Source organism: Melopsittacus undulatus, chromosome 2, assembly GCF_012275295.1.
Source record: "Melopsittacus undulatus isolate bMelUnd1 chromosome 2, bMelUnd1.mat.Z, whole genome shotgun sequence".
Lineage (NCBI taxonomy): Eukaryota > Metazoa > Chordata > Aves > Psittaciformes > Psittaculidae > Melopsittacus > Melopsittacus undulatus.
In genome coordinates this window covers 89,249,067-89,319,960 of record NC_047528.1, presented here as the reverse complement: position 1 = coordinate 89,319,960, position 70,894 = coordinate 89,249,067, and the positions used below count along the sequence as shown (strand labels likewise).

The 70,894-nt window shown below is 42.9% G+C and overlaps 3 protein-coding genes across 5 annotated transcripts; 1 reads left to right on the top strand and 2 right to left on the bottom strand.

Annotated features, from left to right (window-relative positions):
* Positions 1-10,003: 10,003 nt before the first annotated feature.
* LOC101870344 (trefoil factor 2) lies at positions 10,004-13,146 on the bottom strand. Its single transcript, XM_005151811.3, has 3 exons — positions 13,031-13,146; positions 11,744-11,890; positions 10,004-10,197 (listed from the first exon to the last, which is right to left on the bottom strand). Exons 1-3 carry the CDS (start codon positions 13,104-13,106, stop codon positions 10,004-10,006), a joined length of 417 nt encoding a protein of 138 aa, XP_005151868.1. The 5' UTR covers positions 13,107-13,146.
* A 19,849-nt stretch (positions 13,147-32,995) lies between these two features.
* TMPRSS3 (transmembrane serine protease 3) lies at positions 32,996-48,368 on the bottom strand. The gene is made up of 13 exons (XM_005151697.2): positions 48,351-48,368; positions 46,834-46,978; positions 44,754-44,864; positions 43,774-43,890; positions 42,590-42,713; positions 41,390-41,515; positions 40,632-40,675; positions 39,697-39,862; positions 38,676-38,845; positions 37,011-37,106; positions 35,775-35,917; positions 34,141-34,293; positions 32,996-33,016 (listed from the first exon to the last, which is right to left on the bottom strand). Exons 1-13 carry the CDS (start codon positions 48,366-48,368, stop codon positions 32,996-32,998), a joined length of 1,434 nt encoding a protein of 477 aa, XP_005151754.2.
* A 2,071-nt stretch (positions 48,369-50,439) lies between these two features.
* On the top strand, positions 50,440-68,508 carry UBASH3A (ubiquitin associated and SH3 domain containing A). Of its 3 annotated transcripts, none has more exons than XM_031051382.2 (14): positions 50,440-50,552; positions 52,698-52,751; positions 53,572-53,758; positions 55,440-55,638; positions 56,323-56,492; positions 57,368-57,576; positions 58,399-58,525; positions 60,466-60,565; positions 61,836-61,958; positions 62,496-62,588; positions 63,635-63,779; positions 66,383-66,495; positions 66,963-67,069; positions 68,371-68,508. In XM_031051382.2, exons 1-14 carry the CDS (start codon positions 50,440-50,442, stop codon positions 68,506-68,508), a joined length of 1,878 nt encoding a protein of 625 aa, XP_030907242.1. The 3 variants fall into 3 exon arrangements, with proteins under 3 accessions (XP_030907242.1, XP_030907241.1, XP_012985154.1); XM_031051381.2 differs by having other exon boundaries at positions 60,457-60,565; positions 66,383-66,489; XM_013129700.2 differs by lacking the exons at positions 66,383-66,495; positions 66,963-67,069 and having other exon boundaries at positions 68,371-68,407.
* Positions 68,509-70,894: the final 2,386 nt, after the last annotated feature.

Below are 70,894 nucleotides of genomic sequence, written 5' to 3'. Positions count from 1 at the left end.
GGCTGGAGGCCATCTTGGCCATAGTTATCACTAAATGATGGAGGTTTTGATTTTTAGAGAAGTAAGGAGGGAGTCAGCAGAAACTGCTACCTTGGATTTTGGAGGGTAGACTTTGGCCTGTTTAAGAGCCTGGTTGACAGAGTCTCTTGGGAAGCAGTCTTGAAGGACAAAGGAGACCAGGAAGGTTGGACATGCTTCAAGAAGGAAATCTTGAAGGTCATCCCCATTTGCTAAGAGACAAGCCAGTGGGGAAGAAGACCTGCCTGTCTGAACAGAGAGCTTTAGCTAGAACTCAGGACAAAAAATTGAGTTTATGACCTTTAGAAGATGGGGCAGCCAACTCAGGGGAACTACAAGGATGTCATGAGGAAAGGAAAACTTGTTAAATCTGGTCTTGCATTGTGGATATGAGAGCACACTTAACAAGTAGATGAGTGTTTTGAAGTTACCTTGTTTCTGTAGTCCTGTTGTAGGGTAGAAAAGGTGTGGACTTCACCCTGAATTCTCAAGTGTTAGGGTTGTTGTTTGCTTTAACATTCACACAGGGCAGCAAAGATCCCTGCTAAAAGCAGAAATATTAGAAAACATCTAGGATGGCTGTGGCAGTAGCTAGCCTTAGGCTCCGCTAGAGCAGGTTGACTGCGGTAGATAATTGGCCTGTATTTCTGCAGGGGGGATCCGAGCAGTAGCTGCAGAAACACGGTCCTACATAGTTTTTTTCTTTAATGATCTCATGCATGCCCATTTTCCTACCAGATCAGGCTGATAGGGTGCAATTACTCAGGATTTTTTTTTCCTTTCGTTCCCTGTGGAAAGCCATTTATGAAGTATGACAATTTGAAAAGCTGCTGGGAATGAGAAGTAGGCAGAAAATGACACCTTGTCATGTCCTCTTTAACAGTTTATAACAGGCTGAGCATTGCTGTGCCCATGATACTGCCACACAGCACTAATGAGTCATAAATTAAGTGCTGAGTGTCACTGAAGTTAATTATGAGCTCTGCTGTTTGTGGACAGGGGCAGCAGCATTTTCAGGGATCAACTGCTACTGTCCTGTTCTTAAATGCCTGTTTTCATAATACAGAAAGAGGTTGTTGTAATGAATCCCACTGAGTGGTTTTTATAACCCCAGGTATCATTCTGCATATTACATAGCCAAAACTTGCAGGTTGAGCCTGCAGGCATAACAAGTTTCCTTTTAATTTGGTGTGTTTGTTAGTGTATTTCTGTTTCTGTATGGAATTCATGTGGAGTTTGTGAAGGAGAAATGGTACTGCAGAGCATGGAATCTAGCGTCAGTGCTTTTATTGTTTTGGAATCTTATAATGAACCATAACTTCTTGCGGTTGTCAACTGTAGAACCTTCCTGTGAGAGATTTAGTTTTCTATGGAGACCTACTGCCAGCACAGTAAAACAGGGTGACCAGTCAAAATCTGTGTCCTCTGGCACAAGAAATCCCCATGGCTCAGCCTGCCAGCCTGCATTCTCAGCATTGTTCATGCCTTTGAGATACATCAAGATTTTGTCAACCCATTTTCTTTCTGGGTCCTCTATGCAGCTCAGGCCATGCTTACCACTTGCTTGTGTCCTTATTGCTAGATATTCATTGTTGCTGTACCAGTGGGGTGTCAAAATTAGCTGCTCGGGAACAGTGCAAGGTAGTTAGAGGTGGAGGGATAACTTCTAGACTTCTTTGAGGTACTGAATGCATCATGTGCTGGATCTATGGGTGTGCTTTACTCCTTGAGGAGGAAGAAAATCTAGAATGTCTTTTTAAGCAGATTGCAAGGCAACATGGAAGTCTTGGCTTTTAAGATTGATGGGGTTATTTTACTTCCATGGCATCTGTAATGGTTTGAGGGTTTTTTTTTTTACTCCATTGTAGCTTATTTTAGTCGCCCATTGAGGGTAATCATTACACAGACTCCTTTCTATTATTTCCAAGAACTAGCTTTCCTGTGATAATTGTACCAAACTTCACAAATGTGAGTCAGTTGTTAGCAATTAAAAAAACAAAAAAAGTTGAAAAAATGCTCTTCAATTATGGTAATAGTAAATTAAATTTAAGGAAAATATTACATTGATAAATCTAAAAAGAAGGCAAGTCCTGCAGTATAGCCAAGCCGTTACTTGTGTCAGTAAAGATCTGTGAAATACCTTATCTGAGTCATTTGACTTTATTGTGAGATACTGCCCTTGAATCTGTCATTGAATTATTTAACATCTGTTCTTCTGTTTTTAAAGCAAGAGTCAATGCAAGGTATCATTTTAAATCAGCGTGCTGAAGTGTGCATATTCTGTATACCTAATATGTCATTGTTGTCTTTTGTTTCTGTAATGCCTCTGCATTACTATGAATCAATTTTATTATGCTTCTTTAGAGACTATTGCTGCCTGCACGCTGTGATATATTTGCACTGTTGTAGATATATATATATACATATATATAATTGTATTATCTAAACCATGTCTTTTTCAGGTTGCTTGTTACCTTTGTAGTTTATGCTTACTGGTACAGTTGACCTGAGTAAAAATGTGGGATGTGGGGCATTCTGATGATATATTACAATAATAGAGAAATCTTTGTATATTTCTGTATACTTAATACCTGTAAGAAGAGATTTGTATGTGCATTATTTTCCAAACTAGGGCTTTGTTTTCTGAGACTAGAGAACATTTATGATAATGTAACAAAAGAAATAAAATCAAATAAAGTGTTATTATTTTCAGACAGATGCCTTTGACCCTGTTCTCTCTCAAGGGGAAGTGGCAGGTGAGTTGGTAGTGACATGTTTTCTCTGCCTGCTCCTAGGTTCTGGCAGCCAGCCAGCAAGGACATCGAATTGCCTGTTTCAGATGTACATTGTGGTGGTTTCAGGTATCTCCCAGTGCAGGCAGGTGACAGAATATGCAGCAAGAATTCTTAAACATGTTAAGTGCAGTCACATTGGCTTAGAGCAGAGGTCTGTGCTGCACAGCACTTGGATAACATCACTGTCCTTGTGCCACCCCTCCTGACCACCACAGTAACAACACTGTCTGGACTGGTCACCACAGTTCAAGGATAACAACCATAAGTTTTACAAGTTAGGTAAGTGTCCAGTCCTAAAGGATGAGAACAGTGATGCTTATGAGATAAATTATCCAATAGGCTTGCATTTTCTAAAGTGATGGCAAGACAATTTTCTAATTATAACAAAGATCATATTTTATGCTGTGTTTTTTCCTAGACTGAAGGAATTACAGTCCCAAGAATTAGATGCCTCCTCATGCCAATAGGAGAAAAAAAGGAACAGGAGTCCTCTATAGCCCAAGTGGCAGCATAGATTACTTTTAAGTGTTTTATATTACAGTCAATGCTGTTAAATAAGCCAACCATAAACTACTCATTAGCAATGCCACAAAAATTAATACACCTCACATGCCATTACCATCCACTGTGTACTCCAAATGGATTCATACATAAAGAGTGTTTGAAAATACAGTACAATTTATACTGCATTTTCTAATAGCTATCTATTTAAAACCTGCTTCATAAGGCAGGTTGAAAGCCACTGGTAACCAGAAAAGCTGCTATGGTGAGAATGATCACCTTTTTCAGCATGAGAAGATATAAGGACCTGTGCAGTGCCCCTGTGAGCAATGAGCAGCTGTCGTGCTGTCAGATGCTGGCACTGACATCTTGACTTAGGAGAGCCTTAATAAAGGGCTCGGCAGGGAAGTGTATGTTGCAGTCTCTATTTAGGGCAGAAAAGCTGTCAAGGGATGGATTAGTCAAATTGGCACTAATTGCGTCAATTTATTTATTTATTTTCAATTTTGTAGCCTTATTTGGTTTCTTTTATGTTTTTCAGTGCCTTGAAGATATTTTCAATATTGTGCATTTTTTGTGTAGTATTAACTGTGCAACAGCATTGCTGGATGCCTGATATTTTGGTTCTGTGTCTGCTCACACACACATAGGAAGGCTGAGAAGGAAGTCAGTACTTGATCTCCCCCACAGATGGGAAATGTTATCAAAATGTGAATCTGATCTATTATCAGCCTCTAGATGCAAAACCACTTCACTATTGCACTATTTGCCTCCACTGTTTTCTCGTTCATAGTCATTCTCTTTTCACACCACCAGTTCATCTCTGCTGGGCAGGTTCTTGCTCATCCCCACCAGCATCTATAGAGTCAAATATTAAGTAGATTTCATAGCTTTATCAAGAGTCTTTCAAGAGCACATGTCCTGGCCGGGTTTTACTTAACCAAACCTACCCTTCATGAAGCTTCCTGGAAACACCACAGACCACGATCATCCAACTGGCGATACCTGCTTTCAAACAACCGTCAGGCCACTCCTGTGTTTTGTCAGACCCATCTAACTTCCACAGGCTTTGAACCCTGGGGATTACCTAGAGTTTCTGCAACAAGTTCAGCAATGAACCTGTTTGGCTCAGCTGCAGTGAAGTACTTCAATTCAAGACTTCCGTAGTTTTATTTCAATTGTGGTATTTCAGTATTAAATCCCTCAAAGTTTCTGTTTTTCAAAACAAACCTGTTATGCTCAGAGATGAAAGTGTGTGTTGAAGGCAGCCTGGGAGACCTAATTCAGAGACAGATGTGAGCAAGACCCTACAAGTGCCTGTCATTGCCTAGTGCCACCTCTGAGGGGGATTTCCGAGTGCCACAAAGAGTATATACAAAGTGTGCTCACATAGCACTAGATATAGCTAGATTAAGAGATAGACGTGTCTCCAGCAGAAGACTACGTGTATTTTTTCCGATGGCTCACCTCTGATAGCACACATAAATTTTACTATTCACTAGCAAGGATTGTAGCACCAAATGACTGCAAACACTTGAACAAAACAGCATCCTCTTCTATAGCATCTGCAAGCACTACCCATTAGTTCTAGCACTTGAATGAATTATGCGTTGCAGCACACACATTTTAAGCAAGTCTTGTCTGTTTGGCCATTGTTTTCCTGTAATGAGATCACATCTGTAGTTTCGTCCTCCCACTGCGTACCTGGTGGGGTGTACCGGGACAGTGACCATGCATGCTGTCTTAGGTAGGCAGGCAGCTCCTTGTTTTATATACTGACACTGGCAGTTTTCAAATGCCTTAGAAGAAGGTTCAGAGGAGAGAAGTCTACAGAATAATAATGGGCTGATCTACCTAAAGATGACTTCTGTTTCCAGTAGAGAGCTGCTTGGGAAACTCTCACCTGAGAGCTTCTGAAACTCACCTGAGCTTTGCTCACAAGCAATGTTTTGCAACCCGCACCCCAGAGCAGTGCATTCCCCTTTGTTGGACTCAGCCAGGCAGCAAGGGCAACATCCCAGTAACTGAATCTGGGTCCTGAGTTCATCATTCTGCCTGGTTTTAACATGGGAAATCAGATTTGGTTCTTGTGTTTTACCTTCTGCTTTTCAAGCTGCTTGAGGGCATCATGGTCAAGTTTTCAAGCTTTAGTGAAGCAAGTAGCCCCTTAGAGACTTGTGGCAAAACCACACAATTTAGCTGCTCCCAACAGAGGAAGATGTCAGTTTCTGCATTCTTTTTCACTTTGGTTTAGCACTCTGTCTGAAACATTTCTTTTGAGCAGCTTTCCCAGAGGGGGTATGTGATACTTGCTGTAGCAGAAAGCATACCATTTCCAGAGACATCTGGGAATGGGCTCCTAAGTGAGTGGGCACATGAAAACACACCATTTTGGAGGTGTTTTCAGTTATATCATTTTTTCACATTGCTACAGGTTTGTTCTTTGTTCCTAGCACCCATCTGCTCTGTGCTCCTTGCTTGTCCTAGTTTTCTCTCGTTAATTCTCCATGTCAGCCCAACACAGCTTTCCTGCATTGCTTCAAAATTTATGATTTCCAAGACCCTTCCCTTGGCTACAATTGCTTGTAAAAAACAGTAGAATATCCTCACACACTGCAGAACCACAGAGGCAACCAATCTGCAATAGCAAATATCTTCTATTCAGCTTTTATTAGGAGTGAAGCATTGGTTGCAAGAGCTGTCATGATTACAGTCAGTTTAGGACTACCAGTCATTTGTGATTTTAAATATCATTCATTATGTGTGTAATAGCCTCCTCATCACAAATGCTTTGTGTCACAGAGATTGATTCCTATTCCAGTGGTACCTTTGTTGACAAAAAACATGAAGCAGGCCTACTCTTTATTCCTCCCGCAAGGAAAACATTCAGAACTTCATATGCTTATTCACTCACCTTACAGTGATGTGGCTTTTCAAGTAGAATTGCAGAGCTACAAAGGGTAAGTCTTCATTTGAGCTTCTCACCTTTGCTTGTTAAAACTGATTCACATTTGTGACAGTTCTGCATTTTGTTAGAAGAGAAGCCTTGTTATATGCGGATCCTTCACCTCTCCCTAGGCAACCTTTTTGGTCAATGATGGATGAAGGGCCAGATGAACATCTGAAATGACCCAGTGTGGGCAACCATCAGTCTCAAGGCATTGTGGGTACACTCAGATTTCTTTCCATTACACAGATTAACTAGGTAGAGTAGCCAGCCTGAAAACAGGCTGCCCAAGACACTAAAAACAGTTTTAAAGTTTCTGTTTTAATTTCTCTTCCCAGTGCCAGATAAAGCTAAGTACAAGCCAAAAGAATGGAAGAAGAAGATGGAGAAGGGACAGGAAAGGACAGACTTTGCACAATCCAACGAATTGGAGCTATCTCGATCATGCTAGATCATGAAGACTGTCAATCTATTAATGCAAAAAAAATGAATGAACTGCACATATCTACTTGTGTCTACTTGCTGGCAAGACTGTGAGCTCCAAAAGGCAGTCAGTTACCAGCAGCCAGGATGCCTCTGTTCCCATGCAGTGTTTTGCCTTTCTTGGGCATCTGTCATGAGGTTGGCTAGGAAAGCAAGAATCACATTCTGCACACTCATTTTTGGTGTGCATGCCTGTTTCAGGATCTCACTTTGCTCTACCTTGGCTCTACTTGCCATCTTCAAATCCTCAGCAGCTGTGTCTTCTAATCTGTTTTGTCAGCTTGTTTTCTCACCAAAAATGTTAATTTTAAGAATTCTAGGCAGTCTTTTCAAGTGCATTTGGGTGGGTGTGGATAAAAGAGATACCTCAGGCACTTACTTAACCTAACTTCCCAGAGTAGCCATCATCTCATAGCACTTACTGATGATGACAGATTCTTAGGTCATAATTTTTTGTGCTATAAACAATTAACTCTGTCTTTTAACCTCAAACGTCTGGAGCACCTGCATGACACAGTGCCCTGGCTTAGCATGCTGGTACTGATTTGATGCTCACCACACAGCAATTAACGGGACACCATACTCAGGGACAGCAAGTGAGCAAGTTCAGCCCCTCAAGCTTCATCCCTTTGGGGTTAGATTGCTATCAGCATGGCTTTCCTGAACAGTCACTGCTTGTTTTCTCCATGCCAACATGCAGACCATTTTAACAGAGGGGCTCAAGCAGTTTCCAGGATTTTCAGCTCCTGTGCCTTGCCAGGCTTAGTTTCCCCATCAGATCTTGGAGCAGAAGACACCACAGTGCCCACCACCCCCTTTACTAAGACATTTCTGTTCATAGTTTTTCTTGCAAAGCCAAATACAGCCCCAGAATGCTGTGAATCTCAGCAGGACCATTGACCTGCACCTGCTTCACTGCCACAGCCCCAGCAGAGATCTGTGAAGGTGAGACAAGAGTAGGGAGCAGTTACTCATCTGAGCCTCTCCCCCCGAAGTCCCTGCATGCCCCCTTACACTCTCTTCCACATAGTGTCAGTGCCTCTGTGGAAGGAAAAGACTTCTGGCGAGTACATGTGGCTTAGTGGGAGCTTTGCCCTAAAAAAGCACTAACTGGCAGCCTAAGTTCAGCCCCTGCAGATAGTTTCCAACAGCACCAGTTAAAGTTACCCTTTCGGTGTGGCTGTGTTTTCATTCTTTCTCCCAGTGAGATTCCTGTTAACCTGATAAATGCACCCAATTGTAGCCCCAGATTTTGCAGCACAGTATTACTGTGATCACACTGTGCATAGGCCTTCCAAATTCACCCAGGCTACAGCACCAAACCTTCCTCAGCAAAGACCTTCAAAGGCCTTCAGTGCACTTACCAGTTTATCACTTAAGTTATACCCAATATCCTATCATATTCATATCATATTATGGAAACTATTTTAAGAACGAGATAATGAAGTTTTATGAATGACTGATTTTTCCCGCTTGGATAAACTTATTTATCACAAAAGCGTACTTGGCAAACTCTCTAAGGAGGTACATGCCGCCATCCTTTTCTGCCTCCTTGCAGCACAACCCTGCACAACTGTTCTTTCCTGCTAAGCCCCGAGCATGGGTCGCTCCTGTGGCAGCCTCATGATACCCATTCTGTTCCCACTGGTGCTCTTAGAGGCTCTTCACTGTGCTCTCGCTCAGCTGAAGCAGGGAAGTATTCAAGCTGCTGTGCTGCCAAATAAGGACACCCAAGACAAAGCAGCCACACTGGCCTGGAGACCAGGAGTTCCTCCTGTATCTGGTGGGACACAGCAGGCTCTATTTCAGGTATAGGTCAGGGTCAGGGGGACCTGTGTCTTGATCTTAGTGTTGCAGAGACTTTCGCTGAGCATGACCTATGGGATCCACTTGTGGAGATACTGGTTAATAGTGAGAGTGCCCAGTGTTTCAGCTGCATGTTGCACCAGCAGACAGGGCCTATGTTGGGCTGGGTAGGGGACCTGGTGGGTACCTGCCTTTCTGAGCTATTCCATGTCCTGCTGGTAACAGCACCAAGGGCTTGACAGCACCAGAAACAGGGTAATGCAGAGGAGCAGGAGGCATACGAGTCAGACCAGATCAGTTGTCAGATAACAAAGGCATCCTTCCCTGTGTCTCTAGGGGAAAAAAAGTCCAAACCCACAGCTATAGCTGTATAAAGGGAACACTGAATGTTGTTGGTATTCAGAAGAGCAAGCGCCCATGTGAAGCCATGTATCAACTAACAAATTCAAGCAGTTGCTTGCGAGTGTGAAGTACAGCTAACACAGAAAGCTGAGTGCCGTGTTCCTTTTGGAAGTGTTAGTGACTACTCTGTCACTGGTGGGTTGCTAAGATGTCAAATTTCCTGGGAAACAGAGAAATACACTGCTTTAAAATAAAGACAGCAGAGAACTCAAAAATTACATCATAGTTCTTTTATTACAGTGAAAACCTGCACGGTACTAGCCTACTAAAAGAATAAAAGCTGCAAGTAACTTTTTGTCAGAAAGGAGTCAATCCAAGGTAAAAATTACGTAGAAAACATAACTGTTGCAAACTATGAAGTCTGAGTTGGGACCTCCAGCTGTCATTTCCCTTTAGAGAAGGTGCAGTGACCACAGGGTTCTTGATGAAAGTTTCTCTCTTAACAAGCTGGGGAGGTAAAGAGGAGAAGCAGGTTAAGGGACGTGTTTTCTCCACAAACTACACAAGGTGCTAGGAAGTGTTTTGCCTAGGTTCAGGACACCAAAATGTCGATTTTTTAGTGATGGCTTCCCCAGAATACACTTCCTCAAAATGCGCTGTGAGGTGGGTTGGAATTGGCTGAGGCTCTTGGTCATCTACATTATATATGATGAAAAGTTAATCCCAGTTAAAAAAACAGAAGTAAGGGATCAGAAGTTTCGTATGTTCCATTCCACATTTCTAAAGCAAAGCTTTTTATCTCTTATGATAAAGTAGGTGTGAGCTGGGGAGCTGCACCTTTACCATTGCTCTAGCTGAGGGCTTGAGCTCACATGTCAGCCCAGACTCCCTGTTCAGCCACATTGCCCACAGATCCCTGATTCACATGCACTGGCAACACCCACCCCTCTGTGCAAATCCAAGCTCTTTAGAGTTTAGCCACATCTTTCCCGCTCATGCTCTAGGTGAGGAAGCTCTTGCACCCACAGTGGGAAGAGTGGGACACCCCTTCTTGCTCCCTCCTGCCGCACCAGACTGGCACAGCACACCATGACTGGGTTCAGCATTGCCATCATGATCCAACAGGATGTGGGGACATCTCATGCAGGATGTTACCTTCCTCCACCATGCGGTGGTAGAAGCACCAGGGGACACCAGCAGGATGTGACCTGAAGCAGCACCCCTTCTTTTCACACTCCTTCGCCGTGATGCCAGGGAAGCCGCAGTTTATCCTGGCGCGAGAATCAGCAGGACATACTTTCCTAACTGCGTAAAGCCAATGCCAAGGAAGGAAGGAGGCAATGTTACTTTATGTTCTGTTTACCCGGTGGCATAATTCACAAAGGTGAGGCCAGTGAGCAAGCACGACAGTCGTGATGAACTTCTCCGTACCAACTTCAGCCAGCAGGTTCACCCAAATCCTTACCGTGCCTCTTAGCCAAAACTAAATACCGGGGGTGTGGATTTGCCTGTGTGGGCTAGAGGGGGCAAAATTTGCCCCAGAAGTATCTGGTAGGTAGGCAGTGACCCAACTTTACCTTTCCTAGATCCAGCAATGGGGTGAAAAGCCATGTGTCCTCCATAATGATACCACAGACACTGGCCTCAGACCAAGCTATATTCATGATCTGACCCAATGCTAACCCCAGAGCAGCCTGACTAGTATGGGGAGAGGAAAACCAGCCTCTTCAGCATATCAAGTTGAGGATGTGGGTCATTTAGGAGGAAATCACAGCTCATCCAGGCCATTCAAAGTAAAATCACAAGTAAAGAGGTTATACCATCTGGCCTGAATAGTTCAGTTTTCTTCTCCTGAAACAGTTCTGCTCAGGAATGCAAGTCTACAAAATGGCACTGTAAGGGCTGCCACTTGGTTTTCATTTCTTTCATTAAATGCCAACAGTGTTCAAAAGCACAATTCCTCTGACAATTCTGAGCCCTGTTGACCAATCTTGATTCATATCAAGTTCCTTCATTGGGTAACATTGCCTTTGCACCCTCACTTCCTTTCCTTTCACCTCTGCAGTTGCTGAGATTGCCCTGAAGTTCTCCTAAGAAAGAGTCACGCACTCAGCCCAGCAAATGTGGCTTCCATTCAGCATAATGTAAAATATACACCCATTCCTTGAAGGACTTGAGAGCAGCTCTTACCCTCTGAGAATACAAAGGCAAAAAAACAGAAGCAGGAATTCAGAAGCTTCAGAAGGAAAATCTAATGGAGAAAAAGATTTCCCAAGGGATATTTTTGAGAATTCATTGAATTAAAACTGGGAGCAAAAATGTGAGAGAAAAAAAAAGAACCACCAAGTTGACTTAGGCTGGGAAACAGGAAGAGAGGAAGAAGAAACAATTACCAAAACAGGTTGGAGAAAAGAGCAAAAAACCTGGAAGTTACAGGATGCCCGTGGTCTTTTGTACAGGTATCTAAAGACTACAGAGGGACTCATGTACTCAGGACTTTGACATGTAGTGTTAAACTCCTCCTCAGCTACATAGAAAACCCATTTAAATAAGTGCTGAGGATCCCCTGCTCTAACAATGAACAAGAACACAAATGGCAGTAAAAAGGTTTTGAATAATCAGCATGGGTTATTTGATAAGTAGAAGGAAGAGATAACATTTGGTAACTGAAGGAGAAGAAAATATGTTATGTGAAGTGGATGAGACAGAAGACTCATGTGTAAGCAAGGTTTGACTTTGCATTCTACTGCCAAGTGGCCTTCTAACAGAGATTTGTGGCCATTTAATTGGCCTGAAGAGAAAAGCAGAACTGCTCCATGGTTACACATTTTCACACAATCAGAGGCACTACCTTTCTTTGCTTTAGGAGAAAAGCACCAGGGAACGCCAGGGACTGAAGAGTCGAAGCAGCACCCAGCTTTTCTGCATTGCTCTGCTGTGATTCCTGGGTAGCCACAGTTGCTCCGCTCCTTGGGCTCCATTTTACACTGGCATCTTGCTGTTCAGGACAAAGTAGCAAGTTACTGGGTGTCAGTCTGCTCAACCATTAGCTGAAATGCATTTGTCAGATGTCCACTGAGAACAATGCTCTTTCCCTAGACTTTGCAAGTGTACCTTTTCTGTGCCTTGCCACGTCCAGAACCTGTGCAGTTTAAAAGCTGCTCTTAAATTCCCACTGATTTCAGTATGGGTTGTACTCTATCCTTTGAGAATCTGTGGTCCCACTTGCAGCCAAGCCAGCCCAGCACAGTGGGATCTGTAGACTTTAAATAGACCACTTTAAACAGTAAAGCTCCATAACCCAAAATGTAATGCTAGTAAATGTTTGTTGCTTTGCCCATCTTGTGACAAAAGAAAGAGTTAAAGATCCAGTAGACATTCATATGATCATAGAATCAAAGAATCACAGAACGGTTTGGGTTGGAAGGGACCTTAAAGGTCATCCAGTTCTAACCCTTCTACCATGGGCAGGGACACCTTCCACTAGACCAGGTCGCTCAAAGGCACATCCAACTTGGCCTTGAACACTGCCAGGGATGATTCATCCACATCTTCTCTTGAGCATAAAGACAGAAAATATCTGCATTCTCCTCAGGTGTCTATAAAAACATAGGTTTACATGCAAATAGTTGCACTATACTTTAAACATTTTAAGTCTGCTGCATAGTCATCCACAACCAAGAAATTCCTGCGATATCCTAGGTGTCTGTCATGGAGTTACTTGCTTTCTTAAGTTGCCTAAAGGACTTGTCTTTCACTAAGGAGGCTGATAGATTCTTTTGCAATTGCACTAATGTGACAAAGTAGCATAAAATAAATGTCAGTGGACTATGTAGACAAAACTAGATCCTGTTCCAGTCCTGGCGAGCTCCTGGGGATGTCTGTCTCTCTGCCTTTGAAGCAGATTCCTGGTTATTCCAGCAACACATCAGTTCGCCTGCAGTCTTTTTATTTTTGCCATAGATCTCTCTGAAAGATTATAAAGTAGACTCCAGCTTTGGTAAAGCTGGATGCTCACCAGAGAGAGACATTCGCTGTCTGATATGTAAACCTGAACCATGCTCTTGTCGCAGTTATAGTCAGTAGGACGAGGCCCGCATACATACCTGTGAAGGTGATAGCAGATGAATGTACTTACATGGTGCAGCACCTGCCAAGGTGCTGAGGGCTATGACGAGAACAACGGAGAGCACACAGGTCACTTTGAGATCCATTGCTCTTGGAAGGCGGGTGGAGGAGACGTGCTGCTTTCCCTGGGAACAGCCTATTTTATACAATCTTTGTGTTTACCCAGAGAGGTCTGATAACATTGTTCCATCCAATGCTTCACACAGAGGCTGGCTTTTCTTTTGCTTAATTAGGAAATGTTGCCATGCATATTTTGATATACCTGACATAATTTTCGGGGCTTTCATGAGCTATTGATTACATACCTATTACGTACCTACAGATACATATCTATTACATGGTGCTATAATCTATTAAATCGGTGCTTCTGGGTGCTTCTGGCAACCCCAGATGATTTCATTGCCATTAAAGTGTTTCAGACCTCTGGACAGTGTTAAATGGTTGCTACTACTGAAATATCCATACAGTTATTTACTACCCAAGTGTTATCTGTTCTGCTTCAGTTTTTTCCTGGCCTGGTTATGCTTAATGTGAGACAGGTAAGGCAGGAGAGCTGGAGGTGTGAAACTCCCAAACTCCAGGAGACCACAGGGCAAACCATGCACCTAAAGAAATACATAAACTCACAAAGTGGAAGGTGTGACTGTGGAGTACTGAGCCTGGCTGAAGCTGTTGTTTATTTCCACACAGGAGGCAATTTACACCAGTTTGGAATATGAAAACTTTTAACTACTTCTCAATGCTTGAACACAAGCAAAGCAGTTTCAGGGAAGGGGAGATAAGTAAAGGGGTGGTGAGAACATCTCCACACTCCACACAGAGGAGGTACCCTTTGAGCTGGTAGGGCCAGCTGCAGCCCCCATGGTGCTCTGCAGTCTCCCTTTTCCCATGTGAAAACCACCATGGAATTCTTCCTGTTTATCACCAAAACAGGGATTAAATACTTTTTTTTTAAATCTATGATAGTGTCTCTTCTTGCCTTTGATTTTTTAATACAAATTTGATTTGTGCTTTTTTCCTTAATAAAGTTCAAAGTGAAAACTTTTAAGTTTTGTGGCTGTATTTTTAAGGTAATTCATTTGTTGAAAAGTATTTTGAACCTTCTGGGAGGATTTAGGAATTTTGGTGTGAGGGGAAAATACAGAGCTCATTTTCCTGCTGTTTAACTTATTTAATACTTTATGGACTTCATTAATGTTCATCCCTATTCAATATATTGATGACGCTTGTCATGGAAAATTACAATTTGTAAACAAGACATTTTGTGTATCCTTCATTTCACACAATCCAAGCTGCAAGAGAAGAGGACTGTGTTCCAGCAGTTCATGTCATGGCTTTTACCTCCATCACTGGCAGAAAATGCCAAACTACACGCAACATTGACAGCTCTCCTAAAGGCCCACCATGATGTCTGATCCAGCCAAGTCATTACTAATTCTTCCATCAGCTTTCTTCTCATGGTGCAGGGGGTGAGATTCACTGAAATACTGCCTGTGCATGCTAGGAAAGAGTCAGCCGAAGGTGTCCTGGGGGTTGGAACTAGATGATCTTAAAGTATTTTCCAACCCAAACCATTCTATGATTCTATGATCCCAAGGAGGGGACCCACTGTTTTCAGACCTCCATGGAGTTCTCAATAGATTATTAGCCCTCCATATGAGTCAGGTGGAACTGCTGATAACATTCATCCCTCCTGCTTCTTACTGGACATTAATTAAGTCTTATCTGTCAGCTGTCACCTCTTGGGCTGGATCCCAACTGCATGCACAAAGGCAAATCCAGCACTGACTTTTTGCTGCGGAAAGAGCATTTGATCGTTATCTTAAGACAAATACATCGACAGAAATGAGCTTCTTGCTTTCTGCCAGAGTATTACTTTCAGATTTTTAATATGTTTATATAGCAAAGCCTTGAAAAGTATCTGGGGTTTCCCTGCAAATGTATTTCCTTCCCTGAGGCTGGCACCTACCTAGATCTTTTAGTAACTCAAGACAGAGGCCCACAGGGCAAGTGCCTATGGCCAGAGGGGGTTTGGAGGGCTCCTTCCTCATCTTCAGCTTCCATGTCCTCCTTCACCACCGTCCTCTGGTCCCACAGGGCTTTTAGCTGAATGGTGCTCTCATTTGTTTTCCAGCAAGGAAATGAAGAAATCACCATGGCTTCTATGGACCTTCTTGCTGTGGGCCAGTAACAGGCTACAACTTTTTATTCTGATAGTGCAGAACTTTTAAGGGATTTGGGTAACTTTTTTTCTTTTAACTTAAAAAAAAAGAACCAGCAACAAAGAGTACAACTTAGTTTTACATCCTAAAGGGTGTTCTTTGTCCTAAAGGGAATTTCTTTGTGTGGTAAGAATATAAGTGCTGACCTGAGAAGTCTGTCACTGGACCAACAACACTACATGTGAGCTCAAAAATTAAATCCCAAGTTTTGAGGGTTCCCTAAATTAAGTCATCATAAAAGAGAAAAAAAATTAGAGACAAAGGAGGGGAGAATCTTCAGCAATTTTCCTCCTTCCGTCTGTGTGAGAGGCACTCAGCAGGAGGAGAAACTCAGGAGCAGGGATAGTCTGACAACACTTCTCAGGTCAACCTCACTACATGCCGCTCATTCCCTGTAATGCTGGTTTTTATGGGTGTTTCCAGAAACCATAGCAATGAGTAGTACTCTCCTCCCTTATCATTCATTGTTCAGGCTTACTGTTTGCTTGCTTCACGACAGCCTCTGATGCCCTGCTACACCTCACTTCTTCCATCCCTTTCAGAGGTACATGGGGATTGATGTGGGGAACAGGCAGCACAGGTATGACCTGTTTCACCACAATGTTTAAAGGGTATATTTCTCAGGGTGTACTTCCCACAGGGCCTGTGGGGCCATGTTGTGGGTCTGCTCTACCAAGACAAGCTATATGGGTGGTACATGTATGGCACCAACACAAACCATCCATGTGTGTGTATACTCAGGGTACCCACAGGTAGATCAGGCAGATGCTGCAGGGTAGGGTCTGCACTCCTGACATAGGGACATTCATCTCAATGTACATCTCTGGACAAGATGCTGTGGCTGGAATTAGGGACATGGGTCTCTTCCACCTACTGTTCTGGGAATCCTTGTGTTTTCAATAGGCACATTCCCACATGCTGCTTGTCCTTTCCAAGGCATAGTACAGAGATGAGCTTCCTTTTAAAATCTAGAAAAAATGAAAAAAAGAAAAATAAAGTAAGGCAGGGAAAGATGCATTTTGTTTCTTTTCTATACCCCATCAGTTTTGCAGTGACCCAGAGAGAGGAAGAGACTTGAACTGCGTATGAGAAATGCAGATCTGGTTCAAGACATGGCCATTGAAAGGTCTCTTTATGACAGTGATTGTGATGCATTTCAGTTTACCATGCCCCAAGCAATAAGAGAGACCACATCCTGATCTATTACCTTCTAAAAAGGGAAACACAGAAACCAAAGAGACTTATTAAATGTAACTCAAAGGAAGAGTAAAATGGGTGAAATGTTCACAAACAGCAGGGTGCTATTTAAAGACACAGTGAGAATGATTCAGTGTAAATATTTATGATCAAATAAAGAATATGAAAATAATGTCCTCAGGCACACATACAGACCCAGAAAAATTAAATGGCAAAGGAAAGGAAGCTACAGAAGAAAGGGTTCTTTTTCCAAAGCCAAATAAACTAAACAGAAAAGAAAAATACCCTGTCTGAAGGAAAGTAATATCATAAAGAAATAAACAAATAATTTCTTTTAAGATAAGAGACAAAGGTTAGCAATCACAAGGGAGAGGAGAGAATTTCTGTTGTTCAGAAATGATCAGGAAAGCTTGGTGGAATAATGAAGTGATGAATATGCTGGTGATTCAGAATTATTTTTCATATTTTTCAAAAGTGCAGGTAACTGAACAGTTGGAGAAATATCTTTAAAGACTGACTGGGTGATAAATGACAAGTTAAAGGTAGAGTGGGTAAGTGCCAAGTGAAGGGCATGGAGGAAGAGTAACCTAATTATACAAACAAAAAGAGGGGCTGCAAACTAGCTATTGTCACTCACATAGCTTTGCATCACTGTGGATATGTCAACTGAATATTCAAAGTGTCAAAAAGGCAACTTGAGTTTTAGTAGCTGTTAGGAAAGGGACTCAGTACAAAGTGGCAAACACCATTTTGATACTGTGGCAATCCCTGCTACTCCCTTGCCTATATCACTCTGTGGTGTTCCAGTCACCCCAAATTAAAAAGGAGAAGGTGTAATTAGAAGAGATGCTGAGAAAAGCCCTCTGGCTCACAGGAGAAATGAGCTATGAAGAAAGATTCTGTAGAGTGTAAAGATCTTAGGGACTAAGTTGTCCCAGGACAGAGGAGGAAGTTTTCTCCTGGATAAATAAGGGGTAACAGGCAGAGTGTTATGCTGGGATGTTTGCAGCTTTACAAACTGATAAACCATCTGGAAGAGGAGGTGAGAGGGTATAACTTGTTAGCAACATAATATTTTTGTGGTAGTAAATTGCTCAGATGTGTTGTGCAAATCTGAATGGCTGCAGAATAAGAGACAGGCAATGCTTAATGTCCTTAAACATGAAGAGATGCATACCTGGGAAAGGAGCAATCCTACCTTTTCAAATAAAATTGTGGGCCCTGAGCTGAGTATGATCATTCAGGTACACGTGAGTGCAGTGTAATATGACAGGAGCATATGGTGGGTAACAGACAGCTTTATGAAAACACCGGCTCAGTACTTAGCAACCACGAGAAAAGCAAGTGACAGTTTAACAATTATTAGGCAAGGGACAGAGACTCACACAGATTCACACTGTTATACCAACTTATGAACTCACAGTACAGCCACTTTTTATTGCTGTGTTCTCAATCTCCAGCCTGTAAAAAGTCCCATCCATGATGGAGACGACGGTGTGGGACAGCATCCACACCAGGAATGATCACATACACTAGGTTTCTCCAGATCATGAGTTCCATACAAGCCACAAGAGGCAGAGGTCCTTGTCTCATCTAACATAAAGTCTGAGTGGCGGGTTAGAAACACACAAAGAAAGAGGGTACTTCTCTGAGCCTATGGGTACAATGCAGTTCCTCTGTGGAGCTCCCTTCTGCAGGACAGTGTGGATGCTAAGGCTTCACACAGGTCTGAAAAACAATTACATGAACCCATTGAAGAAAACTGTTTGGGGCTATTAAGCTCCCAAACTACACATCTATCTGAGGAAATGCCCAAGCTGCAAATCCCTGGAGATTGGAAGAATAACCTGTGCAAGTATCGCTGCCTGTGGCTCTCGGGACTTTAGCTATTACTCATAATTTCTCAGAATACAATGAATTCCATAAAATGATGAGGCAAGTGTTGTAAATTAGGAGAATATGGTGTATGATTGTATTCTCTCTGCTATTTCTTGAGGTTTTCTTGTAAGCACCTGTAAGTGGCTATGCATGACATGGGGAACTGGGGTAGAGATGGATTTAGCTTATTCTGGCCTGTCCTATGATTTTACCATTGCATCTTTTGATTTTTGTCATTTGTTTTAGAAGCATCTTTTCAAGCTCTCCTGAATTGGTAAGTTGAATCACCTGATGAAAGTTTCAAGCCTAAACCCAAGGTAATCTAGTTTGGTTTTAATACTGAATCTGGTAGAAATATCCCAGTTTGGAGAAATGGGAAGTCCTGGGATCAGTGGAGGTTCACAGATGCTTCTGAAAATGACCAAACCCCAAAGTAAACCCATCCCTGTGAGTTGGTTGCAATTACCAGCAGAAAGCCCCAAATCTAGCACTACTTGTGAAGTGGAGAGGGTCTCTGGGTTGGCTTCCTTCCGTGGTGACTGGTGGGAGGGAGGGATGCTCAGAGGTGCAGTGAAATTGCACCACCTGTGGTGCAGCAAGCAAAGGGGTATGAGCCGGCCAACATCTCTCACTTGCACAAGGTCTGGGGAGGCATCAAGGGAGCTCCAAACACTGATGTGCTGAGGGCAATGGCATAGAACAGCTGATAAATATTGTATCACTTTACCACACTTAATTCATTAATGTCAGAGCAAGTAGTAACATAAACAGGAGACCGCAGGAGTTAGCAGTGATTAATCCTGCAAAGCTAAAGGTAGGTGCTCCCCTCAAAGTTTTCTTGAGATTCTTAGAGCAGATTGTGAAGTTTGGTTTTCACTTTACATGTCAGGGACTGAATATCATTAAGGACATATGAGGAAGAAAAAGTAATCCATAGTTCTCATTTTCCCCCATGGAACAGTGAGTGATCAAAACTTTGAAAAGCAGGCAAAGGGCTGTTAGGTTATTTCTGACACAAATAGTTAAAGAGATAAATGCAAATGAGAAACTCCTGAAATAGGAGTAGCAGGAACCTTGGAAAATAATAAGCGAGGCTTAAGACACCATGTGGGAGGAAAGACTGGAGAAGGCTTAGAGGCAGGTACAGTGTGTCAGGGTCTGTGAGAAAATGAGAGGCCAGAAAGTGATGCAGTCTGGCTCAGCTGAGCCACTACGAAAAACTGCCTACAGTGGTGACAGAGAGGAGTCAAGGCAATTGCTGCTTTTAGCAAGTTTCAGTTGTTGCTTTTTCCATTAACGACAGTGAGTGGAGGTCAGGAATTGTTTCTCCTATACCAATTATATGCGGTTAAAACTGGAGGGAGAACTAGTAAGCTCTAATGCTAGAAAGTGTATATGAGGATTAACAGGAGTGCAACTTCAGAGGAAAAATGTCTATATACTTAAATTCTTCAAAGGAGTTAGCAAAATAATGAAATCTTAAAGTAGAAAGAAAAAGTGGAAATTTCAGAAGAAAAAAGAAAGAAAGCTAGTTATAAAATTCCTTCCAAACTTTCCTTTTAGGGATTGTAAAGAGAGTGAGTGAGTGAGCGAGCATATGAAGTAAAGTTTGGTCAAGAATCAGAAAAGGGGAAAAAAATGCTCCTCTTGAAACTGTAAAATCTTAATAAGAACATTTTTCTTTACTATGTTTTTTATCATTTGTTACTGCATGTGAGAGCATTGCAGAAGCCACAGATTTCTTCAGCTCAGGCCCAGGAAAGCATGTTGGTGGTCTCCAGCTGGGATGAAGGATGCCACAGTAGATGAAATGACACCTGAGGCTGCCCTTGCTGCCTCCTTCTTACCCGGTATAACCCAATAAAAGATGATGCAACACACTGGGCTATAGATGAGGTGCGAGAACTGGACCAAATGTACCCAGCAGGATCAAGACATGGCTTGTTAGGGTTGGCTGGGATTTTTTAAAACATAAAGTTTTGTCAGGATGAGTAGACTGAGATAAAACCTTGATGCCTTCAAGGGTTTCATTGGCAAAATAATGCCATGACAGTTCTTCACACTCTGAAGGTGTTTTTGGATGGGACAAACAGCTCTCTCTCAGCTCAATACAAAGCTATCTGCAACAGTTCCTGGAAGGGAAAAATCCATCCAGGCTTTTTAAAAAACACAAAATATCACGGTTGGTTCATGAATTCCTTCACTCTGGAATGCTCAGCAACCGGGAATATACTAGAAACAAACGCCTGCCCTCTCATTGTGACCATGGAGGCTCATGTCTAGGGCCAAAGGCAGCACAGCTTTGCTCTTTCATACTTGTAGAGGAGGTGGCACCAACTCAATGTTTTCTACTTTGATGTAAAGCCCTATCTCAGATCTGTGAGGAAAAGTGAGAGCTAAAGCCAGAAAAACCCTTTAATAGTGAGAACATACAGACATTTTGGTGCAAATTGGAAAGCAGTCGTGTTTTGGTGATAAAATAAATTGTTCACATTTTCTGTATATGTTACACAGACAATACAGCAGCCCAAGAAAGCTCACTGGGTTAAATCTCTCTTTTGTAGCACAGTAAAATAAATTGCCAAACACATTCATGTCCACAGTGGCAAAACAGCCACTGATTCATGCCCATAAATACAGGAAGGAAAATGTTAATGTTGCAATAAATCAAACAGCTTCCCTGTCTATCATATTTTGCTTTTCAGAAGTGAGACCAGAAATCTCAATGTCTTTCTGCTAATGGAAAAATTCTAAAACCTAATTAAAAAGTCTCTATTCAATGAGCTGTGCAGAATTTATAGCAGTGAAACTGTCTCTGTCAGACAAATACGCTATTGATAGTCCTCTGGGAACTAATGATGAAGGGACTACAAGAAAGAATTGAGAGAGAAAAAGGAAAGAGGAGATAGGCTGGGCACTGTTTCAGACAGATGGATGCTGGTGTGCTGAGGAGGGGAGAGGGCTGGTGTCAGTGTTAACAAATGCTGCTCCAGAAGAGTTTTTGGTGGAATAATCGGAGATGTCCTGTATGTTTTTGCCTTTCCGAAAGGGAGGGACTGCATCTGTGCTTTTGGTTAACTAAAAGGGCAGGAAACCATCCCACCAAGCATCACTGTCCAGTAACATCACAGATCCCTCTTGGAAGGTGACAATAAATACTGAGACAGAGCCCCAGACTCTGTGGGCTCCCTGTTACCTCCAGGACATTTGGCTGCCCAGGCAGTTACCTAACATGTAGCTGTTTTCTGACAGCCCATGCTGCAGCCTGGCTCAGCTCAGGCTCTCTAGAAGGCTTTGGGGGAGTTCAAGGGCTGCTGCTTTCCCAAGGCTATACCATGAAATGTGGTTGTTGGGAGTCACATGCACCCTGGGCTGAAGGAGGACACCACTGCAGGGAGTATGGACAGTGCTCCTGCAATCAGCTCTGCATAGAAAGCCATCCATCCCCAGGACCTGTAGTATCTGCATTATAGCTATCAGCTGCATCTTGCTCATAGGTTAATGCACATTAACCACATCCAGGCTAGACAAGAAGTGCTGGTGGGATCCAGTGACTGTTGTCAACAGCCACTGAGGCTTCTGGATGGCTTATTTCAGCAACAAATTCTGTGAAGGAACATGTGCACTGAGGACAGACTTTTCATTGATGAACTTTATGCAATCCCAAGGGATTTCAGGCAAAGTCCATGGCATTTTCCATCTCACCATCCAGAGATCAAAGACTGTTTTTTCTCCCAAAATGAAACCAGTTTTCCCAAAGAGGCAACAGGCTCTTGCCCAGCCATTATAGGCATGCTCACACCAGGCAGGTAACGGAAAGCAGCCCAGACCTCTCACCAGTCCTGCCCCACTGAAAACATTTCCTTGGTGGCAAATGTCCCAACCCACATCCTTAGAGTCCCACAGTGCCACATCCTGGGCCGGTTACCAGTGCAGAGCACAGGCACACAGCCCTTTGCAGCTGAGGCCTTTGCAATGGCAGCACTTGTTGCTGATGAGAGGGCCAGTGAGATTCAACTACATATAAACTGGCCAGTGAAATCCTGGTTGCTGGAACCCGCTGTTACTCTGTTCTATGTGCGCTGTTTCTGGGTTTTAGTCTCAGGCTGGCTGGACTTTGTTTGTAGAGGTTCAAAACCTCTTTATTTGTTTCTTTGATAACAAAGGAGAACTTTAGAAATGTGAAGAACATGAGGCCCCTATTAGAAAGGGCCTGATTTCTAAACAAGCCTGGTGTTGTTACCTTCCTGCCAAATGCCCTTCTCGTTAGGCAATAGGATCAGCCACTCTCACCTAATGCCCATTTAATTGTTTGCCTTAAGGAGGGCCACCTGCAAGGGGAAAAACTGAGAGGGGAACTACATGAGGCAGAGCAAAGCCTTGGAAGCTGAGAGCCCCAGCTTGATGCTTTTACCTGAGGGTTTTAGGGTTGGGGGTTTTCCCCTCATTCTCTCTTCTGTCCTGGGCTGGAGGTAAGTCCCTGGGTCAGTCTCTTTGCCCCTTTAAAGTACTTTTACTTAGTGAAATTACATTAGCAGTAAGAAGAAGTTCTGCCAATATCTCAATTCAAACAACCCAGCAGAACACTTATGCTAATACTGCTGGCTCATTCCTGCTTGGGCTGATGGCTTTCAATCTGATGTGCCCAGGCCCAGTGTCCAGGGAAATGCAACCATAGCCCCAGGTTTAGGTGGGCAGTCACCTTCTCACCTGCCTTCACAAACCAGGTGGCAGCAGTGATACCTCAAGACCCTTCATTCACACTCCATCAATGCTCACTACTGAAAGACCAAGGTTGCAGATGCTGGATCAGGCCTCTGCCCTGAGCTTTGGGTGCTAGCTTTTCCCCCAAGGTCTTGCATAGCCCAGTGTGCTCAGAGGCATAGACGACAAGCTCTCTCTGCAAGAAAAAGAAGAGTGGATTTCTGCAGGTCCTTTACCTCAACCCCATCCCATTCAGTTGAACTTAGAAGATGTCTTTCCTCTCCAGTCCTCCGTAACAAGCCTCCTGAGCCTAAAAGTTAGCAAAACTGGTTGTGAAATCTCTTCCACAGGTTGTAGTGTAGGGTTAATTATTCAGAGTTGAAGTTATGGGAGTAAACCCTCTCTAAAATGCAAGATCCTTGCAAGAGATGGAGAGGGATGGGGCTACAGTGTTTGCATTAGCAGGTTTAACCCTGCATCCAGCGCACAGTCCTGCTGCCACAGCCTTTGCCCACACCAATGCCTTGCTGCCTGTAAAAGAGCACAGCCAGGATCACAGGCTCCCAGCTTTTGGGGCTGTCAGCAGCTCTGTCTTCTCCCTGTGCTGTCCGAGTGGTTTTGCCCCCCTTCCCCTGAAAACAAGAGTGCAGGGATAAGGCAGCAGCAGTTCAGCTCTAACTGAGCCACAGGGAGGGCAGAAGCTTCACCAGCCATGGCCTGACCTCTCTGCCCACAGCCCTGCTTGCCTGCAGCCCTGGAGCCACCCCTGACCTGGGGCCATCCATGACCCAGGAGAGCTGCTGCAGCTCCAGAGAGCTGCTCCTGCCCTGCCAGCCTTCAGGGTTCTGTGGGAATGGCTGGTAATTGCAAACCCCGTGTTTTCCTCCTGCTTTTTCTTTGTCAGTGATATTGGAACAGGAAATATGAAGGGATTAATTACCAGAGATAGAGGTCTTAATAAATTGAGCACATTTGAATCTAGGAAGCACTGATCATCCAAAGTACAGAGCCCTGCTTGTGGGTTAGCTTTGCACTCCCTCTTCTAGCATATGGACTAGCTGTGCAGAGGGAGGAGAAGGAGGACAGTGGTGGTGGTCCCCTGCAGAAGGGCTGCTAGCTGTTTTCAGGTATTGGCAATGGGGAGCCCTGCCTGCTCTGAGCCCCTTTTGGCCCCAGCTCTCCCCAGCCATCCTCACCCACCCAATGGGGCTTTGACTCCTCTCTGCAAGGGAAACCACTTGTCTCTTTTGAGAGGAATCTCCTGCTCCAGCTGCATAGGTGCAGACCTCGGTGGGGTGTCTCCTGAAGCAGAAACCCCACTACTATGTGGGTTGTGCTGTGGAAATTATCCTGATAGTGCTTGTTTGTGGGTCTGGCCATGCCACAGTCTCTGAGAGCCTTGTATTAGGGCTCAGCTTGGTTGTCTGCACCATTGGTGCCAGCTGCACTACCCCATGGCATCTTCAACACTCCTTGGTGTTGGTCAGTATCATACAGGACCTGGGGTGCTTCTTGTAGGGCACCCAATACCCAGGTGTGAGCAACCCAATCCACCTCTTCCCTGTCATGTGTTCCTGCACAGAATGCCGCTTGTTTAAATGGTTCCCATAATCCAGGTATCAGGGTCCTGAAAGACCATCCTCCTGTTCTTCCCTTTCCTTCCCTCCCTCCACTACCTGCTGAGCACATCCCTGCCTGAGCCACACCAATTGCTGCAAGAGAAAGAAATCAATTGTTTCTGGTTAGTTTGTGTACTTAATGGCCTCAAGATAGCACTGGTTCCCTTTGGCTCGAATCAGTACATGGATAACCCTGAGTTCCTCCCAGCACTTGTTCCTGCTCCTCAGTTGTACTCGCTTGGAGTACACAGTGGGATTTGCTTCCCCAGTGTTCCCAAGTGCCTCCTCCCACGCTGGAAGCCTGGTAGATAAGGCACTGAGGTTGCACCACATCACAGGTTGTCTCCTTGGCAGGACTTGAAAGTTGCACGTCACAGGGGCCCAGCCTCTGTGGGGAAGGAGCAGCCTCTCCTTGGCCCCCCATTCACGTCAGGGAGGGCCATACTTGCCCTTGCTAATGTGTGCATTGGCAGGTAGCCATATAGATATATCATAGGGTCACAGAATCTTTTGAGCTGGAAAAGGGCCCCCCCTCATCCAACCATAAACCTAACACTGCCAAGTCCACCACTAAACCGTGTTCCTACACCACATACTGTTTTCCTTCAAACTGTGGCATTGTGCCACCAGCCAGAGAGTAACAGAGCTCTGGTGGTGTGATGTTTAGTTGACTTGAGATCCATTCTGTAAGGTCCAGCATTGATCTTAAAATGCAGATCATCAGTGCTGAGCCCTCAGCATAGCACAGGTCTGGGAGAAACCCACAACAAGAAGGCCTATCAATAAAAACTGAGGTCAACTGCAGGCTTCTGGTGGATGCTGACTGCCTGGAGACAGGTCTGAAGCATCTGGGCACATCTGAGATGGTTGGCTCAAAGCAACACATCAGTTTTAAGCATTGTGATGACTCTGTGATGCTTAAAAGCCTCTGGTTTTCCTTTGCTTTTGGGTATATGCCATAGTACTTACAGTCTATCTAAAGCACAGGATAAGGTAAATAACATGTACATATATCTATATGCTACACAAACATATGCATACACATAAATACATACATTTATGTAAGAATATATAAAAGCATAGAGTTAATAGAAATATTTTTCCTAACTAATCAGTGCAGTCACTCAGGGGTTGCCTTTGATATTTGGTCTGCTTGGTCAAATATCAAAAATAGCTGTGAACTCGGTGCCTTCTACTGCAAATAGGCCAAACACACGTCAATCCTCTAAGCAACGGGCTACTTAGTGAAGCAGGATCTAGTCTTGGCCAGCTACCAGAATTGGTGTATGCTGATCTTCCTAGTTTAATGGTCCCACTCTCTTCACACTAGTCCCTGGCACCTATCTGTGTGTATGGCCATAATGTTGCTGTGCAGACTGGTCTGCCTCTAAATGTCATCCCGAGGAGCATCTGAGGGGGTGACACTGTGCTGCTCTGCTTCCTTGTGGAAACAGCCTGCTGACAGTGGTAGCAGGTTGTAAACATCTGGTGTTAAGATCTGGTTAGCTGTAAACATGAAGCAGGGTATGACTTAACTGTGATATGAGAGCGATGCCATTGAAACTGAGCAATGTGTCAGAGATGGTCCATGTGAAAAGCAAAGGGGGCTCACACATGAAGTCTCAGCTCCAGTGCAGCAGTGATGATGGGTTCAGTTGCTGGGGTGCCTGCCTTCAGCCCCCTCTGAGGCAATGGCCTTTCCCCCTCCATCTGCTGGAAAGGCTCTGCTGCAGGCACCTCGCTGAGGATGTTCCAGGCACTAGAGGTTGGGCCAGAATGTCTGAAGCACGACAGTTTGTTGCACCCTGCCTGGGCTCTAAGACCCTCAGCACGAACTGCTTCTTCATGTTTTGTACAGTACTGCCCTACATCACTGGGCGTGTGTTCTGCCAGTTGCTAAATAACTTATTCAATATGGTGAATCACCAAATCAATGCCTTTATGTGTGTAATCAGCAATATTTTTTATTTACTTCTTAAATTATGTAGGTAATGGGGAGCCTTCAAATAATGCTCAGTCCAGGAGCAAAATGAGCAGAGGCTGGAAGTGTTGAGAAAAAAGGAACAAATAGGATTTCTTCTTTAGTGAGGCATATAAGCATAGAGCCAAATGCAAATGGATTTACAGAGAGGTTTTTATTACCTCTCTTTCCTTTTACCTGTGTCAGGTAGATGCCTGTTCTCCCTGGTGTCTCACAGAGGGATGCTCGCAGCCCTCAAAGGGCTGCTGAAGACAGCAGTCACTGCTCTCCCCTCCAGCTCATTCATGTCTCAGGCAGGGATGAGGAGCTTCAGGTCCCAGAGGAGTCAGTGGTCAGAATTTCCTTACTGTCCTACTGCAGCGTGGAGGGGAATTAACTCATCATTTGGAGCAGTGTTCCTGAGTCTTCAGTCCCAGCTTGTTGGTGATCAGAGGGTGAACTGCACAGCAGCTGCTGAAAAAGAAAGGGGGAAAAAAAGTCATATATATGAGCACATGCCCAAGCAAGCAAGTGGATGAACAGGAAAAGAAACCAGCATAAATAAAGAAGCATCTCTACTTGCAAGTGTAAATCACTTGGTCTGCATGGTGCCAGATGGTCCCTAGCTTTGTTTAAAATTATTCCATAGCCCTCATATTCAGAAAGGTGGGAAATGCTGATCCCAGTGTAGCACACATTCAGTATATCTGGCACTACACAGCAGGCAGGGCTGCCAGCAATAAAGATAAAGCTGGGAGGAAGAAAGAGACCTGACTGACTGTTCCCACTGAAGGAGAAGCAGGGAGGTTTCAGGATTTGGTGTGCCATCAGCACATCAGCCGCTGGGCTGACTGACTGGCTCCTGCTTGTCCTGCTTCCTGCCCAGAGAGATGTCATGGGCAGGGGCATGAGGAGCAGCCAGGGGAGAGAAGATAGGGATACAGGGGGGTGGAGACAGCAAGAGGCTTGAAAGAAAGAGTTCTGGAGAGGTGGAAAGGATCTAATGGCATTGCACGATAAAAAGCAGGGATTATTCTGGTGTGTGTGGATGTGGGACACAGACCCATGGAGAGGCAGGGATGCAGTGTCTGGATGCAGCTCCAGAGGGCACAGTCGTGTCTTACTCCTCCCGCGGGGAGAAGCAGAAGAACTCGAAGGAAATCTTAAACAGCTTTCACTTTACTTTTGCAGCAGCCACAGTGAGATGAAGTCCTTTGATTCTGGAGAAGTTTAGCTTCCATTTTCCAACTGGCTTTAAGGGTTTGCTAAAACTAAGCTGATGGCTATCTGTACATGGCTGTAAGTGTCCAGCACAGGGTACCTGCACAGAAATATTGTTCTGTGACAGTGATATTTTTGCCTTGAGGCCAGTAAAGTTGTGATGCCATCCTGGTCCTAGTAAAAATGCCAGTAAAAAGAAAGGTTACTACATCTCTAAATAAACTTTTTTCTTCCTGCCATTGGTGAGTGGCACAAACTAATTTTCAGGGAAACGGTTCTTTTTCACTGTTACCCAGTTACAGTTTCAGTCTCAGCTGAGAATAGCCAAGTCCAGCCAAGTAGTTGGAGATATGGATAATATTCTGTATAATAGACTTCTCTAGATCAAAACCAGCTCTGCAGTTAGCATCTTACTGCTTTTCCACTGTTACTCTTCAATAATTAAAAATATAAAATTATCTTAAAATATAAAATAATTTTAAAATATCACAGCATGAGAAGGCCTAAGGCTGTGATTTCCAGGGCATTGCATAGCATGAGAACCAAGCAGCACTAGCAGACGGCAGAGCTATGCAGTTAGGGAAGCCAGAACCAGCACTCACCAGAGACATGAGACTTGTGGATGTTCTCACTATGCTCCCAGGTTCCTGAGAGTCCCCTGCTCTGACCAGGGAGTTTCACCTCTCCAGTAACCTTTCCTTGAGTAGCCAACAGTGTGATAGGGATCGTAACCATGTTTTCATTACCTGCTCGTGATGGCTGAGGTATGAACTGTTCAGTTTTGGGTTTTCTAAAACAGAGGATGTAGACAAAAATTTGACATATGCTGCCATCTGCTGAGGGCTTCATATTATCACTTCAAATTTATTTCTGATAGAGGTAATGCTGCTGAGAGTGAGGATATCCAAATAAATGGTACATGATGATCACACTAATTGTATAAAAAGGACTTAAAGCCTCCTCACACTTGACCATCTTTGCAAAATGTGCTTCAAAAAGTGGGAAATCTGTAAGAAGGAATTATGATTTACTGGTAAGTTTATTTTTAAGTGCTTTAAGGGCTTTATGCTGTAGCGCTTCAAGACAAGTCTTGCTCTTCACTCTTCTTACTTTTGACTCCCTCCCTCTCTCACCTGAAAGCTTCAGAGAGACCATATTTGTTATAAGACCACACCTGGGAGACAAAGGCTTCATTCCTACTACTGCCACTGCAAGCCACTTTAATTCATAGAATCATAGACTCAACTGAGTTGGAAAAAACCTTTAAGGTAATCAAGTTCAACGTTTATCCCAACAAGAATTAAGCAAATGCTTTTTTGGGAAAGCCACAGGTGGTTACCCAGCCTCTGGAGCTCCACCAGCCTGCCTTGCACCAGGCTCAGCAGTCCTTGAAATATGGGTGCACAGAGTAGCATCCCACTTGCTGCAGCTAATTTCCATTTATTTAGTCCCCTGCTAAAGAGTTAAAGCAGTTGCTTTGGCCTTATCTTCTAAGGTAGCATTTTGCCAACCTAGTTTTTGCTGTGTGGCCATACCCAGCCCTGGCTATGGGGACACACAGGTGCGTGCTGACAGTTGTAGAGCAGAGGTCTGATGTGGGTACCAGAGGTGAGGATAGGCTCCTCATCCAGCTGCCAGTCATGTGCCTTCATCTACCTTGCATAAATACACTCCAGCATAAGGAGATGGGGGATTATTAATGTTTTCTCTCTTGCTCATTGCATTTTACACTTGTGCTGCTCAGACTGGCAGCTAACAAAGTGGTCTTCAGCAAAACAAATCAGTTAAGGAATCAGTTTTCTTTTAATCAGAAAAAAATTGGTCTAGCTGTTTTGTGCCATCCAGAAGGCTGCATTTTTACCTCTCCCCTGCCAAATCTTGAAGCAAACTGCTCAAAATCCTACCCATCCAACCAGTGTCAATGGTGGGGACACAATCTGCTGTATTTTACAGCAAGAACATGTGACAAAAGCAACAAAACAAACTCAGAAGCCTCTGCTAATGTAAAAACACATAAAAACAGAGATTAAAGGCAATGATTGAGCATACTCTTTCAGTTCTGATAAGAAACACTTCCTCATACCTTTCCTTGTCCCTTAAACAGCTCAAGTAAGCTGACTTCTTACTGTGCTTGATGTAATCTCAGGCTCCAGCTTCCCACGAGTGATACTGCTTCTCACAGGGCTATTTGTTGAAGAAAAGAGATTTCATCTGCACATCTTAAAATGGTACTAGTCTCCCAGAGGTACTGGAGAGTGTGTAGCTTTCAGGGAACAAACTACAGCAAGATTTATGGCGCAACACTTAGATTATAAGATTCCAACCTGCCTTGTTTTGATGCTGAAGCCAGTAAAAAAAAAGAAAAAATGGACTAACCAGATCCATTTTTTAAAGTTTAATGTACAGTTCTTGAATTTCCATTCACAGAGTTATATGAATCTTGTCAGTGAGGCAGCCCCTACGAGCAGAGCTGTGAGGCATCACCACCTCTGTGCACTGATTGCTTCCTGGTGCGCTATGTATTAGCATGTTAAAAGCATGTCACCTCCCAGGAAATGTTTCAGCTTTCTCAGACACCAAACTTAGGTGTTTGGTTTTAGTTGTATCTCTGTATCTTCAGAAATTGCCATCTTATTAGTACCCCTCAAGTGAAAAAATATGAGTTTTGAGTTGGCCACAGAAGATTTGATCCATGTGATGCTTTTTCAGAGCATCTGGGAAAACTGCACATTGAATAAAAGTCACATCTGGTTTATCCAAACTTACCAGCTTTGTCTCAATTTCCACACTATAGTATCATGAATACAGGAACAGGTGATGAACAGCAAAGGAATTTTTCTTCACATGCTGGACATTTCTTGTAAGGTTGGGTACATTTTCTGAGAGTCTAGTACACGTTGATGCAAGTTTTCTCCACAAGCTGTGCATAAAAGCAGGTTGTATTTCTAAGGGACACTATGGCTGTAACATAATCGTATGATAAAGCAACCATTTTAACCAGAGACCTGAGTTCACAAGCTAGAAGCTGTTTCAGCAGCCTCTTTAATAGTGTAGCAGAAATATACCCTTCTAATAGAAAGATCTTAAATATTTCCAAGGTGTTTATCATAAATCTCCTAATCAGGATTAGTTAAACTAGAGCTGCCTTCAGCCCTACCTGGTTTGGCAGGCCCGTCATGCACATGTAGTGTAGCCAATTATTTTGGTTGAATAAAGAGGAGAAAAGCCAAAAGAGATAAGGAAAAGGTTTGATAACCTGAGCTAGGTGTACTCATAAGTGTCTGTCATTGATCTGGGGGTCAGTGTGGCTTCTTGTTGAGAAGAATTCACTACCTTTCTACATTTTACATTGGATTTCTCTTTAATGTAAAGACCACAATGGGTACTCATTATACAGTCTTCTCATGGAAATAAAAGGAGTCCAAATGGAATTTTCAGGGGTCCTTTCAGAAACATGAAATACCAACTCCATGAGCTCAGACAGCAGTGCCCTCATCTCCAGACTGCTGATAATTCTAAGACACAAGCCCTGCTGGGGCTATGAAAATGTTATGAAAACAACCAGTGAACATTAAAGCTCTCCTGAAAACTTCCTAGTTACACAAGGGTTCAATATTACTTTAATTCCATCACGGTTCTGTCAAATTTCCAATTTCATTCCAGTTTTTGTATCAGCTTTGCAATACTGCTTCCCTCTTCTTTTCAACAACGTGCCAGGTTTGTAAGTGCTGTTTCCATTGTACTGCAGTTTCTTTAGCCATGGTGAAAAGTATTGAGGAATTGTCCTCTGAGATCAAAGTCTGTACCCTTAGAACAACATGGAGGTTGACAGTTCGTGCGGGTTTGCTGTTCTCTCTCAATTTTGATCCAACACATTGCAGTGAAAATGCAGTTCCAGTTCTGCCAGCACTTTCTTGCAGCAGTAGTGGATGACAGTGGTGATGCGGATACTGATTTAGAAGCGCACACAGACTGCACCCAAAACCACATTTCAAGCAGATTAGCACACTTGATAAGATGATAAGATCCATTTTGGCTGATATTGAAAAGCTCTAACTATACTAGCCATTATTCAGCCCACCTAGACCCAGACAATCAATTTTAAAATTGACAGCTTCCACCCAGGATTTTTACAAAGAGCAAGTGCAAAGCGATCGGGTGTTTTCCAACCTAACAGCATGAGGCTGTTACATTAAAACAGCTTGTCAAACAGGAAACCACAGCAGCACTTCAGATATTTTGTCCTTTGCCTGGCTGACATCAGTTCGTCTGCATAGTGTACTGATGTTGCTAACAGGTATAAAGAGTGAGGGATCTATATTGTCCTGTCTGCAGAGAAAGAGAAGGAAAACATGGAAGGTGACTGAGCATGAGTGCCTTGGTGAGCTGTACTACAAGCTTGGGAGTATTCAGTGGCTATTGCACTGCATCGTGCATCATAGATACAGCAATGATTTTGGCTCTTTAGCCTATTGAAAGGCGGTAAAGAAGCTTCTCTTCCCTTTCAGACTTTCAGTAATCTCAGGATTTTTCAGTAAAGTTATAGCCTGTGTGTTGCTCATTCCAGAGTTATTTACTGCAAGAATACATCTCTCAACTCCCTCATTTTTAGGGACTTAGTTCACAGCCACATGATAAAAGATTAGAATCCAGAGAATTTTTCTAAAAAGAGTTGAGCATACTTGCCAAATGCTTCCCAACTGCTACTTCCTGCTTGCTTTATGGCTTCAGAGAAAGCTACTGCACCCTGTGCAACACTGTGGACTTTATATATGAGTACTTCCAGGAAAGAAGTCTTCTTGCCATCTGGTTCTTGGAAGGTAAGTATTAAATAACAGCTAACAACCTGATCTGAAGTTGGTCTAGTCTTTTAACTCATTGCTCCTGAAAGACTTTATTGGGATAAAGCATCCTGGGTTATCAATCTTAGAGCTTTTTCTATGTGTGAAATTCATAGCTGACAGTAAATGCGCATGCCCAGCATCCAGCATCCAACTGCCTCTTCTATCCAAAAGAGGATGAATGTGCAGCAGTTTTCATTAAGTACAGCTACCAGTACCAAAAAGAAATGGTACAAAGTAGTCTGGGAAGGTACAAAGTTTGACACAGATGTCCAGAAGAGTGTGGTGAGTCCTTCTGTGGGCTGTGACTGTTCAGAAGCACCACCGCTCTCCTCAGGTCTGCAGCTCTTCTCTCTGTGAAGCAAAAGCAATTATACATCTATTCAAACACTTGTGTTGCTGCCTGTTGAACTCTGAAAGGGAATGAATATTTTTCCCCTGCTGTGCTAGGGTCACCAAAGGAACTGCAGGGCTCCTGGAGCCAGGACTACCAGCAGAAGAGTGTCAGGAAAACGCATCATCACCACCACCACAAGAGGTGTGATGTGGTCCAGTTCCTACTGTGTACACTGTTAACCCAAACAAATGCCAGCAGCTTCTCCCACCACTTTAGTTCATCGGTTTGCAGCCTGTGCTAAGACAGTAACATAAGGGTCATAAAGAAATATGTTTTCAGGGGATGGAGGAATATATTAGTAATAGTGGTAGATACTGCACACATGGGTCTCATACACAGAGGGAGGGGGTAGGCTTTGAAGCTTTGAAGGGGTATATTCTGTTTCCTTTTAGTTGGAAGGCTCATTAGCAGGCTATATGGGACATCCCCTTAAGGATGGTAGATAAAACCCAGGGCTAGCTGCAGATCCTTTCCATTCTGTAGGGATAACTGTGAGTCAGGCAGAACAGCCTAAACAGCTCTAGATGCCTCTGCTTAGGCAACAGATCCCTGCTTGGGATTCTTCCTGAAGCACAACTCTTCTGTTCAACTGATTCAACCCAGCATCTCTCTGGCAGCACTGGAGGGATGCTGACAGCAAGGAGCCTGGTCTCTGGAGAGTGGGTCACCCTTGGGTCAGGTGAAGGTGGCTGCAGTTTCCTCCTATTTCCTTAATCCTGCTCTTCCAGCCAACACTTCCCCAGTTCCTTTGGCCTCCTCAGCTTCAACTCCCAGGCTTTTGTGTAGCTGCCTCACAGCTTTCAGGTAAAGTCCCTTGCACCACCCCACTCTGTGCCTCCAGGCCCCCTCTCCAGTCACTCCCACCCCTATTGATACATGCTCTTCTCTCCTCTACAACGCTGCCCAGGGCTCCCTGCATCTTGCTCTCCCTGCCCTGCATGTGGACCTGCTGCAATCCCCACATATGCACACAGGATACATGTGTCCATACAACACAACTCAGCTGTGACAAATACAACCTAAACTATGTGGCAGAGCAAAGCAGCAAGCAGAGAGAGAGAGAGACAGGGCAAAACTACACCTCCATCTGTTCATGTATCCAGTCCAGGAAAGAGGTGGTTCGGCTGTAGACACCCGGCTTGTTCTTTTCTGCACAGCCCACTCCAAAGCTTGTGGTACCCACCAACTTCCAGATACTCCTATCTTCACATGCTAAAGGGCCCCCACTATCTCCCTGGAGGACAAAGAATTAGAACAAATGTTAGTGCCTCAGAAATGAAGTGGAAGATCTATTTGGGGGGTAGGGGGAGAGGCATAGTCTAGTAATTCAAAGTCTTCTGTATCTGCTCTGTTCTGGGTATTGTGAAAAGCATATGTAATGGTAGAAGTTGGAGACTTCTTAGAGATGTGTATTAGATCATACCTTTCTTTCCCTAATTAGCAGCACAGTACAAGAGAAGCAATGTTGAAGCCTGCTGTTAAACAACATTTAGGTGCTGTGGAGCATGCCTGTCCTGCATCAGGACACTGCTTACCTGCAGTCTTCACACCATGGTCTTGTTCTCTCACAGCTGCTTCTCTCAAAGAGCTCCTAGCTGTTGAGCTTGGCTGAGCTCAGGGTTGCAACAAGCTTGTACCCCTCCTCCTTCCCTGCCTGCTCCTGCCTGCAGTCTTACACAGTGCTTTTCTGTCCCTTTCCAGGCACTTTGCTAAGCAGATTGAACTCAGTGGACTCACATCTATGTACTGAAAACTACCAATTTATTTTGCTGGGGCAGTTTCCCTATGAGCATCAGCGTCAGCACAACAATGAAAAACAAGGGAAGTTGGAACAAATCTTTCCCTTTGGTGAGGATGGTTTGTTTTGTTGCTTGGAGCCATGTGCTGTGTGCTGCCTTTGGGCAGCTCCCATAGGCATAGTGACATGTTGGGGGGGGGAGTGCAAACAGGGGCACAAATGAATATCTACGCACCTCATGTCTTCTCTTTGTCTTGTTCCCTGTGAAATTGGGACTGAGCATACCTAGAAACACGAGTTCCTTCCTAGTTCTTGTACTTCATGCATGACTAGCTAGGTGAGTCCACATTAGTGTGTATGGGGATGAGACCTGGCACAAGGTGGGCACTGTCATGACTCTGACAGTGATTCTGAAGCATCACCACACTGTGTTGTGAAGGATGCTCTGATTCATCAGCACTATAAACGCTCTCTTCCGGAGTCATTAGCAGTCCTCGGAGTTATTCAGACACCTCTCCCTTTCTTCCTTCCCCTGCCTCACTCTACTCTTTCCAAAACCTCATGTTTCTTTATTGATGTACGCTTTGGCTGCTTTTAACCATGGGGTTTCTACACCTTGCAGGTCTCCGGAGCTGCTCACAGTGCAGTGCAGTACAATTCAGTGCAGTGCAGAGGCCACAGCCTGGGCAAGGAAAGGATGGCACCACACTGTACCACATGCAAGAAATTAAAAAATGTCTTAAGTAGATTTCGCTTCAGAAGTAGCAGATACGGGCCACAAAAGAAGCATAAGATGGGAATTGTAGCGTGTGAATGCATGTACATTCACTGATTGATATTCACGGTAAACAGAGTAAATGGCACAAAATCAAATGTTTGTCCAAGAAAAGCCTGGGAGTGCCTTCTGATAACTTATCAGTCATGTTTTTCCATTGCTGATGTTAATGAGCTCACTTGCAATTTGGAAACTTCCATACCTGGCACGTGTCTACCCCTCCCTTTAGGAAGCCAGCACAAAGCATTGAAGGAGTTATGATCCCTCCATAGACATCCCTGTGGTTGCAAATTGCATTAGAAATCAGAGGAACACCTGCATAATTCATGGTGTCAGATGTATCACCTGTTAGAAAAGGAAAAAAAAAACCACAAAACCAAAAACTCTCTACTGCAGAAACTAATCTCTAATTACACACAGAAAGTGTTTTAGTATGTGAAGAACTGGCAAGCCAGGGTGAAAGAAATGTGGTTTAAATGACACCAAACAAATAAAGGCAACTGGGTATCTCATCACATACAAAATCCAGTAACTAGTGACTCTGTAGAGATGTGGATTGTCACAATATGTAATACAAAGCTGTACCTTATATGTCTTTTACTTCAAACTAGAGAATCAATGACAGTAATGAACTTAAAAGTTGACTGGACACAGTCTTCTATACCAGTGCCAAAATTAATTTCAAATTTATCACCTGTTCTGTTAGTAAATCATCTGCAAATATCTGATTTATTTTATAAATATTTATTTTCTTCTGAGTCTAAACGGATAATTTCTGTAAATGGAAGTATTTGCACAATGTCCGTTGTCCGTTTATAGCTGACTTTTATGTGGTAAACCTTGCTTTCATTTTTTCCCCACCTTTCACTTTTACCAGTAGGTTAGGTAACATACTGTTCTTGTTCTCTGAACCATGGGAACACGTCAATTGAGACAAATGAAGAATGATAAAACCCAGTTACCTGAGAATTCAAGCATTTTCACATGGAAGTGATTCACTATAGATTATTGATTAATATGACCTGTGAGTAATGGTAAGAGAAAAAAAAAAGAATTCCCTATTCACAGATCTAATTTCCACATCATCCAACCAGCCTGAAAATGCATACATGCTGTCTCTGAGAAAATGGATGGTCGATTCTTGCTTTCAACCTGTGCTTTCTATGCTTGAAGTTATAAAGGACACCACGTATTTGACTGTGGCTGAGTACATTGATACTGTCCTCATACCATTTTCAACCTTCCCACAGAGTGTACCCATCCATTCCTCATGATAAGGGCTTGTAGAGCACTTTTACGTATTAGGGTAAGCATAAAATTTAGGAATAAGTCTTGTTCCCCTTCCCAAATACTCCAGAAAATTTAATATTCAACAACCAAGTCCTGTATTTACTGTATGTGAGGTGTAGTGTGATCAACAGCAGGTCATTTAAAATACCTCCTTCCACAGTTGCTCCCCATCCTGATACCCAGCACATTTTCCCTTCTGGGAACTGTTCACCAAAGTTAGGCAGACAAATTGGCTCTATGTGACCTGGTTTAAAAAAATAAAAAGAGAAAAATGCTTTTAAAATTTAGCATAATATTGTGACTCAGTAAAACTTTTGGCATGCAGTGAAGACTGGCAAAAGATTTGGCATGCCGTGAACTTTTTAGGAGCATCACCCACTCCCCACATAAACAGCTTGGCAGTTCTGCAGGTCTTTTGTCTTACAGCCAGTTTCATAGGTTTGAATCAATACCTACCCCAGGCCTAATTAGTTTCAAGTATGAAGCAACAAATGGAAGTGTTGGTACATCAATAAATTGAAGAATGAGCAAACAAGAAATGCACCATGTGTGCAGCTGACGGGTAGATAAGAGACCCCACAGCACACTGTCTGGGTAGAGAAGTGGCTTTAGCTAACCACGGCACAACTGCAGGGTGCCTTCTAACAGCTTTTGCGCAGTGGCACAAAAAGAGCCACATGTGCACATCTCTGCTCTCTTCTGAAAGGGCAACAAAACATCTTTTTTGCTTCCCACCAGTTGGCTTATGCCCTGGGGTATGCAATGCAGTGCAATATAAGCATCGTTTGATGCTTGCAGGAACAAACTGACATGTAAGGTGAGCTGGCACCGTGCAAAGGGAGGGAAGATACAAGGTATTACTGGGTAATTCCTAGTGATACAGCTCTGCACCGTGCAATGATCCCAGCTCAAGATACCAAGCACCCACTGTGGAGCCTCCAGGACCCTTGGCCTGCCCCCAGTCCCCACAGGGCATAGCAGGTATCTCACTCAGGTGCAGTGCTATAGCTGTTCTTGACAGACTCCCAAACTTCTCCCCAAAAGAAAACAGCACTAGCTGAGATATAAAGCAGAACAAACTCAAGCTTAATTTTCATTCAAGGTGGAAGTCTAAAGTATTCAAGAGAATTGATGTAGGAACTGACAGTCTGTATGTGTCAGAGAGAGCCAGCTCCCTTTGCAGAGAGCTCAGTGATTAGAAGGTATTGGCAGGTGGTCATTTCAATTCATACACATTATTTCAATTCACTAGCTGTGTCAGCTGTAGGTAACATCCTGCTGAGGAAACAAAAGTAGTTTTAATTTAAAAGCATCATTATATTTGAATTGCCTTTTCTTCTCTTTGAAATTTAAGCTTAACTTTCAGCTTTGGAAGCTGCTGGATCTCCACATACTCACAGAAAGGACAAAAATCTCAGTGACCTCCAAGTAAAATGAGGTGGGGTGTTTATTTTAGATAGGAAAAATATTTAGAAAGAATAAAGTTAATGTTTGCCTATTATTAAATGCCTTCAGTAAGCCAATACCAGAACAGACTGGGAACAACTTGCAGAGTGCTGTGACAGTGTTGTTGCTCTCTATGCCTGGATATTGAGATGATTTCTGAGGGATCTCTGCCAGTGTAGTCTGAACAGGGATCACTGCCTTGCTGTCACAGCAGCAAACTGGTTACATCCACACAGCACATCCACCATTGCTTGTAGAGGTGGTTCTGGGTCTGGCATAGGGCACTAACAGAAATTTTCCTGTCTGTGCTGGGAAAGAGCCTTCATTTTTTAGCTAGAAAGATTAAAAAGCTAAGGGGAGGAGTTACCATTGAGAGCAAGTGGTGCTGCCAGTTTCATCAATGCTATATCATTTCTCATTGTCTTGGGTTTATAATTTCGATGGTATATAATTTTTTCCACTGAATACGGGTGAACCTGGGTGTCTTGCTGAGTCACAAAACCAACCTGCACACTCCATGACTTCGGCAAGTACAGGCTGAAACAAAGAAGTAGGAGAGAGTGAAAAACCTTCAAGAAAGACTTCAGGTTGTCTAATTGCCCTCCAAACTTGCGAACCACATTAAACTCTACAGACAAATAGTGACGGTCCACTGTAATTGCTAACCTGTATATTAATCAAGTGAAATAATGTGAAAGTTGCCTGGAGTTTGTAGGAGTGAGAAGAGTGCTCCTGCACTACCAGCAACAAATATGGCTGCAAAACCAGACAACCCATTATAAAAGAGAAGACTATGTTTATAATTAAACAAAGAAGAGGAGTCTAAATTACAGTTTAGCATCTATTTACAACTCAAAGACTACATGAATGGCATAAAAATAAGCAGTGACTATGTGGTAAAGGGCACTAAGCACAGTACAACTTACTAACTACCACTGATTGATCCTGTGAACTTGAAAAGGATTGTGTAATTTATCTTAAAGCTCCAAGGTATTTGAGCAACCAAGTAAGAATTCTTGTACCTGTTAACTCAGACGCAATATACAGAAACCGCAGATCAGGATACCTAAAATCTAGCTCTTCAGTGTTGTTTTAAGCTGATTTCCCAGGAAGCCAGGAGTGCCCATAACATCTGAAAAGTGGGTCCCCTGATTGAGCCCACTTCCTGGGGAGAGTCTTTTTTTCAGTAGGGACTTACACAAGAAGGGGGAGAGGTGTTTTAAACGTAATGGAGCAAGCCCATGAAATAAGGATAACCCAGTCTCTTCTGCAGTTTGTTTCTTAGAAAAAGCACAGTGCATTAGCCCTCCTCTGCAGTGGCACCCCACACAGACATGCTGCAGGTGGGATCAGTGAGACACCCTGAACAAGACAGTTTAAGGACTTACTCGTAGACACAGTGGGCAGCTGTGATGATCCAGCGCGGGGTGATGACGGACCCTCCGCAGAGGTGCTGCCCATGGAACTGCAGGCTGACCTGCCAGGGCCACTGCTGGGGGGAGGACGCGTTGCCCCCCACGATCCGTGGCCTGTAGCTGGCCCGTGTCCCACATGCTGCCAGAAAGCAAAGGTTTGGGGTCCATGGAGGAAACACTGGCATGGTTTTTGTCATCTTCAGCCTTTCTGCTCTCAGCTTCGCTGAGGCTGGGAGGTCTCTGCAGCAGGACCACCCCCATCCCCATGGCCTACACCTTGAGCTGTAGCTGCTCAAGAGGTTTCTCCTCCTCCCTCCAATCCCTGCAGGATCGTGCTTGGCAGCCCCTATGGGGCTGTGAAGCTCACTCCTCCCAGGTAGATGCAGTCCTCAGCTGAGCTGTAACCTTATGGTTCTGCTCTCTTTAAATGCACAGGGTCCTAGGGTCCAAGGCCTCCAGACAGGCAAGTTGAAGCATGTCCTCTCCCCTGACAATTATTTTGCTGCTGGTTTTTTTTTTACTTTTCATATCCCAATCCAAAAACTAGCTGACATGGAGAGATGTGGGATGAAAGTTCAAATATTAAAACAAAATTTCCCTTTTCCTGATGAGATGGCAAAGAATTGGAATTACAGCATTAGTCCATGCACTCAAATCACGGTCTTAAACATCTACTTTCTACTGTGATTCTCACCAAAACACTCCTGCTCCAAACCTGATGCTCCTAATCTGCTCTCTCAGCCTATTCTCATTTTCTGAAGTTCGTTTAAATTTTATAAAAGAAATACAATTTTTCTTTGGTGTGATAAGCTGATGGTATAGTTTACCCTGGGTACACAGCTCTTCCCAACTCTTGCTATGCGGTAGATGAAGAAGGACAGTTTCATATTTTGTTTCCTGATTCTTACCCAAACATTTTAAGATGATCACATTGCCAGAAGTGCATTCCTCTCTAAGATGAGAAGACAGTGTAGTATTAGTTCCAATTCACAAATACTGGGCGTGTTTTCAATATCGCGACATCTTCCTTTACAGCTATGTGCACATAAATATAAGTAACTCATATTGAAAGAGGTACAAAGTCATGTACTCATCCAGTCTACTTAGGGCATTTAGCTGAAATGCTTAGGAGCTTAGACACCATTGGGAGCCTGCAGACCATATGCTGCCCCACTGAAGAGTGTCTTGCTCTTCTGCAAGGGGAGGCCCATCAGCAATTTTCAATGTGTGATCTGTAGACTCCTTGGATCCATAGCTTGCTTCTCAGTGAAAGGTAACTAAGAAAAGCAATTGTCAGGAGGAAGAAATGGGCCATAACGGGTTCATGAGCCCACTGGGAAATATCTAGGGATCTGTAAACTGAAACAAACTGCTTCACAATGGAAAAAAAGCGTGTTTGGTGTCTATCCATTTGCAAAAAAGGAATCACAGGACAAGTAGGCTTTTCAAATAGCTCAGTTTAAAGCCTTTGCTGATTTTGATGGGCCTTGGATCAGGCTCCAAATTTGTATTCCAGTAAGACTGCTACTGAACCTTGGTCTATGATGGATAACACTACCAACCATTTACCACTTGCCTGAAAAAACTGGCAACAATCTCAAACTGTTGATAATTCTGCTTCTATCGAATGCTCCCTTTCTGTCAGGGTGAACAAGCTGAGGCATACCTGAGGTTTGTTGCATTGTGCAGGGATGTAGCTTGATCAGCTGATAACCAGTCACTGAGGGATACGAAATGTCTTTGAAACTGTTTTTCAATGGCAGCCACGGGCAGGTAACCTGAACTCACGTAACTGCAAATAAACCATAAGCACAGCTTCCTCAGGCAGCATTTCAGTAATCTGCTTAAATAATTCAGGGGTTCTGCTAATGAAAAACCAGTGTTGCAACCACAATAATCAGACTTGGACACTTGATAAAGTAATTGCATCCCCCCCAAGAAACGTTTTTTATAACGTGCACGTATTTTGGCCGCAACCATGTGTGGAAGTCACAACATGCTGAGAGGCATTTAACTGGCTGAAAAAGTAAATTTTAATTCTAATATTGCAACAAAATCTTCATTGTAAGTGGTTAGCACATTTCCTGAAGCACTGGCAAGATCCTTGGCTCCTTTTTCTAGAGTTAAGTTTTGCAGCAGGAAGGATATAATTTGTTAGTTTTCTTATCCTTTTTTTTGTTGAACAATTGAGATGTATTTTATCCTAAGGGCAACAAGAATTTATTCAAAGAACCTTTATGCTGCTGACTGAAGTGTGCAAAAACCAGAATGGCACCATTAGAAGAAATAACAGCATCACTGCAAGTCACAGCTTCAAACTCTTTCTCAATTGTGTGAAAGTCAGATAAAGACATAGTGCTTTTTCAGGAATGGGATCAATCTGGTAAGAACTGCCTCGTCAGGCTCTTCTCCAGTTGTGAGGTGGACCTTAATTCCTAACAGAGGTCATGGCATAAATTGTAAATACATTTTTCCTATCATAATCCCTATTTCCTACTTTCCTATTTTCTACTTTGCAGAGAAAGTAAAAGAAATGGAGAATGCTCATATGTTTTTAGTGCCTCCATGACAGGCTGTAAGCTACTAGAGAGACAAGTAGGATTCAGACACTTGCATCCCATACAGAAGATTTAAGCAAGCCATTATATTTAGCCATCATCCCAGATTTATAGTAGTAAGAAATGGTATTTGCAGTGCACAAGTATTCACATAATTCCAAATCTCCTCAACCATATCATTTAAAGGTGGATTGGTAAATCCTTTTTCTTTTAAAGCACAGACTAACACGAGGTTTGGTTAGAAAGACTGAAAACCCCAAAGTTTGTTCAAAATGCCAAATAAAGTTTCTTCCATTTTATGTTCCTACCTTGAGAAACCCAGGTGTTTGCAGGTAGTGTTTCCATACTCTGCTTTCCAGTCATCAGAGCAGACTGTTCTCCAGGATCCGGAAGTGAACACTTGCAGCACTGCTTTTTTGCCACTCAACCTGACTTTGAGATTGTGGAAAAGAAAAGCCTGAGTGAGCTTTGAAGAAGAACCACTGGGTACAAAACAGTGTCAATATACTACTGTGGCATCCACATTTCTTAGCTCACTGAATTTTTACTGCTTGTGTTTTTCACCGCTTGGATCCTTTGACAGGTTTGGTTCTCTTTAAGGAAGGAACCAAGATATGCTGAGCTGCAGCAGCCAGGAATAAAAAGCCTATGCTCATGTCAATGGATGGGGGATGCTAGCTCTAATACAGATAGAGAAGACTGCATTGCCCTCCAGTGAGCCTAAGCAAGTCTTGCTGATTGCAGTGATTTGGAGCTACACATGCCTTGGCATCAAGGAAACCTATGATCAGGATAAATGGTGACAGGTGGTTGGTACATCCTGTGCTGCACAACACTGTCAGAGAGGTGGATGCACTCGCTCCAAGCCACCCCCGGAATCCTGTGGAGTTTCCTATCTGCTTCCTTCTCCTGAAATGGGGCTGGTGTGTCTAGGCTGATAAGCATATAAAGACTGGGGAGAGATGCACAGGTTCGGAGCTCATGACAGAGAGAAACTTAGACATGGGCCCATACATATGCATATGAAGCAGCAAACTCTGTAATACTCAATGCATAAAAGGCAGTGCTGATCGCTCCTGTTCCCACATTCCCTAAGATTATTACTGGCTTTTGCAATCTTCAAAACTACAAAGTGCAGCTGTGTGCCAGTGAGTACAGAGTACTGTATATACACACCACAGTGCAGTGATGGTACACCTTGCAGGTAGAGAAAATGCTAACAGTTGAGAAACATCTGGATTTCTAATGGAGAAACATACCCAAAATGGCAGTAGCAATATTCAGCAATCATCACATCTTAAGAGCAGTTTGATTTCTTAAAAAGTGTAAATCAATACCTCAGAGAGATTGTTCCTCTGAAGTGGTGATTTAGATAGTCCATCAGTCTCTATCTTTCTTGTCTCACCCAAACTCTTTACAACATGAATTTCTTGATAATGTGCCAGATGCTACAGGAGGAGGTAGGAGGGATTTATAACCAAATTTAAGTTACCACATCTGTACTCATCCTCCCCTTCTTTACAGTTGAAGACACCATTGCACCTGGCTGATTTCTGGATACACTTAAAGGATGATCTGCAGCGAAACTTCCCAATGCAGTTGTACTGGACTAACAAGAATGAAAGAAAACAAGGTGATGAAAATACACTTGGATATTAATCTAACACTTATGAATTCCATTATCTGGACAGATTTCTGTCTTGCTAATGAAAAGATAACTCTCGTACTCTAGGAACTTTTGAAATACAACCTTCAGGTGGCTACATGGTACTGTTAAATTCATCCATTAATGATGACTTGTAGGATGAGTCAGCCTTGCTATCTGTGCTGACTGCTTCCCAGATCTCTCTACTCAGTTTATGTTTCACTCCAGGGCAAGTTTCTGAGGCCTCAGCCTCTCAGCAGCAAAGCAAGGAGACCTTTGCAAAATACAGCCAGTGCACTTCCTTCCTGAGGAGCTGCCTCAGCCTCCCACAAGCTTACGGCGTGATGCTCTAGCATCAATGTATTTAGCACCTAGATGTGAGTAGGTCACACTTCCCAATCGCAACTAAACTCATTCTGTATTTTCTTTCCCTTTGTAAAAGTTGCTTGTGAAAGGGTAAAGTTTTTTTTGACTCCTTGAAAAGAAACTTAGAGATGTGAATTACAGGACAAGAATATGGTGTGTGCTACCTGAAGCCTCCCCCATAGCTTACTACCCAAAAAGAATCAGTGAAGTTTTACTAGAGAAAGGTTTCCTGGAGCTGTGGGTTCCCCTGTGCTGTAAATATTGCATCAACCCTCTCATGAGTGCTAGATCTATTTTATCCTTACATGTAAACAAAATTTAAAGCTGTCACACCATCAAGATTTTTACTTCAGCAAACAAGCCACAGTAGCAGTTTAATTCCATTCTAAGTAAAAGGCTCATGAAAAATTAAGCATTTGAAAGGTTAAGCGAGAACTTAATGAATAACTAATTATACTCACCACCCAGGCCAATGGCAACTGCTAGGATTACTGCAAGGAATAAACCACAGATATATGGAAAGTACTTCAGGGACATAAAAACATGGCACATTGAAGGTGGCTCGATATCTCCTAGAAACCAAACAAAGAGAACATCTTCTGTGAAGTTAAACCAGATTGAGTTTACAATGAAAAGATTGAGTTTGCAATGAAAAAGATTTATCTAACATTAAACTAGATGGCAGTAGTACCTCCTTCATATACTTCATGAGTTGACCTGACCCAGAGTGGTTTGGACCCCCCAGCTCAGGGGCTGAGAAGGCTCCAAGTGTTTTGGGGCTGACTGGTGCTCTCAGACACCTCTTCAGCATTTGCCTTAAGAGGGGTTTGAATCGTGCTCTTACAGAGTAGCTGGCCTGTTCTAAATGCAATCAAGCATATAAGCTCTAAATTAATTTTTATGGGCTACATCACACTGAAAAATGAAATTTGGACCTGTTTTTTTCTGTGAAAACAAGCCTGTGTGGAAAGTACAGGTATACTCTCTGAAGACTACAGAAAGCTCAAGTGGACTAAAATCCTTCCAGTGGAATCCTTTCAGTGGAATCCTTCCAGCGAAGACTAGTTTGAGACTCTTCCTTATGACTGTTCCTGCCTGTGATGCCTCCTGAATCTTGCTGGTACCAAGCCTGTGCCCGCAGTGCTCCCTCCAGCTATAGCCCCAGCTGGATGCTTCTCTGAACAATGGGACAGCTGAGTGTCCAGGACAAAGGAAATTTGGGATGAGGATGGAGACCACATAGTTCTGCCTTATGCACTGGGGAGCAAAGTCTAATGCTCAATACCTTCCTCCAGAGTTGGGGTAGCAGAGGCAGAGAAACTAGGAAGGGGAGCCTAAAGATTCGAACAGGAGCAAGGATATTAGAAAAAGAAAGGACTAAGTAGGTTTCCAGGACAAGAAGGAGGACAGTCATCAGTCCTTTTGGAATTGGAAGCAAGGTTAACTGTTAGAAATCTAAATTTGCAAAAAATTAGACCCCCAAACTGATCTTTACAAATGTGGGAAAACATGATCTGTTTGAAGTTTTGCTATAAAGACAAGGAGACAACTGAGCAATGGCTCAAGACTGAGTTTTGGGGTTTCAAGGGAACCAATGCAACTAAAGTTAAAATATACATAAGTAATAATTGCAGAATACATTTGATGATCTGAACCAGTCATGCTCACCAACCACCTCTATAGCTGACCTCACCTTAGTCGTATTGTCAACCTGGAAGACAACAAAGTCCACTGAAATTAATGAACAGTTCACTTGTTCCAAATGTATTCTGATACACAAACAGCAAACTATGGGATAATAGCATACACAGCTCATCATGGGCACAAACAGAAGCTGGCAGAACCTTGTCTTCAATTTTAATCCATGCAGCTCATCACCCCCTCATTCTTAAAGCTTTCCTCCTGAGATTGGCAGACACTTAAAATCAGTCAAAAATGAGATGTTTCTCCCATTGCTTATAAACTCACAAGTAAATTCCAACCTACACAAACTCTCTCAGCTTCAGCTGAGTAAGTGGTTTTGGCAATGGAGTTGGTGTCTGGTATGCTGGAAGCTTAGTCAGCTGTTCATTAGGTAGCTAATGAACTAGAAAATTGAATTGCTCTATCTTCATCCTTCATGTTCATCCCACCTCTGTTAAGATCAATGGTTATTTTTGCCATGAAACCTATGGGAAGTAGCAAACATGCATGCCATTCCTCCAAGGCTGCTGTACTGTATATTCAGGGTTTTTAATGGACCAATTTCCAGGTTAGTAAAATTTCACATAAGCTATTCCAAAATGTGTCTGAAAAGTGTGGGCAATGTGGTTGACGTGTGCGAATACCCTGGCTGTGGAAAATGCTTGTGTATGCAACTGACACAAGATGTCATTGCCTCTTAATATGCTGGCAAACCTCACAGCTGGAGAATGATGTTGTGTTTCTTCTTCCTCTAAGTGATTTCTTTCTCTGACTTAGTGGGCAAGCATAGTTCTGCAAGGCTAAAACCTACATTAGGCATTAGATTACAAAGGTCAAAAAGCTGTGCAGTATCCCTACCACATCCATCTGCAGTGGGGTCCACTTTTGCTTGTGGTATGCAGAAAAATCTTTTGAAGGAAAATTCTATTTCCGGGACTGGTGGTTCATCTTCTGTAATAGAGATGACTTCAAGACTTCCAGTAGTGGGGTTTGTCTCTTGTACCTGACTCAACTGGATTAAAAAAAAAAACAAAAAGAAAAAAGAGAAGATAATCACATTGAATCATAGAATGGTTTAATTGCAAAGGACCTTCAAAGGTCATCTAGTCCAACCCCCCTGCAATGAGAAGGGACATCCAGCCTGGCCTTGAATGTCTCCAGGAATGGGGCACCTACCACCTCCCTGGGCAACCTGTTCCAGTGTTTAACCACCTTCATTGTAAAAGATTTCTTCCTTATGTCCAGTCTAAATGTACCCTCTTTCAACCTGAAGCCATTACCCCTTGTCCTATTGCAACAGGCCCTACTAAAAAGTTTGTCTTCATCTTTCTTATAAGCCCCTATAGGTACTGGAAGGCTGCTAAAAGATCACCCTGGAACCTTCTCTTCTCCAGGCTGAACAACCCAAACTCTCTCAGCCTGTCTTCATAGGAGGGGTGCTCCAGCCCTGTGATAATTTCTGTGGTTCTCTTTTGGACCCACTTCAAAAGGTTCATATTTTTTCCTGTGCTGAGGACTCCAGAGCTGGACAGAGTCAAGTGAGTTGCGTACTTAATGTTCATGAGAGGAGCTTTTACAATTAATTGAACAGCAAACTATTGAAGTTGATTTTTGTTAAAATTTGTCCAAGTAGCTGCTTTTAAAATCTGGAAGTGTGAATCCACCCCCTGCTCTCTACTGTCAATAGGAAACAACAGAGACTAAAAAGCATATAACAGCTACACATCACCTGACAGGATCTTAGTGCAGGGGCCCACTAAATTTTACTCCAGAAAATCTTTGATCGCTTTCCACACAGTGAAAAACAATTGAACCAAGCTATGCTAGAATTCAGGGTAAATAGATTTGCAATGTTAATTTCAGACTCTGGTTATGCATGCTGTCACTTGCAAAAGAAATCAGATTTTTGAACTCACGGTGGTGTGAAATAGGTCCAGGTTTGTTAAGAACAGTGGAACTGGTAAGCTGTAAAAGCAGTGTGTTTGCAGAGTCAGTTCCAGAAAATGCTCACAATGCTACATTTCAGGCAAAAAATACATATTTTATCTGCAGCACTTTAAGTCACCTGGAATATTATTTCACCTTTCAGCAAACAAGTACAATAAGTTTTATACTCTTTCATTTGCTAAATTTCATGTACGTTTCAATGAACGTAAATTAAACTTTATATAGAGGCTTCTGGCTTTAAAGCAGAGAAAAGGACAGCTTGCTGTGTATGATTTTAAATATATGTATATATTAAAAAAAGCCTTGTAACTGGTGCATAGGTTGTCCATCAGAAAACAAAACAGCATTGTGAAGTATACCACATGAAATCTAGACACTGGTGTGTTGTTTATTTAGATGTTACCACATGCTCCCAAAGCTTCACTCACCTCTTCCTGAGAAGTCATAGCTAAAAGCAAAACTGTTTTCTTTCTTCATTATCAAAAGAAACCACAAGGAAATTCTGAGGTTGCTAAGCCAATCTGCTCTGGAAAGGTTTTCAGGGAGACGCTGTGGCTGCCTGTTCAGTCATCTGTTGCATATGGCATTATGGCAGCAGCCTGTGTAATTCAACCTGGTGACAGGTATCCGGTAGCCCTGGATGGCATGGCTATGGAAAGAAGATAAAAATTCAGCATGCTTTTTAATTAGCCTAAGAAGGTCAGTTAATATTGTAGTGTTTGCAAACCTTTCTGTAACCCCTCAGCAAAGAAGCATCACCACAGCTGATGAGCACATGCTCATCTTTTATCAAGGCTTGTGCAGCTGAGGAGTCTGACGATAGCTGTGGGTGGCACAGGGCTGAAGCTCCAGGTGCTTTATCTCAGCAGCACACAAAGCCAGAGCAATTGTATTGCATGTTACTTGTGGTTATTTGTTGAGGGTTTTTTCCCTTTCCTCTTGTAGTCTTATATTCTCTCCCCTTGTAATTTCCCTTATCATTATTATTATTAGTAGTAGTATTATATTGTACTTTAGTTATTAATCTATTCTTATCTCAACTTTTTACATGCTTTAGATTGTCCTCCCCGTTCCACCTGGGGAGGGTGAACGAATGGCTGCATGGTACTTAGTTACCAGCTGGATTTAAACCATGACAGTCCTGAATAACTTATGGTATAATATATATAATTAAATACTGCAAAACATTTTGGAAGCACCTTGCAAGCAGTATCTCATGCTTCTGAAGTATCAACTCATTTGTACTCTGGGATTTAGAAAATGAAAATGTATGCTCAGCTTCATAAAATGCTCAAAATAAGTAAAAATTTAGCTGTTTGTTGGTTTCAGGTTTTCTTTCTAAGAAGACAAATTGATGACAGAAGGGAGGGTGGAAGGAAGAAGGAGGATGACAGATGAAGCAAAAAGGCCATGATAATTTAGGTGAAACTAGGTTCCTGAGAGAACAGGGAAGAAATGAAGGTTTTCCATGCAAAAATACAGTTGCAATGAGAGAAGCTCTTCAGTCTCTTTGCTGTGCATAATGGAAACTGGCACTTCCAAAGGAAAAGCTGCCACATCATGATCCTGTTAACTGTTCACATTCAGGCCATGACATCAAGACTTCATCATCTCTTATGCCACCCTTTCTGCAGCCTTCCCTGGAAATGGGCAACACAGGGGGACATAACAAAAAGTATAAAAAAGAAAGCAGATCAGCAGTTCAGGTGAGCCTTTCAGCCTATGGGGTGAGGTGTCCTGTCCTTCCCAGGGAGCTGTGGTACCTGCAATGACGACAGCCCAAGCCCGACAAAATTGTCTCCAACCATTTCACCTGCTCTGGCCATTCCAGAAACACTGGGGATCAGACAGTACAGGTATGCAAAGGCTCCTGTGGGACCTGGTACCAATGGAAAGGACAGGTCACCCTACTGTCACCCTGAGCTGCCCCAAGCCCAGCCTCAGGGTGTGATGTCCTGATGGGTTTGACCTTGAACAGTTGGCTGGTTCATCGCCTTTGCCTGAAAAGACCAAAGCAGGAGCTATGTAGAATAGGGAAGGGGGGGGGGGGGGGGGGGGGGGGAACGACACACACATGAAAACCAAGCCCCAAAGGATAGAATGTGCCGTACAGACTAACTTCTTACATGTTTCAGGACATCCCTTGCTCACCTCCCCCCTGCTGCAGTAGCAGGTAGATTTCCTGGTTTTCAGAAGACTATTTAAAGTGCAAGGTTAGAAGATTCTGTCTCAGACCTGTCAGTCCACCCTGTGGTGTTTGCCTTTGGACTACTAGTTTTGTTCTGCTGGAGTGGATGGGAAATGCATGAAGATAACTTTTGATTTTTTAACTACCCTGAAACAAAACTTCAGAGATGCAGATACTACGAAAACAGGATGTCAGCTTTTGTCAGAGAAGATCACAGGAGGTTTCAGGGTTTTTGTATTTTAGTTGCCTCTTTCTCATTTTCTTATTCCCTCCCATCCTCCTCCCACCTCACAATTTCTCATAACACGGTCAGGGGAAGAGTGGAGGAGATGGCGGTGGCTGAGACACAGCTGTACGCAAAGGTGTCCAACAGGCACAGGAGCAGAAGCACCTCTGTACTCCTCGAGTCTCTCCTTGCCAAAGGATTCCCAGCTCATATTGCGTGAGTAACGTGTTTGGCTGCTTTGCACAGTTAAAGGTATTTTAAATAAGAGGTATTTCTCATAAGATCCTGACAGCGGGCAGCTTGCTTTTTTTCATCAAGAGAGCATTGTTTCCTGGGGGTGATGTCCCTATACAGGGATCAGACCTGTTTTGCTTTCAGTTTCTTGTAAAACAGTGTGTATTGCTTTTGTTGCTATAAAAAAGCCCACCCAGCTTTGTATCCATTTTTATAAATATTGTGTATATGTGAAAATTTGTGTCCTTCCACATCTTCAGGTTGAGAGGATCCACAATGAGTTAAGAAGTTGAAGTCCATAGTTTGCTCTTGAGATATGTGTCATGTTTTCTGCTTCTCACTGTTATTATAAGGGAGTTAAATGAGGATTTAACTTCTACTCAAAGTTTTTTCAGGCCTGGCAGATACCTCCTGCTGGGTTTTGTCACTGGGAACTGTTTTAAAACAGTAAGCTTTCCTTAACAAGATGCCACATAAGTCTGTCAATATTTTTTCCCATCTTGAATCAGGATCTTGTTCCAAAAGTGTTTTGTACCTGGAAAATTCAATAGTAAAGAATGAGGCACTATTCTTGGCAACTGCGGCGGACAAGAGATTAACTGGTGGCAGCTAAACAAGCTAATAAAAAAGAAAAATGGCAGTCACTCCTCCCCCAGACATTATTCTAGTTGCACAAGGAGGTTCTGGGGAGGATTTTCCAGCTTCTGAAGCACAAATACGGACACTTTTGTTCAAATTGGTCAAAAACCACGTATTTTTATTTATATGTCAAAGAACCCCTCTTAAAAGTATTTTAGAAAGCAGAGCAATACCTCTCCCTTTGGACTGAAAATTAAGCAAGTTGAAAAAGCTCCATTTGTAAATGCTGTGATGCTTTTTTAGGAATAGCTGTGTTTAGTGCATCAACTTTAGACACAATGTGCACAAGGAAACTGGGGGTCTCTTGCACAGTGGAATTTTAGCTGAGAACATGGCTCATCATTCCTCTAGTAATGCTATAAGTTTGGCCACCCCAAAGTAATGGCTAGATTTCATTTTATTTTTGTCCTGTATGTGATGTTCTTCAAATACCCTTCTAATAACTTTCTGCTGTTACTGATGGCTTTGTGCTTCCCAGATAGAAATCAAGAAGCGGTGGCAGAAGTACTATGCAAATCAACATAAAATGACAAAATGTCCAAAAGCACTTTATTTTTAATGTATTTCTTTTTATTGACTTTAAGACCTTCAAAATGTTGATTGTGTTTTTATAAAACTTTTTAGCTGTCTCTGTAGTTCCAGGGCTGACCCGTAAATGGAAGTACTGAAAAGTCTTTCTTTTGATAATTTCTAGCCTGAGGAAAAAGAGGTTGGGTGGAAATATTACGAAATCTCTCATAATGTAGAATCAGCAGGCCAAAGTAACGTTTCCCCAAAGAATAAAGCCCAAATATGTGATGAATAAGCTAAGCATCAGATCGACAAAATGGGCCTTCCCTGGTGCTTACACAGAACTGGATGTGTGTCAGCAAATTCTGCTTTAGAGAAGAAACAGTTCATTCTCTCAGTAAATACATTAGTTTTAATAGAGACTTTCAAAGGCTTATTCCAACTATTTAAGAGAAATGGGTATACTCAGAATTTATTCTATGCATCATCTTTTTATATTCACTGCTCATCTTGTAAGCATAGAATGTCTAGTCACAGCCTAATGCTCTCCTGATTCTAAGGGCTCACTCTAACCTGTCCATGTCCTTCTTATGTGGGGAACCCAAAGCTGAATGCAGAGCTCCAGGTGGAGTCTCACCACAGTGGAGAGGGGGGGAGATTCAGCTCCCCCAGCCTTGGTTTACCCAACCCTAAGGAAATCTTTATGGTCAGTAGGGCTGCGGAGGAAACACCTCCAGAATACACAGGATGACATCCTGTGAGGAGGACAGCCTACCAGTCTTCAAAGAATTAAAGACTTGCTGTGGAAAATACTGTTTGGAGGGCTTCAAGAACATTAATATTTACCAGGCATTACCTATTGTGAGAAATCCTGCCTGTGCTAGAAAATAGGCTTGGTGACTACAGCATGTCCATGCCTGAATTTCTAGGATTTTTCTTTCTGTCATTCTGAGGAATCAATTTTGGTTTTTATTCTAGGCAAAAAGCCTTGGCTGCTACTGGGCAGAAGACAGTAGAAGAGGCTGCAAAATGGTAAGTGCCTGTGATTTCTACTAAATGCTTTTGCGTTAAACCTGGCTGAAAACCCTTCTTCATGTGCTGATTCTGTCACTGAATATGGAGTTATCTGCCATGAAAAACTTCTGGCTTTTGCTGTACACTTTCTTCCCCCCTCAATTTGGTTGCTTTTTTCTTTTATGTGAAAAGCCAGAGGACACATTTGAGTATAGTGTTTTCTTCCCCAATATTCTTTTGTTTGGGATGCTATCATGCTTTTCAAGAACCACTCCCAATCCAACAGCAGCAAAGCCAAGCATACAGCATATTAAAAAAGCAAGGTGAAGGATATAATGACATGGGATATAAGTTTCTAATCTTTGCTTGTGCATTTTCTGATTTGTCTTGTTTGCCTTTATCAGGGCTGAATAAAAAGACTTGCTGTTTTTGTGTATTTTTAAAATTTTAGGTTAGGTTTTATTTTCTCATTCTTAAATATTTTCTACATGTTGCTTTTTTTCCTCCTCCAGTCTTCTGTTTCCAATCATGAAAAAGATGGAAAATAACTCAAAAACCCTAAAAAAGTCTTTTTTTGTTGTCTTCCATTTTCAGATACTGAGAGAAGTGAAAGCACATCATAAAATGTAAAGTACACAAAAATTAGCAGGAAAAGAAATCTCCATTACCTAGTACTTCAGAGAGAAAATTTGTAATGAGTTTTTATTTTAGCTTTTCATTTGTAAGAAAATAACTTTGTATTTCCTTTTTCTGGTCTCTGCTATGGATGCCTTCAACCACAGGAAACAAAAGTAAGCAGTGCACACACTTACCCTCTGTGACATGCTCTTGATTTCAGGTTGCATTCTCACTGCAATGATCCCTCTTTGGAGGACCCAATCCCCCAGGAGTATGCTCTTTACCTGTGTCCCACTGGCTGCTTGCATAACTACCTGCTAGAATTTTGGAAGGAAAGCAAACGCCAGTGTGGGAAAAACAGAGCCCATGAGGTTTTTCCACACATCACTCTCTGCGATTTCTTCACGGTAAGGCACAAAATGTGTGCAAGTGTCACATACAAGCTACTGATGGAGCTGGACCACCTACCATTGTCTTACACCAGATCTTCTCCTTGGAGATCAAACTGACATGACCCAGGTCTGAGCATGCCCGCTTAATATTTGAATTTTCAGCCCCTGTATAGGCACCGGGGGATTTCTTCTGACCACCCACTTTAGTTACCCACCTTAGGCCTTGGTGTAGCTAAACACTGAATGCTGATGCTGGTGGGATGCTTCAGGGTAGCTGAGTGATGCTTCTCTATCACCCACCTAGAGCAACCTTTTGCAGTCCAGTCTACACATTGTCCTGCCACCAGGAAGCACTGCTCCCACATGCAGCTATCTGTCAGCTTTGGAGACCATACCCGTTGCTGCATCAACCTAGGATGTTAAACCTTCCTGGCCAGGACAGGAGTGGCTGCCTTCAGCCAGATGTGCAATAGTGACAGCATTATCAGAGGATGTAGACAACTGTGCTATTATGACTATGAGAATCTCAGGGAAACTTCTGTTTTCCCCAGAGAGCCCCAACAAGAAGGTCACTGCTACAGTGGTGGGTCCCAGACTTTATCCTTTCTATTGAAGCTTGGATGTTCTGAAAAAGAGAGAAGCAGAATGCACAGGGGTGAAAGGAGCAAGGGGAGCCAGACTGGAGTCCAACAGTGCAACAGAGTCATTTTGTCAGTAATTTAACATGGAAGTTTGGCTCCTGAGTTGGACTCCTGACAGGCTGTTTTCTGGTTCTAGAAATGCTAGTGTTCTCCTAAGTGCCCTTCTGTTTGCTGGTGGCCCCCTACAGAACTTCCCAGCAAAGCTGCTTCTCCTGCATAGGTGAATGTGCTTATTATCAAAGGCCAGCAAGGAGTCACTGCCTTGGAAAAACTCTGGAGCCACATGGAATCCAGGTTTCACATATTGATGGTGAGGCACATCAACATCAGCTGCAGCCAAGATGCACTGAAACAGACAGCAGTGCCTCCACACTTGCACTTGCTTGACCCAGTGTAATGACTAAATGGAGCAAATAGCTCTGTGGAGAAGAATAAAGCAGCCCAGAAGCGGAGCATCATTAACATTCCTGTCTTGGGCTGCATGGTACAAATTCCATATTTGTTTCTGTGCTTCATAAATTACTTAATTGCCACATTTTTTGTGGAAGCACGGTTCTGTACAATCTAATTTGCTGTGATTAGAGCATTAAAGATCATAATGACAAAGATTCCTCATGAATTTTGCTAGGTATGTTGCTCAGCATCTGAGATCTTGAAGTTTTAGCAGGAGCAATGACAGCTAAAGGACTGTAGGACAGCAATAACACAAATTCTCACTTAGAACTGGAAAGGAAAATCATGATCCCAGCCTATTTTCAGACAGGTTACTGAACACCTGTCAGATGGTAAAATCTTTTGGCTCTGTCCTACCCTGGCTAGACACGTTTCCTGGTAGAAGGCTTTGTCTCCTATTACAGCACCAGGATACTGTGTGCAGTCAAATTGTTCAGAATTACTGATTTCAATACCAGGAATTTCAGGCAAGTTTGTAGTTGTGTGTTTTTCTCAGGAAGTCTAATGCCTGCATTGTTTTCTGGTACTACTGTAAAACACAGGCTGCTACAATATGGCTGTTGAGCCCGTGGGTAAAGCGTGCTCCTCCTATTTTCTTTCAGTGTGAAGACCAGAAAGTGGAATTATTGTATGACACCTTAAAGCGAGTTGGTGAAAGCTTTTCACTACGGTTTCCACCATCTATTTCCTTATTACTACATTCATCCACCAGTTACCTTGGCTTCTTCATTGATGACAAACATGCAAATATCCTCAAAGAGTTTGCTCAGGCATTCTCCTCAGAAGCTTCAGCTGTGGCAGGTAGGACAAACATCAGTGGGAAAATGAGTGAGTCATAGCACAAATTCTTAGGCATAGTACTGAAAACATCTCCCATGTCTCTCTGGAAGCTCAGCTGGTGTTTTACTGCCAGCAAGCATCCTTTCCTCATACAGATTTGAAAACAACATGGCTAGGGGAACATAGTTTAGACTCCAAAGACACAGTGTTTTCGTCTAGAAGCTGAAATGGTTGGCTGTGTAACTTGATAAGCCATCCAACAGGATATCCAAGATGGTCAGGGATATAATACTCCCTATTCCCACACTGGTGGCTTGACTGCATCCCTGAGAAATAGATTCTAATCCCCACTCTAGTGACATCCAAAGCACCCTGTATCACCAGTGGAGATTGAGGAGACACAGACCCACCTTAGCTTCATCTGGGAGAAACAAGTTCAACACATTTCAGACTGGGAGAGGAATTCAAATCCTGTTCATCTCTTTCTCCTGGCTGAAGCCAGGGAACAAACCCAGTCCTGATTTGTGAATTATATTGGCATGATTGAAACCTTGATGTTCTGCAAAACCATTATTCGTCAAAACTGTGATCTACTCTACTACTAATTACTATGATATTTCCTGCATCAAGCAAAGCATGCAGGACAAAACAAGAGCTTTAAATGACCTTTGCTTCTATGTTGTGATGTGATTCTTTCATTCCTAGATTGCCATGTGAAGCCCTGCCTCAAGCAGCTCCACCTTACCTTGTCTCACAGGTTTTATCCTCACCATCAGAAGACTTTGGAACAATTGGCCAAATGCATTAACCCAGAGGAGACCTGCCAGTGGGTAGCTGCACTCTACTCACGGGACATGCGTTTTGTGCATTACCAGGTACCATCATCAGACTTACTTGATTTCCTGAGCCTGTGGTCAGACTCTTTGCTACAGTCACCTTGCCTTTTTTTCATGAAGAAAATCAGTGCACGCACAGTTCAGTGTTTAAAAAAAACATGGTTGTTTCAAGTACCTCTTAGGGTTGAAAAACTGTACTCATGAATCAGTAGAAGATAACTTTATGGTGGGCTGCTAGACCTGAATGTCAGCAAGGTCTACTTCCAAATTCCAGCAGAAAAAAATAATCTTACTATCACACAAGAGATTAAAAGAGACAGGAAAAGATGATCCTTGAGTATTTGCTGGGATTTGCAGGTCACGGCTTTGCAGCTAAAGTCCATTCAGCAAAATTAGTTTTCTTGATTGTTCCAGTTATGACAAAACCTCAGATTAAGTATCAGTGAACAGGGCACAGTTCTTGCTGCTCATTTTCTGCTTAACAGACTTAGTTAAAACTAGTCAACATTTTTCCAGTTCTAATTTCCAAAATTAAGTTATGGAATGATCAATATGTTTTAGTCAGTATATTGCAAGTCTTACATTGGATTTTGGTCACACTCAGGAGAGCTGAAAGTAATCACAAAAATAGCTGATAACAGTTTTGCTATGTTTGTTCTCAAATAGTCTGTACCAATTACAGGAAAAAAAGTGTTTCTATGAAAACCAAGTGACTATTTTTACACATACTGCAAATGTGGCAGTTTCTTCCTTTTTCTCTGCCCAAATGTCATTAAAAAGCACATTGTAGAGCAGAAAATAGTACTGGTTGCTATGACCAGCAGAGATTTGGACAAGCATCCCCTGAACTGCTGTGGCAGGGGCAGCATCAGGCTCTGGGCAGCAGTCTGACCCTGCCATGTGTTCCACCCCAGACACTGAGGGCCCTCTTCCAATACAAGCCCCAGAACATCGATGAACTCATGATCAATGCTGGAGACTTCATCTATGTTGACCCAACGCAGCAGTCTGAAGTGAGCGAAGGCTGGGTGATCGGGACTTCACATCGGACAGGCTGCAGGGGTTTTCTTCCTGAAAACTACACTGAGAGGGCCAACGAGTCAGACACGTGGGTTAAGCACAGGTAAGTTGGGGTTTTGCTTTACATCAGCTGCTTTTGCTGCTGGAGAGCTGTGGCAGTTTTCCTCCTCACCATGAGCTGTAGGGTGTCAGGAGGGAGCTGAAGGCAGCATTGGTAGAGCAGAATGGAGTCCTGGGGGTCTGGGTGGGATGCTGAGGCTTCTGAAAGACAAGAGATAGGATACACACCCACAGACACCCAGAGTTCATTTGTTCAGAGGCGCAAGGGATGATCCTTGTTCGCTCTTGAGCAATGAATTTAAAAATGCCACGCTGTGCTGGGCAGGCTGAGCCTCCAGCCTGGCCCACTGCTTTCTTTGGTTTTTTCATTTCAAGAGCTTGGAAAGTTAACTGGAAATGAAACCACAAAAAGGTTACTCCACAACCTTGAGCCTACCCTTGTCTTATTGACTTGCTTTTATCAGCAGGCATCTACCTAGCTTCCCGTACTTTGCAGCTGACAGCAGAGCTGATGCTATTTGTAGATTAGAGCTGGTTTTTCTAGGTAGGGAGGTCTAGGTGTACTTCTTGCTGAGTCTTCAGAGACAGAGGGGAGGCAACCAGGTAGTATTTCTTGCTTGAAGGTCACACTTTATCAGAGCTGCATCCAATACATGCCATCAGTTCATAGAATTTTAACTTCATTTTCACTGGGTTTATTCTAAATCAAGAGCAAAGTGATGAAGTGGGTTGCAAAAAATATTGAATGGAACATGAATCCTGACTTACTTGTGCCTGTAGATAAAATCATTACTTAAAAAATCCCTTCTATGTGTGTGTGTCCGTATATTTGTGTGTGTGTGCGTTGCTTCTGTTTCTTCTACAGAGAATACGTTTTTGTAACAGCTTCAAGACTCTTCACTCAAACTGAAAATGAACCTAATGTGAGGACGAATGGAGAAGTCCAAAGTCCTCGTATGTCAAGGAGCATAACCAAGGTACTTTCTCTTCAGGTAACTGTGTTTTTTCCATTTCTTATCTTTGCCATGTGCAGATATGCTATTAATTAAAAGCATTTAGTAAATTTAATAATATCTTTCCTGTTCTTCCTCACATTTTCATGTTATGTTGTAATGCACATATACATATATCCACACACTCATAAGCTCTTATGGTATAATAGTTCATAAATATTTTGAAATGCATAGGATGTGTATTACTCTTGCCTTCTTTCATAAAGCTATTTTCATTCTTGTCCTAATAGCACAATGTATGTTGAGTTCTCTGCTCAGGTTTCTTTGTGCACAAGCCTTACTGGGTAAGCTGTGCAAAGGTATGGCAACAAGTCTAACAAGTGAGACACAGCCACAACTTCCCCTGAGTCCCATATAGTTTATAGCGGAGTAACCAGAATGGAATTATGCTGATAGTTCATTGTTACTTTTATGGCCAAATTCTATGCATGTCACCTTGATGGCTTACATGGTCCCAGATCTTAGCACATTTAAATCTTTCACCTTCTTTTGTATTTTTAGATACATAGCTAATGCAAATAACTGCATAGGATTTCAGCAAGAGGACAACTAGGTTCAAGGTTAACAGCACTGATGGGATTGTATCTTTGTCCCACTTTCAAAATCAACGTGTATAATTTTTTTCCACAGTTTTTCCACAAAACAAATGAGGATTTTTATTTTACCTGCAGCACATTTGCACCTGCATTGCCTTATTTACTCTGTCAGGGTTGCTAAGATGGTCCTTTCTGGCATGCTGACATACTGCAGAAACCCCTTTGGGCTTGCTGGCCCCACGGCTTCTCTTCTCACTGTGCTGGGGGATAACCCTGCATTCATTTGTGTTAACATCAGAGAAACTTGAGGGCACCCTGAAGGAACTTCCATCCTGGGGAGTCCCAGGATGCTGTATGTAAGACAGTAAGATAGAGACTTCCACATGACTCACTCATCCTTCCACAAACTCTTGACTGCTCTTGGCCTTTCTTATCTAGCTCAAATCTGCGGCAGAGCCACCACTTGGCCTGAGAAACATGTTTTGCAATGTGAACACCTCCAGTCTAGAGTTTCCCTGGCCTCTGGGTTCCTCATAAGCAGAAGAGCAAAACCGCAAAATCTTAGTTTTAAACTCTGATCTTGTGGCGGTTGATTTCTGTTTCATGGTACAAATGCAATAGTGTTTAGCAGAATACATGAACATAAATTTCATACCACTTCTTAAGAATTCCCTTCCCTGCAGCTGTAGATACACATCACTAACCTCAGTGCTGCAGAAGTAACGCTGCAATGGGTTACAGTTGAAAAAGATTTAAAGCCTTTGACCCATTCCTCTTTATCTTCTCAACTGTATTTAATATGCATTGTATACTAACCCAAAACTACTTAGAACTTATTTATAATTACATACAGTATGAGTTAAAAAATGGCCTCAGAAGAGACCTGGGTTCACTGTTGACTTGGCCACACGGGTATGAAAATGTAGAAGTAGCATTTCATTTGCAAAAGAAGGACAAGGTTAGTACTAGTCCTGGTGTAGAGAAGCGCATTATCACTTAAATCTTAGCTAGTTACTCTCTTTTGTTTATATCAACTATATATTGTATATTAAAATTATAATTCCTTCACATACTGGAATTAAAAAATCTTTTACCAGCACTACCTTTCATTAGTGTAAACCCAGAGTTGAAACCTATTCTGTATCCCATGAAGGTCAGGAATCTTTCTTTGCCTTCAGTGGGGAGCCAGCCGGGCTTATTGCCTATCTTTAGCACAACATCTACTATAGCAGCTCCTTTCTCTCCTCCTCTGCACTTGTTACAAACCTACCAGGACAGGTCTGCTCTTTCTTCCTCTGTCAGGCATTATCCAGGAATCCAGACTTTTCATGCAGGTTATATATAAGAACTTAATGAAAAACCCTTTTTACACAGATATCTCAGAATGCCACCCCGCGGAGAAGCGTGCTGGTGATGCGCCATGGAGAAAGAGTTGATCAGGTCTTTGGCAAATCTTGGCTTCAACAGTGCTTGACTGCAGATGGTGAGTAAGACGATAGGAAGATCTTATCAAATCAGAACCAACGCAGATTAACACTGGTGGTGGGTGATGGGTGCAAAAGACTCCATCTCCTACGTGTAAATGTAGACACTGACTGAATGAGTAACATTGCAAATCAGACACAGCAGCTTTGACCTGCATGTAGCCAGTTCATAATGTCCTAAAGTCCTTCATGTTTATGTTGGATAAACTGTGCAGAACAAGCAAAGCTCCTGTGATACTGACAGATGTGTGTCCAACACAGGATCTCTACTGCTCATTACTCAATCTGGTGGTTGTCAGACCCCTCCCAGTCAGAACCATGGTCTGTTGACAAGAGTCACTGTATATCACTAGCAAAACCTGGGGAAAAAAAGCAAGAGCAAACCATGGTGGAAGTGTCAGCACTGATCTAAATTAAAACTGGATTTCTTGACCCTCTTTCTCAAAAAAAAAAAAAACCACAAACAAAAACACAAAAGTTTTGAGATGGAGAAAGCTGACCCAGAACAGGGTCAAGAGGGAAGAGGGGAACAAGAAGTTCAGAAGGGAGAGTTCTCTGCTAAAAGACTCCTTCGTTATGCTGCAGATCTCCTACGTTTTGTGTGTGAAATTCCCAGTGGATATTAAGGTAGTACCTTCAGGTGGCATATCCAGTTCATTGGTTTCATATTTCTTTGGTGGGAATGTTGCTTTTTGTCATATTGGCAATGGTAAAAAATATCAATGTGGAGTGGATTTTTGTTTCATTTGAGCCCCACAAATTCGTGTCCCATCTCTTCTTCCCCACATTTGCTCTTTCAGAGCTTGCAAAGAGGTGCTGTTTTGTTAGGACAGGTGATTTCCCAAGCCAGCGTTGTGACCTTAAAACATTATGTCATTAAGGTAATAGCAGTGACTGGGGTTTTTTTTCAAACGTGAGACACACTATCTGTAGTACTAAAATAATCCTGTAGGCATCTGAGGTCAGGCACTGCCCCATGATCCTCCAAACTGAGTGAGTGCAGACCACAGTCTGGCCCCAGTGGACAGGCAGCATGGGTCCTTGAGGTGGAGGGAAGAGAGATTAATTCCTTGGGCAGATGTTCTGCTTCATCACTTGCCCTTTTGACCAGGGAATGGGCTTTGATCTGTTCCATTTACCAGTCAAGACATCACTCTGGGCTGAATTTTCAGAACCAGCCATCCAACCATTCAGAAGAAACAAAGCCAAAATGCCACCTGAGGCTGCTGCCTCCCTTGAGCCACAGTAAAATGTTCCACTTCATTTCAGGAAAATACTACAGAGCAGATTTGAACTTCCCTTCCACCCTGCCAAAGCGGAAAGACAGCATGAAGCATTTTGAATATGATCCTCCTTTGTCTTGCTGCGGTATTTTCCAGTCAAGGCTTATAGGTAAGCTGGATAATACCCTACTGCAAATGTACAGAATTTGGAAGCAGGCTTTCATTATCTGCAAAAGCTCATATTGGCTTTGTAGTAGAAAAAGCTCCTAGAAGCACTGATTGCTTGTCTTTGAGACCCATTCCACCACTTCCTGGAAAAAAAAGTCTGACCCAATTCACTCACCAGACGAAGCTGTTTCTGCTCCCTGAGCAATTGTGCTGATTGTAACAATGCAAGTCTAGTGCAGATGCTCGTCTCTGATTCAGACATACTACATAGGACAGGCAAATGCCTAACTAACTGCTGCATGGAGATTTGGAGTGAATCTTCAGCAATTATCTCTCCAATGCTCATTTTAAACTTGCTGCTGCCACCAGAATGAACTTTTTAGTGGGCTCAGTAAGCCAGTAGTGTGAAAAAATTACTGTCAATGTATCCCATGTCAATGAAACTGAAAAGATCCAAGCTGTTTTCTGCAGAAAGCATTTTGTGGTAGTTTCTCATGTGTCAAGATTTGTAAAGGAGCAACTCGCTGTTCCCAACCAGGGGAAGCTCTGCTGGACCAGGAGGTGACAGTCAGCTATGTGTACTCATCACCTGCACTCCGCTGCATACAGACAGCTCAACACATACTGCAGGGTAAGGCAGCAAAAGCAGCTAGGTGCTTTTGCCACAGTAAAAATGTCTTCGTCAGACTTCTGTGAAGTCTCTAAGATGAGCAATCAAGAAGCTATACTGATTTGTGGTTATTTGTTGTTATATTAAAGCAACTAAGACAAGGTGGTTTTGTCTCACTGGTAATACAGGCAGTAATAAACCTGCTGCCATGTGTATGATCTGCACTCTAGTCCTCACTATTTAAAATGGTATCTAATGTTATATGAAATAGAGGCGTTTCGCATCAGGTTGAATTCAACGTTAGTATCTGCTCACCAGATCACTACTGCCACCTCTTTCAGATAATTTTCTGAGCCAAAAAGCAGATGTTTCCAGTACTTTGAAGGGTATCTATGTGAATATGGGAAGACAGCCTTCTTCTGAAAGCATTTGTATTTGCAAGCCAAACTATTTTCATTCATTTGTATTGAAGAACCTCTTTCTTCCCCCTTCCTCTTTTCTTTTTTTCCTCTTCTGTCCCCTCCAACACCTCCGTCAGGTTCACAGTTCATTACCATGTTTTCATCAGAACTATGATGGGAGTGTATTTCTTCTGGGAACTAGAAGAAATGTTCTTCTCAGTAACCTCTCTTGAGAATAATCAAAAAAGAATGTGTCTTTTGATAAGAGGATCCCATTTTGAGAACTGCAGGACAATGTAGTGCCCCACCAAGGACTACTGAGCAAAATGCCACATAAAAATCACAGAAACATTTCCCATCTGAAATTTATTCAGATTGTAGCATTACTGGGGCATTTTCTTCTGTTCTTTTCTGTACCTTGCAGATCATCACAACAGAACTCCAGCAATACCAGCGATGACGACAATAATGTAATAATCTGTAGTGACTTAACATTAGTCACACAATGTAATGAGTGCTTCATTTAATCAATGTCACCCTCTTTTGCTCAAAATTAATCCATTTTCATTGATGAAAGTATTACAGCAAACAAGGCAGAATGTATAGCCTGAATGTAGCACTTGAGTGTACCTTCCTCTTGTTAGGTAATATTTCTTGTTCTTGCAGGGCTTAAATTAGATCAAAAAGTCAAAATCAGGGTGGAACCAGGACTGTTTGAATGGACCAAGTGGGAAGCAAGCAGAGTAATTCCTAGCTTCATGACTGTGACAGAACTGATAGAAGCATCTTACAAAATAGATACAAGTTACAGGTAATTGCTCTGTATGTAACTGTTAAAGTCTTTTATTTTTCCCTGAGATGCCTCCTCATCTTTTTATGAACAATTATGAACATCGCAAAAACTACGTGATTCTGGTCAAATTCAAGCCTGCATGATCTGTTCCTAAAGTAAGATGCTGTCAGCTGTCTTGTGACAAGAGTCAGCTTTGCTGCTCTGACACAGCAACACATGTGCACAGTTGACAGTGTGCGTGTGTGTAGCACTTGGGTGTACCTGCACACACAAAACTTGTGTGTGAGACCAGCCCTGCTGTGGTGCTGCCTTCAAATCTGCTGGCTCAGGCCCACTTTGTGTCATGGGCAAGCATAGCTGTGTTAGAGGCATTAGTGTCAGGTACCAGGAGTCTTTGTTTATACCTTTTGCTCATGTGAAGCACACTTTAGGAATGTGAAGTATAACCTCTTGGGTAGATAACATGCTGGTGTTCAGCAATGAGGCAATGTGACTTTAGAAAAGGTTAGTAAGCTCTTTGCTGAGGGTCTGCAGGGCAGCAGCAAGAGATCTGCCCCACAGCAGAGGGTGGCAGAGCCTGGGAGAAGGCTGGAGCCTGAAATGTCCTTAGTTTGTGTCACTGAAGCATTAGACACAAGAGGAAGGGAAAGCAAGGGGCCAACCCTGTGCAGATCTACACAGGGACTGTGGAGAGGGAGGTGAGTCTAACAGAAGCCATTCATCCTTCTGGTTTTAGGGGCAGGTAGGATAACAGCTTTTCACTGTAATTGATGTTTGTTCCAAATTTGGTCAGGGAGGGGGCTTGGTTTGGTTTGAATTACTCAAAGATTAATACTGTGCTTAGCAAGGACTTTTTGGAGTTTTCACCATTTGGGGAGGGTGCGTGATGCCTTTTCTGAGCACTTGCAAACCACCACAGGGCAGGAAATGATAAACCTCCAACTCAATCTAGCTCCTCATCTTGCTCACAAACCAGGCTGCTCTGTGTTCACAGTGCACAGCCAGACCCAGGAAATTACTCAGTTAATAAGTGTGTCTCTGGGTTTTTCTACATGAACAAGAAAGAGGGAAAGGAAACATTTTGTCTTACTGCATTTCTGCATTATGAAGCATAATTAAGCAAATGTCTTCATTTGAAATTGCATGAAGGAATAAAATCCTTCATTTTCGTAGATCATAGTGTGTTCTGGTGTGTTTTACTACCAGGAGACTGGTTTTCCTATTTTTTTCAGTACAGACTCACTTGCCTTGGGAGAAAGTGTGCAAATGTGGAGCAGTTTGAAGTTCAGAGGGGAAGCTCTGAAGCAATGCTATCCACAGGGTTTAGACCCCCTCACAACTCACTGGGATTCAGCAGGCTAGAATGAGCTTTTCACATGCCTTTACCACCCACTTTCTGTTACTGCCATTTGTGCTGACATAATGTACTGAGTACTCACATGTGAAAATACACTGCAATAAAATTCCTTACTACAACATATTAATCTAATCTCACTCCTGCCCATTCACTGAATAAGGAGGTAAGGGGGGCAGTTGTTTGTAGAAAAAAAATAGCACCTTGTATTATATCACAACAGAAGGGTAACTATTTGCCAGCTCTAGCAATGAATGCTTCCCATTCCCAGAGAAGACAGATTTAAGAGGATGACATGAAAAATACAAAGTGACTTTGGTGAAGTTTTATTCTGTTGCTAAGAAGCGCTGATTCAATCATCATCAAAGAGAGGAGCCTGTTGAGAGACAGTAAATAGCTGGTCCCTCTGCCCACTTTGACTGTCCTGCATCTCTGAGAAGGCTGTTAGGGCCTCCAGGCATTGGGAATTTGGTGTTCCCAGCCACCTACCCTTAGCACCACTGGCCACTGCACATCAGGGCTCTGCAGCCCAATCCCTACTGGTCCTGTGTGACTGTCCCAATTAGAAGCAGTTTGAAGGTCTGGCTCCTTTTTTTGGAAAATATTTATTCTGTGCATGAAGAGCTCCAGTATATAAAAGGAAGAAGAATGCCTGGTCTCACTAGTAATGCTCACATACTTAGGAGTGGTGCATTGTAATGTCCCTAGAAACACTTTCTTTAACTCTAGGAATGAAAATCCATTTGTCCAGCTAATGTAGATATGCCTCACTTGTTGTTGATTTCATTTGCTTTGTTTATTAAGGAGACTAAAACTGAGACACCAAATACTGAAAACATTCACATCATTGGTGTCTTGCCTTGGACTGAACTTGGTCAGGATTGCTAGAGCTGTGGCTCTGCAAGTCTGCAGTCCATAGCTGGGCTGTAGTGGTCCTTGCCGATAGAGCTGCTCAAAGCTTACCTCTTCTTAGGCATGAATCCTACCTTAAGTAATATTCACTGCAATCTACAAGTTTCATTAAAGCATGGGTTTCACTGCATCTGGTGCTTTATGAGCTATGAGATTTAGCTGTAAGATTTGATGGAAATTCCTGTGGGGGAAGCTAATGCTCCATGCAAGATGAGGTAGCAGTGTATCAGCCAAGTCAGTAGATAAACCTGTGTCTGTTTAACCAAGTGCCTTTTCTCCATTGTAGTCATTCAACTGTGCTTACAGTGTCCAAGTATTTATCTAGATTAACATATATTTCTGATTTTAATGTCAGATGTAACTTCCCACTCTCTTCACTGGTGCCATCAGAAAGTTATGAAGAGTATGTAAGCAGAAGCTCTGTGGTTATAAAACAGATCATCAATGCCTGCCCCAGCAAAGGTAAAGGTTTCAGATCTTTATATATTCTATCAGAGGCTTCAGCAACAGGAACTGTCAGAGATTTGCCAACAGAAACACATTTAACATGAGCTGTTGGTACTGCACAGAGCTTAAGATAGAGACTTTGTCCTGGGGTACACTAAATTAAAATCCATGCAATTTATGAGATAGAAATTAAAAAGTAAAATGAAAAGACAGCAGAGTACTAAATTACAAAAGTATACCCTCTGCTTGGTCTTTCTACATCAGGATGCAGCTCTGCATAAGATAACATACTTTTATAGAAAGCTTTTTTTTTTTTTCTCTTTTCCTTGCAATTTCTTTCTCTCACCAGCTGGCATGACTGCAATGCAGCAGACTTTTTCTGACCAGCACAATACACCCTGCCACATTATCAAAAAGATCTAAAAGCTGATGGGTAACCTACCAGTGCTGCAGCTCCCTTATGATTTTGGTTTTTCCTGGTGTATCAGGTGTCATCCTCATTGTGGGCCATGGCTCATCCTTGGTGTCTTTCACTCGACCTCTGATAGGACTCCCCAACAGAGACAGCAAAGACTTTGCCCAGGTGATACGAAAGGTAAGAAGACTTATTTTACAGTAAGAAGCTTTCTTTTTGTTTTGTTATACTTTTAATAAGGAGCCTTCTTACACAGTGAGACATGACTGTAGCTGCATGCCAATACCAATGACATTAGCTTTCTCATTACAAAGGGAATCTCTTGTAGTTTTAGCTGGAGGTCCAGAGAAGGATTTTCTCCTGGTAAACAGTATGTGACTGGCAGCTAAGAGTTTGTAGAAGATTTTCACCCAACTCCATTGAAAAGTCAATGCCAGATAACACCTACAGACCTCCCTTATGAAGACAAGCTAAGAAAGTTGGGGCTGTTCAGCCTGTAGAAGAGAAGACTGCGTGGAGACCTCATAGCAGCCTTCCAGTATCTGAAGGGGGCCTACAAGAATTCTGGGGAGGGTCTCTTCATGAAGGACTGTAATGACAGGAGAAGGGGTAATGGGTTCAAACTTAAACAGGGGAAGTTTAGATTGGTTATAAGGAGGAAGTTCTTTACTGTGAGGGCGGTGAAGCACTGGAATGGGGTGCCCAAGGAAGCTGTGGCTGCTCCATCCCGGGCAGTGTTCAAGGCCAGGTTGGACAGAGCCTTGAGCAACATGGTCAAGTGCAAGGTGTTCCTGCCCATGGCAAGGGGGTTGGAACTAGATGATCTTGAGGTCTTTTCCAACCCTAGCCATTCTATGATTCTATGAGGCACATTTGGAAACCTCTCCATTTGGAGCTAGCCTCTTTCCTTTAGAAATGGGGCCAAGAGCTTACCCTCTCCTCCCCAAGATGCTGTGAGTGTAACCTGCAGCTATGTTCAGTGAAGCCACTCTTTAAGAAACTGTTTTTCAAGTCACTGCAGTCTCACAACTTTCAGCTACAGAACGGAGAAGGGGTTTTTGCCAGCTTCACTAGTGGGGCCTATACTTGAGACTTGGTTGCCCAGGTTTTTTGTTTGCTCTGTTCGTGTATTATCACCAGTGACAGAATTCTTCACCCCAGTTTTCCTTACCACATGCCCTACTATGACCAACCAGAGAATTCAGCCTTTGGATATATTTTTACTACTGAAGTCAAAGCATAAAAAGGCGTGAATATATTCTGAGTATCAAACACAAGTATGCATGTGCAGTGATGACTCAAGTTCATCCTTCACCTCACAGGCCTTCAGTCTGTTCTTTAGTTCTTCTCAAAAGTGACAAAATGTCCTGGTCTCTTCCCCCAGAACAATCTCAGTGTCTGATCTCTTCTGTACCAAAGCCCCCTCTTTTCTGTCAAAACGATGACCCTGATAGTAATTCTGCTGGTAACTTCTTTCCTAGATCCCTTCACTGGGCATGTGTTTCTGTGAAGAGCTGACAGAGGAGAACAAATGGCAGATGGTCAACCCACCAGTGAAGACATTAACCCATGGAGCAAATGCAGCATTTAACTGGAGAAATGGTATTGTGGAAGATTAGAATTCAGGCTCTGCCTTTCCTGTTGTCAAAAAGGAGCCAAAGACAGGTTATGGTTCAGCCCAGTACAGTCATTCCTCCAGAAGACATACAGAGGAATGGAAATACCCTCCCTGAGCTGTCAAAATAGAGAAAAACACTTCTGAGTTTGGTGCCTGAATTCTGTTTTTATTTCAGTGGCTGAGAAGAAGGAACCTAGTAACTGGCATGCAAGTGAGAAATAACTCTTCTGATGGTGAAGAGAGTACCTTTTAATGCTGTCTGAGAGTACCAGCGTTTAATAAATATGGAACCACCTGATTATAAATTCTACTGCTAAAGGCACTAAAAGTAGACAATGTTGCATTTTCCAAGACCAAAATACATCCAGTAAGAATGGGTTTTTTAAGGCACTTGTATATTTTCAGACGGGCAGAGAAACTGGGACTGAAAAAAGTAATTTCTTACCTGAAGAGGAGACCGAGACCAGCTCTACCTAAAGACAGTGGGTTTCCTGTTCCCTCCATCAGTTCTGTGAGAGCAAACACCACACTATTTATTTACCTCTCCTACAAAGAGGGCCCATTTTTTATCACAACAGCTCCTCATTCAGTGATTTTTGAGTGATCTGTATTGTAAAAGGGACTAAAGGATTCTTTCTTGAAGAAAACTGATTGCTTTACTGTTGCTGGGACAAAGAAAAAAAGACTCCTTGCATTACTGTACTGGTGGCAAAACTGTGATGTGGGCAACTCTAACTGCTGAACACTTCCTGAGATGGCATTTGCAGGACAACAGCTTTGATTTCTGCTGTTCTGTGCCAAATTGCATAAATGATGCAAAATAATTGCAAAATAATTGCAAAATGTCTCTGTAGCTCTTCTTTTGGTGATTTTTTTAATTAAGGGAATGTAGGCCTGAAATTTCATGCACAAACAGGAACATACCTTCCCTCAGACTCTTTTCTAGTTATCTCTCAGATAATTACCTCTGGGAAAGTGCAAGGGTTTCTTTCAACGAAAGGAAATATGGAAGTTTCTCTTTCTCTCTTAACATGACTAAAAACATTTTCAATTCCACTCTTCATCTCCCTGCTCCTTCTTGACACATCTCTGCATGCATGCTGTTAGCCATCAGGGAATCCAACATCCAGGCTTTGGGACTGAGTGGTGTCTGACAGGCACCAGTGTCTGTGGGTGTGGAGATCTTGTATCTCGATCTTGCCCCTGAAATGATTCATTTTGACTTTCTAGCTCTGGTGAAGTTCCTCAAGCTCTTCCTTTTCTGACAGTGCTCTCATTTTAAAATGAAAATCAGATGTCCCAGGGCAAAGACAGGAGTTCTTTACCTAACAAGGGAGGACATAGGACTGCATCTTTGCTTGCACCTCAAGTGCATGAAATGGATAGCTACTGATGCAGCCCTGAGAAAAGGTGAAACCCCAAGTACCATGACAGCCTCTTCTTTCTCCAGGGGAGCAGGAGGCTCTCACAATGCTGAGAAAACTGTGGCTTGGTTACTTTTCCACATCTCACCCCAGCACACACTTGCTGTCAGCTGTGAGGGGTTGGTGTGGTGAGGGACTGTTTTGAGCTGAGCCTTCAAGGCAGCGGCAAGGCTCCTCTGTGCTCTTCAGGGAGGGCTGTGAGCCAGAAGTCTAGCTGAGAAAGGGATCATGGTACAGGAAAATCAGCACAAAGGAGAAGAGCAAGGTGGTGAGGGAGGGAGCAACATCTGTCTTATGATTAGCCATGCTAAGGGTCTCCCATCACACCACTTGCTCTGTCAGGCTGGCCTCAGCCCCAACCACAAGAGAAAGTCCCACCCGCTGTTGGTGAAAAGCAACCCCTTTGGGCACCCTCTTTTGTCACTGAGGAGCCTGTCCAAGTGGGAAGGGAGGGGGAAATGAGGACAGCAGGGTGATGGGGGTGGCATAGGGCAAGGATCTGGCCTAGGGCATGGCACATCTCTGCTCATTCCTGGGAGGTTCGAGCTCAATGCCTGCAGAGGAGTCAGCTCACACCTCACAGTGCTCCCATGGGGCTTTCCTCTCTATGAAAGCTGTGGCAATTTCAAGCCACAGGACAGGTGTCACCTGGGAGGCTGTCATCCCAGACTGAAAGCCCAATGTGAGAAATGGTCCCAGCTTTGACAAGGGCTTGGGGGTGAACCCAGGTTTACTTCTAAAGAGCAATTTGTAGGATCAGAGCTGAAATTGTATCTTTAACATACGAGGTTTCCTAATTGTAAAATCTAAGGTTTAGGAGAGAGTGAGAATCCCTAATGTGGTGTGTTCATAATATGAAACTATTTGCTGAACACAGGTGAAACTAAGAACATGTCCTTGGAAGCTTCAAAGTTCTTTTTGCAGTAAGCAAAAGACATATGGAATTCTTTTTCAGTTTCTTGA

Excerpts from the sequence above, each read along its gene's own strand:
- UBASH3A (XM_031051381.2), top strand. The coding sequence starts at position 50,440 with ATGGCGGTGGCTGAGACACAGCTGTACGCAAAGGTGTCCAACAGGCAC. Across the intron at positions 56,493-57,367 it reads TGCGTTTTGTGCATTACCAG|ACACTGAGGGCCCTCTTCCA; the intron begins GTACCATCATCA and ends GTTCCACCCCAG. Across the intron at positions 61,959-62,495 it reads TTTCCAGTCAAGGCTTATAG|GGGAAGCTCTGCTGGACCAG; the intron begins GTAAGCTGGATA and ends GTTCCCAACCAG.
- LOC101870344 (XM_005151811.3), bottom strand. The coding sequence starts at position 13,106 with ATGGATCTCAAAGTGACCTGTGTGCTCTCCGTTGTTCTCGTCATAGCC. Across the intron at positions 11,891-13,030 it reads CTTGGCAGGTGCTGCACCAT|CAAGATGCCAGTGTAAAATG; the intron begins GTAAGTACATTC and ends TGTCCTGAACAG. Across the intron at positions 10,198-11,743 it reads TTCTCCTAAAGCAAAGAAAG|TTAGGAAAGTATGTCCTGCT; the intron begins GTAGTGCCTCTG and ends GGCTTTACGCAG.
- TMPRSS3 (XM_005151697.2), bottom strand. Across the intron at positions 42,714-43,773 it reads GGAGGATGAGTACAGATGTG|TCAGGTTGAGTGGCAAAAAA; the intron begins GTAACTTAAATT and ends ACAATCTCAAAG. Across the intron at positions 39,863-40,631 it reads GATCATCTTAAAATGTTTGG|CATGTGGGACACGGGCCAGC; the intron begins GTAAGAATCAGG and ends GCTTTCTGGCAG.